A 72,089-nucleotide genomic window follows, 5' to 3' on the forward strand; every position below is an offset into this window, starting at 1 on the left:
GTAACATACAACCCAAATATGGTTATTTAGAATTGTCCAAATATTTAAGTTAAACCTCTTAAAAATAAAGGATTTTAAATTTAGTTAGTAAATAACTGAATTAATTAATTAATTAATTAATTAATTAATTAATTCTACTGAAGTAAGCTTAGAGAAAATATTGAATTTCACATCTCTCCTCTAGGTGGCGAACTGATACCTCCTACAGTGTATTGCATTTCCTGTCTCCTCTAAGATTGATATATGAAAATTGTACTAAAACAAAAAAATCTATAATTTTATGCCTGTCATAGTGTAGAACTAAACAACCATTAAGGTATTGTCTCCCAAAGTCATCTCTTTATTTTTACATCTTTAAGCTTTTTACCAAAAAAAAAAATTTATAGAAAATCATTAAGAAACACAATTGTGTAACTACTATAAAGAAAGAAAATTGTGCAAGAGATTTTACAAAGCACTTGGGCAAGACTGCTTTGAGTACTTTCAATTTTCATGGCCTACTCTTAGGAAAACACTGTTTTGCCCCAAGTTGATTATTATTTTCCTAGGGTATTCATTCTTTCCCATATGGGTAAAAAAATAAAAATAATTCTCCTACCCATGATTTTTTTAAACTAAACCACAAATCTATATTTTCTTACAGATTCACTGTGAGAAAAACAGATAACATTGAGTAAAAGCTGAACGCATTATCATGTAAACTGAATACAGAAGAACAATCACATACAATAAATCAATCCAAATACCTCGCTTTAACTTTCCTTCAAACCAGGATATGCATTCCCGGAATTATTTAAATAATGACCCCCAAGCTCTATTTTCCTTTGTGATGACATAGTCTATATTTTCTTATACAGGAAATATGACTGGAAAATATCTTGGAATGCCATGAAAGCTGAAGGGCAAAGCTAAATTTCAACCAAAGGCACACAGTACAGGAATAGCAAGAATTAATGATGCCTGTCCTGTTTCCAAAAGCAAAGGGAGGGGATGAGCAAAAAGAACAATGACATATTACAGCCCAAGAGCTAAAATTAAATGCGTGTAAACAATTCTTGTTGAAACTAGAAGCCAGTGTAGATTAGGCAAACCAGGTAAAGAGTTCTTTCCTGCCAGAACATGCCAGGATTAGAGTCACCTCACATTGAGACATGGCTAGTGATAGAAGTAAAGTTAACACTGGAAAACCACAGAGGATTCTGAACTTGCGTGGCAGCTCTTAAGTTCTACATTAAAGCACTATATGTACCAAAAATCCATAGTTCTTCTTTGTCTCCAGCAAAATGCTGAAAGCCAGTTGTTCAGATATAGGAATCTGAATGAGAATTTCTAGCTTATGCATGATTATTTTTGTAACACACATTACTTGAGTAATTACTTCGGGCCTGGCCCTGCGGTAGAAGCCTGAAATAATACAGAGATGAATAAGGCATGGTCCCTACCCTCAGGGTGTCAAGGAAGTCAGACATGTTTGCAAATAACACTATGTGAGAATAATCAAAGGAGAGAAAGAAAAAAGCTAAGGCCAAATTGGTTTGTTGACATCAGGGTGTGGAAGAGTCACCCCTAAATCCTATCCCACAGCTGGGTTTGTGGTAATGCATTTGACCAGAATCCAACCATGGTATTATTTTTTATTGGCTTTCAAATTAAACCTACAGTACTGGTTCTCTGATGCAGCTAAATCATAGAACTAGACCTAAGGTAGACCTAAACTTCTATGATACCTTTCCGAAAGCATTTGGGACTTGTTTTAAAAGATCATTCTCAAAGCCAGAGGAGTTATGGAAGAAAACACCATCCATTAAATTAACCTATGATTCCTAACTTTGTCATGAGCAACTATAAACCTTTCTAAGTAAACTAAGAAACAAGCTAAATATTCATTAGTGGAGCAGTATAAATAAATTATAGACTATCTCACAGTCATTTTAAAAGAATGAGGTAGCTCTAGCATAGAAGTATCTCCACATGTATAGAAGTGAAAGAAAACAGCCAAGGGGAAACAATTTTTGTAGGCTATAAACTAGCCTTGTTATTTGATGCAACTCAAACACTTTCTCTAAAGGTGAAGCAGAAAATAAATATGTAAATAAAGTATGCAATCTGATGTACTCTTCACTTAATACTATTATGTTATACCTCCAGAATTATAATTTAAAGTGAATTTTTTACAAAAATTCTTTTTGGTATTTGAATTAGTTTTTGTTACCTACCAAAAAATATTTTGTCTTGAAGTACGGTGTGTGAAGATTGTTAATATTGTTCCTAAATATTACTAGGTTGTTTTAGACCCTTTCTCTGTAGCCACTTTCGCAAGCTTTATCTTCAGGTTTAGAGCTTTCACTCTAATTAGCCCACATACACGATAATTTCAATTCAGAAAGAAAAAAGTGAACTTTGACCCAACTTCTATTATTAAGTGGATATCCTGCTTCCATACTAGCCCAAAGCAGATCTGTTATCATTTGCCTTTACTCTTCATTATAAGAAAAGAGAAAGAAAAGGAAAGCAGGGTAAGTAAGGGGTTCAAGAAAAGAGAGGAGAAAAGGACTGACCATGCCTTCCAATAGTAAAAATTGAAAGTTGACTGTTACATATAGCCCTTACATTTATGAATACGTCAAAAACGCCATTATAATGATTGGTACAATTTTCTCCTTTAGTGAAAAAATACTTTTTGAGTAAGATCATGCCCATAATGACTCAGGACCTTCAGAGGTGAACACAGCCTTCTCTCCTTCTAGGAAAATTCATCAAAATAAAAAACCAGTCTCTCTTCTCTGAGCCAAATTCACCTCTAGAAATGAGGCAGTATGCCACAGAAAGCAAGCCAGTAAAGCCAGCATAGGATGTGGGGCTCAGCCCAGCAGTTCAAATCAGCCTTCCACAACAGACAAGGGCAAATACACAGAGAAGCAGCCACTACCTTGTTGCCAACGTCACACTAGCACAACAGAGGCATCCAACCCCTCCTGGTGCCACAGCCCAAGCTAGGCACACCCAGACTTTTCCACTAACAGGGCCCCCATAGCTGGTCTGAATTCAAGTCAACAGGAGCTTATTGCCATGGGGTTGATGAGAGCTATGTCTCATGCTAATCAACATATGCATGATTACCCAACAAGGAAAATAAAGAAGTAAAGCAAACACATGTACCTGTACCTATCTGATTCTTTTGAAAGTACTTGAAGTAGAGAAACTAGAACTAAGAAAGAATGGTATTAGCTCAGTAAGTATGAAATAAGCACCAAGACCCTCTGGAGCAACTTTCTAATTCCAATAGAAGAATCTTCAATGATGAACCATCAAAACACGGTTCCAGCTGCCCTCAACAGCACTTATTGGTTTACTGTAAGAACATTAGTTAGACTGCAAACAACAATCACAAAACAAAAAAACTAAGAAAAAATTAAAATAATACTATACTGATGATAATTATAGTTACCATCTCCCCAGCACCTATCAGGTGCCAGATTGCTATATTTAGCTACACAGCTTAGTCTCCATAACAGTTTTGTGAAGTAGGTTTTATTATCCCCATTTTACAGATAAAGAAACTGCATCAACTATAAATTAAATATCTTTCAAAAAAAATACCCAGCTAGAATGAAAGAAACTCTTTCCACTATACCAGGGGTCAGCAAACTATTACCCTTGTGTCAAATCTATCTTGCTGTCTGTTTTTGTCAAGTCGTATTTGGACACAGACCTTTTCATTCATTCATGTATTATCTATGGCCGCCTTGGTGCTACAACAGCAGAGTTGGGTAGTTGTGGCAGAAATCATATGGCCCATAAAAATTAAATTTACTACCTGTCTTTTTAGAGAAAAAGTTTGCCAATCTCCGCACAGCGGTATGCCATTAAGAATTTTTAAAGGGTTGAGTAAAATAAATACTTTCAGAGAATTATGAAATTCTAAGAAATGGGAGTTCACTACAATCAATTTCTTTGTTAACAGCTACCCTAAGTCATCCTGCCTATGCATAGAGCTTTCTTCCACTCCTAAAAAAAAAAAAAAAAAAAAAAAAAAATCAGTTGGGGAAAGAATATTTGTGTATTAGAAAACAAGAATCTGAATTTTATTGACTAATTCTTTCATCTCCTCCCCAGTCCTACCTCCAGCTTCTCCTCGCCTCAAGTTCTTACAGGACATGTCACCAAACTAGACACCTCAGAGAGAAAGAGGGAAGAAGTGGTGCTATAGCTTCATGAAACTTCTGTTCCATTTTCAGACCCTGACTACCTGCCACAATGGGACTCTGAAGGAAGAATATGCCAAATTTCAGGGTTTACTTAGTTTAGTCTTGTGAGATTGATACAAGCCTCGGTGGAGGCCTTTAAAGGCTAGAATAATAGAATTTTAATATGGAAGGCACGTCAGGTAATAACCAATTGATATGATTCCATTAAAAAAAAAAAAAAAACAAGAACCCAGCAAAGCTGGGTGACTTGTCCAAGGTTAAAGGGGTAGCAGAGAAAAGGCTTATTTTGTCTATTCTACCACACATTCAGCAGGGTCTGGTATAAGGCCACAATTTATCCTATTCACCAGCTTCCATATATTCATTAATTTCATCTCCTTTATGAAGGCCACACCTTTGATAGAAAGAGCATGTTTGGGGAATCAAGCAGACTTGGGTTCAAATCCTGTTTTTTTTACTTGCTGTCTGTGTAAACTTAGGAAAGTCAGTAAACCACTTTAAGCCTTGTTTTATACACATATATAGTTCATATTCGTGAACTATATACATGTATATAGTTCAGTGTAAAGAAGTATAAAGAAGATGATATGAGATAGCACATCCAGGGCCTAACAAAGCATCTGGCACATAGTAGGAACTTTCTCAACATATGGCAAGAGAACCGTATCACCTTAGTCCCCTCTTGGACAAAGGTCAGGAGGTGTTAACGGTGGGACCAAGCAGAATCTCACAGTTCAAGTATAGATGATAACCTGCTGGCTGCATACTGTAGAGGAAAGGAATTTTCATGTGAGAAAGCTCACTTTTAAATTTCTTTTTTTTCTTGAGATTATTATGCCAAGCGAAATCAGTCAGACAGACAAAGTCAAAAACCATATAACTTCACTCAGATGTGAGCTATTAAACTGAAAGCAACAAAAGAACAAGACAAACAAAGAAACAAAAACTCACAGACACACACAACAGTTTAGTGGTTACCAGAGGGGTAAGGAGGGAGAAGGATGGTAGATGAGGGAATATGGTGATGGAAGGAGAACTGATTCTGGGTGGTGAGCACGCAATGTAATACATAAATGATATTATAGAAACCTATGTAATTTCACTTTTAAATTTCTAATCAACTCTTGTACCAGTTGCATATCATTGTTATTGTATGTTAGGATTTTTTGACAGCCTTGTTTTTAATTACAAGGTTTTTATTGGAGAGACAGGTTTCGGGGTGACTCTGCCATCTGCTTTGCCAGCACTTGTTAAAAGTATTTATAGTGTTACTCGTGTGTGTGTGTGTGTGTGTGTGTGTTTAGGAGTGCTATTATTAACTTTTGATTTAATAGATTGAGAAATTTGTGATTCAAATTTGTCCATATATAAACCTCCCCCCCAACCAGTGTATTCCTTCACATACCCTACCCCTACCCCATTTATCAAGGGCTAGTTTCAGATTATTTTCAAGGTTTCCTATAGATAGACTCACTTGCAATGGACCTTACCGAATTCCCCTTAGTTACTTGTGCATGTGAAAAAGAAGCAAACACAGCTCAAAAGGGGAAATCTTCCAGGTATAGTGTGGGTGGATGAAAAAACCTAGAGGAAATTAAGACAATGTCAAGCATGGATGTTATTTCCTCATGTGCAATGTTTTTAATTTTGTATAGAGAGAACCTGCAGAATAAATCATGTTCACACCAAAGTCAGCAAATGGTAGTGATAGCTCAGTGTTATAAATTGCCTACAGAGACAAAGAGACAGAACATGAGTACACAAAGCCCATAAAAGAATAAAGACACTCCGGTACGTAGAGAAATGAAAACAAAATGGAACGGACAGCAATGAAACAACTCCAGGATGACTCAATAATTCCAACAGCCAAACCTTTGTTAAGTACCTCCTACATAGGCACGTAAAGCCTAGCTATGAGCCTCGGGCAGGGCATTGTGGAAAGGTATAAGTGGTAACCTTTTACAGATGCAGGAGTTTTCTCTTGTGTTGCTATTGACTTTATGTTTCCAACTCTTCTATTAATTAAAAGTACAGACAATAGTAGAAAAAAATGAAGGGAAGGAGGGGAAGGAGGGATGAAGAAACGTATTAAGAAAATAATATGATAGATGGTCTGAGAAAGGGGCAACTGTTGTGAAGGTGATATACAAATGACTGCATAAAACTTAAAGTGCCCCACAAATGCATCAAATCTTGTTAATTAACTTATGCTTCGAGACTGGTTTAAGAAGGCAACTCGGAATATTCTTTGTTACCAGCAGAGCAAACCTGACTGCATCTGGTGAAAGAGATAAAGGCTTGAAAATCCAATCCTAAATTTTTGCCCACGAAGAATCCTTCCCCTGTTATTTATAAAACATTTGTATCATTTATTCCTTGATGCATTTTCTTTTCCTAGCAATGTGTTAATAAATTCCATTTATAGAGGCTTACTATATGCTAAAATGTACATATACTGTTTACTCTTTTGATTAATACTTATCCTCTGAGGAAGACTATAATATCTTATGAATGAGGAAACTGAAACTAAAAGAGGTTGAATAACTTGGCAAAAATCACTCAGTTAGAAAGTAGCAGACCTAGAATTTAAACACAGGTCTACCTATCTCCAAAGACTGTTAATTCTTCTCTACCAGGAAATTTGAAAGGACCGAACTTCCACTCTCTATGCCTACACCTCGTCTTTTTCTACTTCTTACACATTTACATTTTGGCATTGAAATATTTTTCTTCTGTGGAATGCGGGAAAATATATCAATACCAGGACATTCAAAACAAGATCAGAGAATGAGTCATTTTTTGCCAAATACCCAGAGAGGACATACACACTAAATGGAATAAGAGAAGCAGTTGCTTCCTGGCCCAGATTCTCTCACCGACCCCACCCCCTCACTCTCCAAGGCAGAGGAACAAAAACATATAGAAAGATAAAGTTCAGACCCTTCTTAGGGCTCCCCCCAGGATGGGTGTTGGCACTCACCACTTCCCACAATGATCTCCCAACAAAGGACAATTCTACAAGCAAAAAAGCAGCTCATTATCCATGGGCTCCAAACACCTGGTGAGCTGTTTAACTGCAATGAAATCTCTTCTCAAGAAACGGGGTCATCTCACTTTTGTTTTTTTTCAGTATGACGAGTAAGTTTTGACTGCAACCAGATATTCCAGATGGTAAGGGTAACTGAAATGTGTTTAATTCTCTTTCAAGAAGAGCTTTGAACTTTAAGTCCTCAGATTTAGAAAAATAGACTTCAAAATCTATTTTGAGAAAACTGATTACTAAAGTTATAGGTCCCTAACTAATGGGAATCAGAATTCAGGAGATGGCAGAGAGTGGAATGGTCCCGTACAGGAAATGTTACTTTCTATACTTTCAGATTACCCACTATCCATTTCGTAACCAAAGCAAGTTTTTGCTCATTTGAATCGTGGAACATTAATATCACAATACTCATAGTTTACTGATTACAAGTAAAAGGTAAAATGAACTTGTAAAAATACAAGGTCAGAAGTCAATACGTGAAAATGGAAAGTTGTAAGTAAATATTTGAGAACAGGTCATTAAAATATTTTCGCATAATGTACAGAGTAAATTTAGAAGAGGTGTTTTCTCATTGTTCTTCTCCTCCCCCACAGCAATGGAAGGTTACCACGAGCAACAGAAGGTATGTGCCTCAGTGGTCCTTACCATCCCAACTACCACAAAGAGACTCGGGCAGGTTGGGTACAACACCGATGGGAGGAGTCATCCTAGTATGGCCACCAATATTCTCCCTTCTTTGAATCCTGGCGAGTATCCCTGCAGAACATCCAACAATCTGGATTTGTTATACTGGCTCCTCTGTAATTAGGTTCATATCAAATATTCCATGAAGAACCCAACTTAGATGAACCTCAAACTGAATTGAATAATCAATGCAGACTTGTACACAGAAGAGAACAACCGTGAAAAAAGCATTCCTCATTCATAAAGGATATTATTTTTAGGTGACTCTCAAATAATATTGTTTTGTTCAGCTTTTTTTTCAAACTGAAAGTGGTCAGGCTGTCTTATTTGGTTAAGGTGCTAACTGCCAGGAAGCTGAAAAGTTTCTCTCTTGAAAAGCAGCTTTTCCCTCATAATTAATAATAAATCTATGCAGTGATATGATGAGACTATTCTGCTCCCCAACGACAGTCTATTGAGATCACTTGAGAGACACAGTACGGTGATTTTCTAACTCTAGTATATACTTTATATTTATCTGTTGCCACCCTCTGGAAAGAGAACCTTGCCCCCTTCTATGGATAACTTTTTTTTTACTTTAGGGTGGTTTAAATTGTATCATTATTCTTTTTGATGCTCAAAGTGTCCCAAATTAAGCCAGTTAGAGAAAAATTAGTTTGAAAATATGGCAATGTTAAAATTTTATTATTCCATAATCAAACAATCCGTAAGAGGTTTATAGGTATGTGGTGATATTGTCATTTATTTTTATCATTGTTATTGTTATTACTTAGTGATTTATTTGTATCATGCCAAGGAAAGGAGTTGGATATTTTTAATCAACTCAAGTCTATTCATGGCACAATTTTCTGAAATGATATTACATGTGATTATAAAATATTTTACAAACTATACATCAAAATCAGTAACATTGTTTTATATAATACTTCACTGTTAAATTTCAAGTTCTTATTTGAAATTAGAGTTTCCAATTTAAAACCCTAAAATTGGCTTTATGTTGATTTTTTTTTTTAATATTTTATTGGGGAAGGGGAACAGGACTTTATTGGGGAACAGTGTGTACTTCCAGGACTTTTTTCCAAGTCAAGTTGTTGTCCCTTCAATCTTAGTTGTGGAGGGTGCCGTTCAGCTTCAAGTTGTTGTCCTTTCAGCCTTAGTTTTGGGGGGCGCAGCTCAGCTCCAGGTCCAGTTGCCGTTGCTAGTTGCGGGGGCGCAGCCCACCATCCCTTGCGGGAGTCGAACCCGGCCACCTTGTGGTTGAGAAGATGTGCTCCAACCAACTGAGCCATCTGGGAGCTCAGTGGCAGCTCAGCTCAAGGTGCCGTGTTCAATCTTGGTAGCAGGGGGCGCTGCCCACCATCCCTTGCAGGACTCGAGGAATTGAACTGGCAACCTTGTGGTTGAGAGCCCACTGGCCCATGTGGGAATTGAACCGGCAGCCTTTGGAGTCAAGAGCATGGAGCTCCAACCGCCTGAGCCACCGGGCCGGCCCCTATGTTGATTATGTTTTTGCTAACTCTTGATTTTAATTTATTTTGAAACTTTCATTTTAACACTGCCTAGGTTTATAACCACATCAAATACAATTTAAGACTGAGGTATCAAAATTAAAATCCAAAACTGTCATCATAATGATACTAATTTGGCTTATGATAATTTTTTTAAAACTTTTGTTTTAACTTTGCCTTGCTTTATAACCATATACAGTTTTTCAACACTCAATTATGAGTACTCATTTAATGTGGGCATAGCAAAATTAAAAACGTAAACCGAATGTGCCTTATTTTGGAACCAAGGTCTGTTTCTTGAAACTTTTATTTTAACTTCCCCAGTTTCTCTGAGATGAGCAATCACTTTACAGTTGATTTATGATTACTGAGAAAATTGTTTTATTATTGATTCATATAACAGAAATTACTTTAAAAGTTTTATGCGATGTGAGTATTGATTTCTTATAAGCCAAGCTTTGTATGTCTGGTGATGTACTATAAAACATGAAGCATATTCAATAAGGAATAACCTCTTTTCAGTGTTATTTCTGTAATGTGATTACCTTTTCAACAGAAATTGCTGCCCCTGCTAGAATGTAAAAGCCACGAGGACAGGGATCTTTTACTATTTTGTCACAGGTGTATTTTAAGGCCTAGAGGAGTGTGCCTGGCACATAAAAGACACTCAATAAATATTTGTTGAATGGCCATTAGATGAATTGAATAATCAATGCAGACTTGTACACAGAAAAGAACAACCATGAAAAAGCATTCCTCGTTCATAAAGGATATTATTTTTACGTGACTCTCAATTAATATTGTTTTGTTCAGTTTTTTTTTCACTTGGTAAGAATGAATATAGAGAGAAGATTTTTAGAAAAACTTCTGGCATTGTTTCTGAATATACCCTCTTTCCCCAGAAATAAGATCTAGCTGGACAATCAGCTCTAATGAGTCTTTTGGAGCAAAAATTAATATAAAACCCGGCATTATATTATATTACATTACATTACCTTATATTATATTATATAAGACCCGGTCTTATATTATAGTAAACTAAGACCGGGTCTTATATTAATTTTTTCACGAAAAAATGCATCAGAGCTGATTGTCTGGTTAGGTCTTATTTTCAGGGAAACACAGTAATTCACTAATTTGTTGTCAACTGATTTATTCTAAGTTTGAATGTGAATTGTATTTATAAGTATGTCTTGGGAACTGGTCCTTACATGTAAGTAATCAAAGATAATGTAAAGCCTAGAATTTTAAAATGAAAAAGCATTAACAATGTAAGGAATATGAAAAATGTCTTCAGAATGATTAAGCAAATTTAGAGATGGAAAAGGTAGCATCAACATATATTAGCAAGGTGTTTTTTTGCTGGAAAAGTTTTGGAATTAATTCCTAGGATTAAACACTATAGCTAATACTATTTTTTTCCTGAAAAATAAGCTAATCTTCTATGCTAAAATCGAAAATTATAGAAAATATGCCAGAAATTTTCATTTCTACATTTGTTAGTATAAATTAGTCTAAATTAAGTTCAAGCTCCCTGCACCTGAACTCATGCTCTTCACTTCAAATTGCATCCTCATCCAGTGTTCCCTATTTTGGTGACCGTGATCGCCAGCCTCTCCAGTTGTACAAACCTTCCTAATACCTTCCTCTCCCTCATTTGCCATCGCAAGTTTATTGCTAAGTTCTGTTGAAGTTCTTCTTTAAATATATCTTAAAACATTCTATTTCTCTTCATCTTGGGTACAAACACCTTAGTCCAAACTATCAAAATCTATCCTCTGAACTACTGGCCTACCAGTATCCACTCTTGCTTCTCCTCCAAACCATTCTCCAAAATGCAAGTAAAGTGATTTTTTTTTTAATTTAACTGAAAATTTGATTACATCACTTCTCTGTTTAAAAACATCAATGGCTTATCTTTTTCTTAAGATACAAATAAAAGTTGTTAACATGCAGCTCCACAACAATCCCAGCTAGCCATACTTTCCTCCTCCATTTCCTATGCTCTAACCATAATTGCTTCAGTATGACTATGGTTCCTCCCACCTCAGAGTCTGCCACATGCAGTTCCTTCAGCCTGGAATGTTCCTCCTTGAAACTACTGCCCCATTCCTTTGTTTAGTTAACACCAACATAATCCTGTAGATCGCAACTCAAATATCCTTTGATTTCCTTGACCACCAGATTACATCAGCTTCATCACTATGCATTCACACAGCATCCAGGACTTTTATTTCATGGCAGTTACCATGTTTTGTAATTAATACTCTACGATATGTTCATCACTTGTATGCAGCACACAGTATCTGATACTTAGTAACAAATTTTTTATTGGATGAGTAACTATTTTACAGTTAGATAACAATTCAATATTTTATTTTAGCATTGGTACTAAAAATATGGATGAACTAAATGTAGATTAAGAATATCTTTTTAGGAGGATATAAACATGTTGGTAATATTTACACCACATGCATGACATATATTATCAGTAATAGATGAGAGAATGGTTTCATAAGAGGCAAGTTGAGAGCAACAAGAAAAAAGAGGCCACCAGGATCAAAGCTACAGAGAAGAAACTACAGGGAGATGAAGAATGAGATTAGTGGATCTAGCAACAAGAAAGTCGTTGGTTACTTTGGCAATTGGTTACCCAGATCCTGAGTGAAAGTCAGATTACAGAAAATTAAAGAGTGAATAGAAATGGAGATAACATTCCTCTTCCAAGGCCCTTAAAATCTGAATATGTACTCTATTTTGCAAATCGAAAGTTAACTATCTGACTATGTCTCTGTGGTATGATTGGATCTACACAATAGCAACAATTTAAGATTAGAAAAAAATAAATCCAGGTTCCATTCACAATGGCTCATGAAGGTGGAAACTTGAATATAGGACTGGATCCACAGCATCTCAGATTAATCAAAACTTTAAGTCAATTGTTGGAGAATAAATTTTGGATATTCTCCCCTCCCCCCCAAAAAAAATATATCACCGAGGAGGCAGCTACCACTACTCGGGCTGGTCAAACAAGGCAAGTGTCTGGAATTATGGAAACCTACAACGTACAGGAGTGATGCCATGGGCGGAGGACCCAGACCTCTGGGAAGGGCCTTCTGGCCAGCTGGTGATGGTCGGGGAGAAAATGCAGCTGTCTTTGCAAGTGTGGGAACAACTGAACGCTGGATTCAGCTGCCGCTACAGGAAGGCATTGCCCCTCGTGGGTGCAGAGGTGTTGCTCAGAGGAACCACAAGCAGAAAGGAGGTCGCATGTCCTTCCTCAGGGCTTGCAGCCTTCCTGTAGCACCCCTAACTGGTAAAGCCCAGCATGGGGTCTCAGCCCAGCATCACGAAGCCAAGTAGAGAAGCCTGGGTTTGGAGCTGAGAGGCAGTGACAAAGCCTTCAAGTGTGTGAGTGACATTTAGGAACTTTATGCATATGTGAGTCTCTATGGTGGCTGAATTTCTTTCCTCTCTTGTCTGTAAATCATTGTTTTCCTAGGCCCTTGCCATACTGGAGGTTTCTCCTCATTCCAGGGCTCAGCCACTGGTTCTCTTGGTTGCTTAACTTCCTCCAGAATATGCTTGATGGACCTTCTGGGTCAAAAGGAACTAAGCAAGTGTTACAAGTGTCCCCTGAAGGATGAGTAGATAAATAAAACATGGCATATTTAAAAAAAACAAAACAAAAAAAAAAAAAACCTTTAAGTCAATTATTGATTCTGCTGAGATACGAGATCTGACAATTAAGTTCACGAACTTATACTATAAAATGTGCTACATATCTCATTGCTAAATATCACTACAGTCATCTTCAAAGTACTCCCCTTGGGAAGCTATGCACTGATGCCAGCACCTAGTCTACCCTTCAAAGCAATTTTGGAACTTTTTCTGGAATGGCCATCAGAGCTGTCATAGTATTACACTTGATGTCCTGAATGTTATCCAAATGTCTTCCTTTCAATATTTCCTTTATCTTCGGGTAAAGAAAGAAGTTGTTGGGGGCCAGATCAGGTAAGTGGGAAGGGTGTTCTAATACAGTTATTTATTTACTGGATAAGAACTCCCTCAGAGAGTGCCATGTGAACTAGCACACTGTCATGATGCGAGAGCCATGAACTGTTGGCCAAAAGTTCAGGTTGTTTTAGTCTAACTTTTCCACGCAGCCTTTTCAGTACTTCCAAACAGTAAACTTGGTTAATTGTTTGTCCAGTTAGTACAAATTCATAATGAATAATCCCTCTGGTATCAAAAAAGATTAGCAACATCGTTTTGATTCTTGATTTGGACTGACAGAACATTTTTGGTCATGGAGAATTTACTGACTTCCATTGTGCACTCTGACGCTTTGGTTCAAGGTCGTATCAGTACATCCATGTTTCATCACCAGTGATAACATGGACCAAAACATCGTCTTGCCTCTCCAAAACGTCTTGGCAAACTTTGACTCTCCTTTGCTTTTGTTCACCGGTGAGCTCCTTCAGGACCATTTTTGCACACACCTTTCTTATGCCAAGATTTTCAGTTAAGATTTTCCTAACTGTTTCTCTATCAGTGTTTACTTGGTCTGCTATGCTTCTCACAGTCAGCCGACGATTTTGACACACAATTCAATTAATTTTTGCAATGTTTTCATCGTTCTGCTCATTACCAGCTGTCCTGACTTCTCCTCATCAGTGACACATTCTCTCCTCTCAGAAAAATGTTTAATCCATTTGTACACTGCCGTTTTCTTCACAGCATTATCCCCATAAACTTGGACTAACATGTTCCTGATTTCATTTCCACTCTTGCCAAGTTTAACCAGAAATTTAAGGTTTGTTCATGGCTCTAATTCAAGCTCAGACATTCTTTCAATGGCACACAAAAACACACAACAACAATAAAAGTGCCACTCAGCAAGACACCACTACACATTGACACAAACACAGCTTGAGATACTGATATATGTACCACGGTTATGAAATCTTATCGAGCTGTTTGTACAGTGCTGCCAATGAAAGCACATGGTGGCACGCTTGCAAACTTAATTGTCAGACCTTGTATGTACATGTGTTTGTGTATGTGTGTGTGTGTGTGCATAAAAATTTTTAACAAAGAAGTGCCCCAAAATTTAAAAATATTTTAAAAATTCACAACATTTTGTAGGCCTGGATTCAAGATGACAGAGTAGGTAAATGCTGTACTTGCCTCATCCCATGAACACATCAAAATTACATCTAAATTATAGAATAATCAACCTGGAGAACCATCTGAAGTCTGGCTGAACAGAAGTTTTAGAACTAAGGATATAAAAAAGAAGCCATGTCAAGACTGATAGGAGGGGTGGAGATGACAAATGGGCAGGACCCAAACCTCCATGTGGCAGTTGAGAACCAGGAAGGATATCTCAGCCACAGAAGTTCCCCCCAGAGGAGCAGGAAACCTCAACTGCACACCGGCCTTCCCAGCCCTGAATACTGGTGCCAGGAAGAGGATCCCCCACAACATCTGGCTGTGAAAAACTATGAGGATTCCAACTGTCTGGGTGAGACAGAAGGCTCCAGGAAACCCAGGCATCCTCATAAAAGACCTGTGCACAGACTAGCTCGCAGGCATTCACCCTAGATTCCCGTGGAAGGACAGTGACATGGGAAGGGGGGATGTCAGAGACATAGAGGGGGCAGATTGAGGAGTGTAGCTTTGGAGCGAGGGCAGGAAGATAGTCATCATTTTCCCTGTGTATGATCCTCTTCCTGTTTAACTAGCAGGCGGGAGCCATCTTTCCTGTGTTGAGCCCTCCCCCACACCTATGGCCATATCTGAATCTGCTTGGCCTGGTGAGCTCCGCTTGCTCCACTCTAGTGACTCACTGAGACCCTGCCACGCCCTACTCTGTACCACATGAGGCTTTATCAGAGGCTGAACCTTACAGGAGCCAGCAGATGGCAGTGGGCCTCAGTGTGTCATGGCATTTTGTGGCGCTACCCCAGACCTCGTACTGGTGGCAGCCATCCTCAGTTCACAGCATGACCTCTCCCATACACCTCCAGGTCCAGTACAGGAAATGACCAACCATGGATCACTTTGTAACTCCTACCAGGTAGTCCCCAGCTGGTCACAGGCAGTGGCTGACCTGGTCTTGTACCAGACCCCTCCCAAGAGGCACCAAAACCAACATACTTGGAGGTTGACTTCAGACTACAGCAGAGCACCTCCAAATTAGCCCACAAGTGGCACACACAAAGAGCGATCTCAACAGGTACCAAAGCCTGCTGGGGCAAATCCTGTTCTGTGTGATAAGCCCTCTGCACAGCAGCTCATAAGCTATGGACGTGGCCAAACCCCACAGCCAGTCAGCCTGAGGGTCAATCCCACTCACTGACATGCCCATAGCAATCAAGGCTAAACTACAACAGGAAGGCACACACAACCCACACAAGGGACACTCCTAAAACACCCAGAGCAGATGACCAGGGAGACTCTGCCACTGGGCCCCACAGGACACCTACTACATTAGGCCACCCGGCAAGACTGGGAGACATAGCAGATCTATCTAATACACAGAAACAAACACAGAGAGACAGCCAAAATGAGGAAATAAAGGAATATATCCCAAATGAAAGAACAGTAGAAAACTCCAGAAACAGAACTAAATGAAATGAAGGCAAGCCACCTACCAGAGACAGAGTTCAAAACAATGGTTATAAGGATGTTCAAGAAACTTAGCAAGAACTTCAACAAAGAGATATCAAGCAGAAAGAAAGAAAGAAAGAAAGAAAGAAAGAAAGAAAGAAAGAAAGAAAGAAAGAAAGAAAGAAAGAAAGGAAGGAAGGAAGGAAGGAAGGAAGGAAGGAAGGAAGGAAGGAAGGAAGGAAGGAAGGAAGGAAGAAAGAGAAAGAAAGACATAGAAACCATAAAAAAGAACCAGTCAGAAGTGAAGAATACATTAACTGAAATGAAGAATGTACCTGCGGGACACACAAGCAGACTAGATGAAGCAGAGGATCAAATCAGCAATTTGGATGACACGGTAGCAGAAAATACCCAATTGTAACAGCAAAAAGAAAAAAGAATTTTTAAAAATGAGGATAGTTTAAGAGACCTCAGGGACAACATCAAGCATAACAACATTCATATTATAAGGGTACCAGAAGAAGAAGAGAGAAAGGAAGGGATTGAGAATCTATTTGAAGAAATAATGACTGAAAACTTTCCTAACCTGGTGAAGGAAATAGACATAGAAGCCCAGGAAGTGCAGAGATTTTCAAACAAGATGAACCTAAGCACCTGCATACCAAGACACATTATAATCAGAATAGCAAAGGTTAAAGACAAAGGGAGAGTCCTTTTGCAAGAGAAAGCAGCAAGAGAAAGGCAACTAGTAACTTATAAGAGGCCTCCATAAGATTGTCAGATGATTTCTCAACATAAACTTTGCAGACCAGAAGGGATTGGCAGGAAATGTTCCAAGTGATGAAAAGCAGGGATCTACAACCAATACTACTCTACCCAGCGAGGGCATCATTTAAAATTGAAGGACAGATAAAGAACTTCCCAGACAAGAAATAGCTAAAGGAGTTCATCATCACCAAACCAGTATTACAAGGAATGTTAGAGGGACTTCTTTAGACAGAAAAAAAAAAGATTAAAAAAATATGAATAATAAAGTGGCAATAACTACAATCTATCAACAATTATTTTCAATGTAAATGAATTAAATGCTCCAATCAAAACCACAGAGTGGCTGAATGGATAAGAAAACAAAACCATTACATATACTGCCTATAAGAGACTCACTTCAGGATGTAAGACACATATAGATGGAAAGTAAAGTTATTTCATGAAAATAGAAGTTTAGCAAAGCTGGAGCAGCAATACTTATACCAGACAAAATAGGCTTTAAAACAAAGACTATAGCAAGAGATTTAACAAGGACCCAGTAATCCCACTTCTGGGTATTTATCCGAAGAAAACCAAAACGCTACTTCAAGGGGACGTGTGCATCCATATGTTCCTTGCAGCACTGTTTACAATGGCCAAGATGTGGAGGCAGCCTGGGTGCCCATCAATGGATGAATGGATAAAGAGGAGGTGGTACATATATACAATGCAATATTGCTCGGCCATGGAAGGGAATGGGTTTTGCCATCTGCCGTGGCATGGATGGACCTGGAGGGTATTGTGTTGAGTGGAGAATGTCAGGTAGAAAGAGACAGATGCAATGTGATTTCACTTAGATGTGGAGTCAAAAGAAAGAAATAAACAAACTAAACAGAAACACACTCATAGATGGAGAATACTTTGATGGTTGGGAGTTGGGAGGAGGTTTGAGGGTAGGTGAAAATTGGGAAGGGATTATGAAGTACAAATTGGTTGTTACAAAGTAGTCATGGGGATGTAGGGTATAGCATAAGGAACATAGCCAATAATATTGTAATAACTATATATGGTGTCAGATGGATACTAGATTTATCAGGGTGATAGATGGGAGGGGTGTTGGAGAGCAGGGTGAATAAGATGAAGGCATTAAGAAGTGCAAATTGGTAGTTACAACATATTCATGGGGATATAAAGTAAAGCATAGGAAATGTAGTCAATAATATGGTAATAACTATGTATAGTGCCACATGAGTACTACACTAGTCAGGGGGAATCACTTTTTAAATTGCACAAATGTCTAACTACTATGCTTTACACATGAAATTAATATAATATAATATTGAATGTTTTCTACATTTTGTAGAGTGTGTTTTATGCAAGAGTCCTGGAAGGAAAATATGCTTTATCAGAAAAATATGAATTATCCCTAATGAAAGATTATTAAGCATAGTTCAGAAATAACACGTTTCTGAGGGGAAAAAAGCAAATTAAATATGTATTTATTTAAATATTTATGTTAACTACAATCTTCAAAAACATTAAGATAAAGCAAAACTCTCAAGTTGTTGATCTTTTCAGCATAATCTTCAGGCAATGAAGCTCCCATCAACTATCTCTACTTTGAGAAAATGGTTTCTGGTAACTCATCCTCTCACATATCAATGGCTTCTAGAATCATAGAAAGAGAGACAACCAGGTTACATGCCTCTTTGGTGAACATTTATAATGCTACCTATGAAGTATTTTTGCCAAAATATAAAACCTGAATCACATCGAGACTCTACATCTAAATAATAAATTACAAGAAATACTGGTGACCAAGAAAAATATTAAATGTCATCATGCAGAAGCATTCTGCAAAGTCCAGACTTCAGAAAACTACAGAACTAGCAATTCAATTCCTGCAATAAATAAATTGAAAGAAAAGGTGGGGGGAAGGAAAAATAGAGGGAAACCTATAGATGAAAAGAGATAGAAGAGACTGGTATCAATTTCAACCAATTTCAATGTGTTGATCTTATGTTTGGCTTTATTCAAATAAATAAATTATTAATAACAGTTTAAAATAAATGAAAAGTGATATGGGTGAAAATTAGAGGAGACTGTTATGGAATGAACTGTGTACTCCCCCCAAAAAATTCATATGTTAAATCTTTAAACCTCAGTATCTCAGAATGTGACTATATTTGAAGTATGGCATTTAAAGAGGTGATTAACTTAAAATAAGGCTGTTGGGGTGGGCCCTAACACTGACTAGTGTCTTTATAAAAGAAAATTTGGACACACCAAAGAGATACCAGGGGTTTGAGCGCACACAGGATGACCATGTAAAGAAGCAGCTGGAGAGTGACCATGTGAAAGCCAAGGAGAAAGGCCTCAGGAGAAACCAAAACTGTAAGAAAATAAATTTTAGTTGTTAAGCCACCCAATTTGTGGTATTTTGTCATTACAGTCTTAAGAATCCAATACAGATACTGAAATGATGACTATGTCCACCATTATATTAATCTTAAGAAACACAAATGGAAGGAGATACATTGTGGATCCTGGAGCAATAAACCTCAACTGATGAAATAGAGAGAGTCAAGCCTCCTGGTGGGAGATGGGTCACATACAGTTTGAAAAACCTTCAAAAGCGATTCTGAATTTTCTTCTCTCCCCACTTAGAAACACTGTCTTGAATCCAAACATATACAAGTTATGTCAGTACTTCTTTTGGTCATTTGACTGATTCTATTCACATTTTTATAGTGAGTTCATATATAGTTTCACCAACTAAAATATAAACATTATCACTAGGGATCTGCATTATTTGTAATATTGGAACTGACTCTACTCATTCCCTTTTATTTACATCCAAAATGCTATGCCAATTTACTGTTTACTTTCTCTCTCTTCTTGCTTATAAATTGTCTACCCTATTAAAAAGCATTGCTGTGACAATTCCAAGTTTCAGCTCCCCACTATGTTCTCATCCATTCCATCTCTTAAATGTGTTTAAAGCATTAACAACAGGTTGCGTTTCATCCTAGAGACAGCTGGGTTTCAGGGAGAGGTAAAATGTTTCATTATCTTACTCTATTGTCCAAGACAAATGTGCTATTGTATTACATGTGAAATGTCATCTTTGAAGTCTATTAAGGGTGTGCTGTGAGGTGAGCCATCTGGAAAACACAGTGTAGACTGGAAAATAATTATAAGCCAGTTTATTGCACTTTTTTTCCAGTTAAGCTTACCATGACAGCTGCTAAAAATACTATGTAGTGTAAAGGCTAGATGCTCCAAAGCTACACAGGTTAGACCCTACCTCCAACAATGATTAGTTACTATGCAAGTTAGTAACTAATGATCCTTTAGTCAGTAAAATTGAGGTACTAATGCATGTTGCATAGGGGTTTTATGAGGGTTAAATGAAATAACACTCATAAAGCACTTGCAACAGAGTAGACAATAAGTGTAATTTCTCTTCTTTTAAATATAGAGGATAGTTAATATTCTTTACGTTGAGAATATTAGATCATCCAATAATATTGGGAAGCCAGGTTGAGCAGGATGGTTTTGTAAAGAAGTCCGTTGAGCTTCTATGTGTTTTCCTTTGAATTTCAGGGGAGAAGAGGCTTTGGAAGATCAAGTCTGATGCTTCCTCAGGAATTCTCAATCTGGAATGGATTAGGACCACCCAGATGCGTTTAGCAGGGAAGCGCTGTCCGTGGTGCTAGTCATCGCGCGTACCCCTGACAACACTTCCCCCGCCCAAAATTCTTTTCCAGCCAACTGGTTTTGCGAATCTCATATATCTGTGTTGTGGAAGAGTCTCGGTCACTCTGCCCATTGGCTTTTTCCCTATCTTACCACTCTTTATCTACGTCTCCTTCAACAAAAAACAATTATCTTCCATCTCCTTATCAAATCCAAATAGTTTGTGTTTTTTGTTTTGTTTTTTTCAGACACTTTAGCCATGCCTACCACTAAAGAAGGTGGCTCAAACATTGGCTCAGGCTATCTTTTCCTAACTTTTTTGTTGAGTTTCAGAGAAATCCAAGGTGAGAACACAGGAAACAGTTAATTTACAATGCATTCTTTAGAAACTCTCTTCAGCTGGCAATTCCTCTAAGAAACTTTCCTTGCACCTCCATCGAGAGTTAAGTTCCCCCTTCCTTACTCCCCAAGTACCCTGTAGACACATCTCTCAGTAAAGTTGTCACATTAAATTGAAATTTTTTTATTTCCTAGTTTTGAGTGCCATTAGGGAGAGTTTCTTAAAAGCTAGGACCTATATCTTATTCAACTGTAGATTCCTGGAATATAGGACATGATGAACTAAATTAATTACTGGATCCATTAGAAGGAAGGTCCCAACGACCCTCCTTTAAAAGGCAATCTGCCTTGTTACATTTGGCTGTGCACTAAATTTCAGAGTAGTCAGGCTGTTCTCATAAAGATATTCTGGACTGAGCTCATTTGCCATCTCTTCCACCTGTATCAGTCTGATGACTCAGCCCCTGAGAGTGACTACCAAAGAAAAAATACCATCCATTTCAAAGACTCTGCCTTCCTGCTGTCCATCTTTCCTCTTCTTTCTCCCACCCTACCTACATACCTATAATCCCCGATACACTGCGTGGGGACGAGTCCCAAGAACTAGACAAAAACAGCCCATTGATGCTTTTCACTCAAAAGTAAACTTCTATTTCTCCAACCAGATCAAAGAAAGGAGCCACCATCAACAAACAAAAGGACAATTTGTTTTTCCAGGTAAAAGTAGAGGCTCAAATAAGTGTGAAAGGTAGAACAATTAAGAAACTGAAAACTAAGAAATTGGGGTGGGGTGAGAGAGAAAAAAATGTTATTAATGCTCCCACCTTCTCTTCCCCACCCAAGTAGATTTCCACTCTGCTGAGGATCATTCAATATATCTTGAGCTCTAACCACCGCTTCATGTCCCTCCCCCAGTCTTTGAAGAGCTCTTCCTCATTCTACAGTGGTTTGAGTCCTAGCTAAGCCATGCTAGAAAAAACAGATGGAGTCTCTCATTTGTGAATCAGCAAGCAATTGCCCTCCCTTTAAGATTGTCTTGCTCCTTGGCATTCTGAACCGAAAAATGATGTTGTAAATAAGAACTGTTCAGTGTTAGGAAAGACCCACTTTCATGTAGTTCCTCACCAATGTTTTTAGGCAACAGATACATAACTTGTGGTTTTCTTCCTATTTCAATCAAGCATCAGCTATAATTTTTTAAATCTTTAAAGCAATGCATATGTTAATTCAAACTCACCTTGGAAGATTAGGAAGAAAAGAAAAGCACTTGTCCTTTAAATCTTCAGAAGAAGATTTAATGACAGGTTCAGCCTGTTTAATGATAGGCCCAGCACCACACCCCTGTTTTATTACGTTTCATTATTACTGTATAAATTTCCTTTATTACGCATGACGAATAAAAATCAAATACTTGCTGAGGTGGGTTTAAATAGGTAAGAGTGCAAACAAAAATGAACTGTCCAAATATCATGAAACTGGAATCTCAGATTCTTAAAATATGTATTTTAAGTATCTTACATGTACCAGGTTGCCATTGTCAATCTCAGAGTAGTTCTTTTTTTTTTTTTTTTTATGATTGTATCCACAACTCAAAAACGAAAAGAATAAAAACCAAATGCAAGACAGGATTCTCAGAATTTTTCACTGAAACTGATTTTTGGCTGACTCAAATAGGAAGACACACTCAAAAGAAAATTGCTAAGGTTGATGCCAGATGTGAAGCTATGAAGTTCAAGTATTGCCTGGGGATGAATTTAACCTGCATGACAGGTGCAGAGCTGTCACTTTCAGACATCTTAAGAAAGAGTTATTTTAAACGTCTTTCTCTCAGCCATTTGATTCCACAGGGAGCGACTAACGTTTCCAGCGTGAAACCAGAGAGCCGGAGGCTGAAGGAATGAAAATCCTCTACTCCGCCTGCTGGAAGGAGGGGCTGAATACACTGATTCAACGTTTCCAAAAACTTAGCCAAGGCTTCGCTGGACACCGGGAGAGCGGCGCAGTGGCCTCTGCCCTCCCGGAGTCTGGCGCATGCGTCCCAGCGTGGTCTGAGCTGGCTCCCCCCGCCCCTACGTTCGTCATCTGGAGCGTCATCGGCGGGTCCGGCCTCCCAGCCCGCACAGTGGGACGCGAGCGAGCCGGCTGGCGGGACAGCGGGCGGAGCCTAAGGGGGTGGGGAGAGGCCAGCCCGGCCGCCCAGCTGGAAACCGTTTCATTCCTGGCCGGCTCTTCTCTTGGCCAGAGCGAAGCTCCGCAGGGAGGCAGGACGCTCCAACGCGCCCGCACTCTGAGGCCGGAGCGGCTTTGCGCTCAGCCGCGGCCGCACCAGCCGCCTTTCCTGGGAACGAGCCGCGAGCATCCGCTGATTCGCGGGCGCCGGGAAAAACCCGGCTTTACGACCGGTCGCTTGGCCATCTCACGCGCCCGCGAGGCACAGAAGGACCGCGAAAGGGGACTGACGCTGAGCTGAGCTCTCCTGCGGGGGAGAAAGGCGCCCCGGAGAAGAGGGGAGGGAGGGAGCAGTGTCGCGAAGCTCAAGGCCAGCGGTGGATCATCCCGGCCAGTTGGCGTCTGGGGGCTGCGAAATGCGGGAGGAGGACAAGGGCCTGGTCGGTGGTGGCGACGGTGATGCGGGCCTGGCCAGCGCCGCGGCGCGGGGGCAAGTGGAAATCGTGCGGCAGCTCCTGGAAGCCGGTGCGGATCCCAACAGAGTCAACTGCTTCGGGAGGCGCCCGATCCAGGTAGCTGGGGCCCCGGGGCCTGGCCGGCAGGGGGCGCACGAATGAGGGAGGGTGGCCTCCGTGGGACGCGTCAGGGACCTAGGTCTCCACTGTGTCTCTCAAGAAAGGGAATGAAAAACCCACTGCTTCAGTTTGGTATTCTTTTTAATCCTGGAAAAAATATCAATATTTTTTTCTCCCTTCTCATGATCAGAGATGAAAGGTATAGATTCAATTAGGGAGGGAAGGGCAAAGGGAACGTTTATTTGGGGGAGAACTGCTTTGTATGTCTTTCAGCGATAGAGATAAATTACAGGTTACACATGCTGGATTGGATTTAAGGAAGCATGCAAAAATCATAGCACAGGGGGAAAAAATGCACCGTGAACTTTTAAGCTGGGATGTGAAATTCTTTGTATTCTTTCTTTATGGAGGCCAACTAAATACAAAGGACCCAAAACAGGATTCTGCAACCACAGTACTTAATTCCTTTTACGTTAGCAGTGTCTCTTGAGTGTTACATAAGAAAAATGCTTCTATGGATTTGTACTGTTTAATTATCATACTGAATACTTGGATTACAACAGCATTCCCGCAGCAACTGTCAGGTCCCTTTTAAATAGAAGAGTCTTCATAAATAATTAGCTTCTTCACTGTTAAAATGTGTTTATTCAATATGTTTAACGATTAATACCGTTTTAATTAGCACTGATATATTTTTAAGTCTTTTAAAATCTAAAGTAATGTTTTTGTGCTATACTGTTGACTATTATGGTCATATTTATATAGTATATATTATAATAGTATTCACCTCACATCACCTTCCAGAACCAAGCTTTTATTAAGGAACCTTGTTAATAGTGTAGATTTTAAAGGAAAAAAATGTGTTATTCCTTTTGAATTCTTAGAAAAGTGTTAGAAATAAGGGATAGTTTAAAGCGATGACAATATGGTAAAGTAGTTCTTAAAGGCTTAAAATTATATTAATAATGTAAAGAGAGGTTTTATTTATAGTTTTAACTTAACATTTCCTGAGATATTAAGAACCACTTTTTTCCCTCTTCTCTACATGGGAAATAGCCTTTATATCACTAGTAGAAATGAGAACATATGGTTTTAAAGGGAGAAATGGATGTTTCTAATGTTCTTGAAGCTATATATATATATATATATATATATACACATATATATACACACACATATATATATATGTACATATATATGTTATCTTTCAATCGCATGGTACATTGTATTTTTATTTTTCAATTACAGTTGACATTCAGTATTATTTTGTATTAGTTTCAAGCATGGTACATTTTAAAACACAAAGTCACAAGAACAGATAACTCCATTTTGGACATTTAGTTATCAAAAATTGTTTTATTGTTAAAATAAGAAAGTAAATGCTTGTATAATGTACATGCATACAAATGGATGCTTATAGGATTACTACTCAAAACATCCTTTTTCTAAGTTATGCATTGTTCTGATTCAATTGCTAACACATAAGCTCTTTTTTTTCCAAGTCAAGTTGTCCTTTCGATCTTAATTGTGGAGAGTGCCGTTCAGCTTCAAGTTGTTGTCATTTCAGTCTTAGTTTTGGAGGGCGCAGCTCAGCTCCAGGTCCAGTTGCCGTTGCTAGTTGCAGGGGGCACAGCCCACCATCCCTTGCAGGAGTCGAGGAATCAAACTGGCAACCTTGTGGTTGAGAGGACACACTCCAACCAACTGGGCCATCTGGGAGGCAGCCCAGCTCAAGGTGCTGTGTTCAATCTTAGTTGCAGGGGGCAGCGCCCACCATCCTTTGTGGGACTTGAGGAGTTGAACCAGCAACCTTGTGGTTGAGAGCCCACTGGTCCATGTGGGAATCGAACCGGCAGCCTTCGGAGTTAGGAGTACGGAGCTCCAACCGTCTGAGCCACGGGGCCAGCCCAAGCTTTTTTTATATAGCAAAATATTTACTATTTAACATTATAAAATCCTAGCACATTATAAAATCCTATGCAATGTAAATATAGTGTTTATTTTACGTTACATTTTCACCCTCTAAACTTTAGCACTTCTCTATAACATTTACTTAAATACTTTAAATGGTGAACCAGTTATTAAAAACAAATAATTTGCTTTCATCATCTTATAAAACGACTATTTTTCCCTTTATCCCCAATTTTGGGTCAAATTGTCAGACTGTATTCTATTTATGAACACAGACATACTCATATATAACTGAAAAGCAAAAGCTTTCCACAGGGGATTTACTACGACAGCTAAATAAAGTAAAGCTTATTTTAAATTCAGTTGTTTCTTGTTTTCTCCTCTAAAGCATATATGACTGTCTAATATTTTTAGACCCAGATTATGGTGATGGGGGAGGGCAAAGGAAATAATTTAAGACTTTAAAAGCCTTTAAACTTCGCCTATCAATCATTTAACAAAATAGATTCCCATGTTAAAATGGAAATTAAATTTTTCCTTTTTCTCACGATGATGACAAACACTGTATCATCAGCTCTTTCTTGTCTCAGCACGTTTGGAGAATAAAATGGAACTCTATTAGTGAAGAGTATAGCCGGGGTAAATGGGAGACTAGGGAGGAAGATATTGCGTAAGCAAATGACGCTTAACCAGACTCCTGAGGCTTGTGAGCCAGGGCCTCTGCGTTAGTTGGATACTTCAGGAACAGGTATTTCTTTGAAATGGCTCTACCTCTCCCTGCCCAGGCTTGCATCTTGCTGTCCCCTCGCCCTGACCACTCTGCTCTCTCCCGCAGGTCATGATGATGGGCAGCGCCCACGTGGCGGAGCTGCTGCTGCTCCACGGCGCGGACCCCAACTGCGCAGACCCCACCACCCTCGCGCGACCGGTGCACGACGCCGCCTGGGAGGGCTTCCTGGACACGCTGGTTGTGCTACACCGAGCGGGGGCGCGGCTGGATGTGCGCGATGCCTGGGGCCGCCTGCCGGTGGACCTAGCTGAGCAGAGGGGCCACCGTGATATTGCCCGGTACCTGCGCGCTGCTGCGGGAGACTGATGGCGGGTGCACCCAGCCACCCACAACGACTTTTCTCCCTAGTTCCCCACCCCCAACTCGGTTCAATGAAGGCTGCAAACGTGGAGCGGCAGAAAGCCGAAAAGCCGTTTCGGGCGACTTGACTCCTCAAGCGGAAGAAGGGGCAGACCGGAAATAATTTTTTTTTCTGGATCCCACCCTTGACACTCACCGTGAAGCCAAACGCAGAGAGGTGGAGCAAGTGGGTTTCAGCGAGATTTTGGAGCGGAATGTTTAGTTCCCGGGTGTTGTTTACTTTGCAGGGTTTTCTGTCAAAAAAAAAAAAAAGTGGCATTTTAAACAGTCCGCAGAGGACCCCTGGTGCCTGTGGATCTGCACACAGATCACACAGAAGATGATAAGGGGCGGAGTGGGAGGCGGCGGTGACTGGCACCCGGTGGGAGGTGGGTGAGACGGTTTATCCACTGGGCTTGAAGGAGCCTCGCGTAAGCCCCCACCCGCTTCGGGTTTAGGCCCTGGGGACTACGAGGGAAAACCTGAAGACTGAGGACCAGATGACGAGGATGACTGTGGAAGAGGGTGTCAGGCACCCAGCGCATTACATGCTTTTTGGTACTTGTGGTACACAGCAAGTAATGTGCAAACCCCCGTACACCCCGGAAGCCCTGGAGACTCGGCCCAGCCCCACAGGATAGTAGTTACGGGGAAGAGAGGATGCGGAGCCACCTCGAATTTGCCCGCACATTCTAACATCTTCAGGTCAAGCTGATGTAGGACAGCTCTCAGAAAGGGACAGGACCTTGTTTTTGGTGATTCAGTCCAAGAGGGATTCCTGCGGTGTTCCGGATGTCCGTGAACGGAAAGAAGTGGAGGATTGTAGCAACAGCAACTGTAGCGGTTAGCTGTAATGATTTGCTTCATCTATATACGATGCGATACAGAAACACCCCTGTAAATTGCCACTTGAAAAGATTTTGTGATATTTTGTACCTCTGAGTGGTTCTTCAGCAACAATCTTACTTAATGGGGAAACTTTAAACTACAAAGTAACTGGGGTCCTTGATAACGAGGTGAGGAAGAATTACAGCTGTTAAATGAAGCTATAGCGCGGTGCCAACGCCTAGATTACTTTCATTCTTAAACTATTTATTTCTTTGTTAAATTTTCTATTTCCTTTACTAGAGTGTCTCAGGGGATCAAACTATGAAATATTTTTAGGAGACCAATGCACTTATCCAGTAAATTATCTCAAGATATTTCCCAACGCGTTGAAAGAATAGACTGCGTATAAAACTGTTTAACATATACGATGATGGCTCGAGGAATGTCTTAATATCTGCTAAAAGTGCACTGCTTTGGAATTTAATTTCCAGTGTTGCTTGATTCATTACAACATTGAAATAACTAATACTTCACTGCTTTAATAAAGAAAAGAAAACAATAGAGATTGGACTCCAAGACCTGAGTAATTTGGCTTTAAAATGTGTGTTCGTGGATTTACCACTAACTCCTCTGAAATGTTAAAGACTCAAAGGGGCTCACATCTCTTATTGTTTGTAATAACTGTTAAGTGTTACCAACAAAATTTATAAAAGCTGGTTACACATACATTGAAAGATTAATACATGTAGTGTGTGTGTGTGTGTGTGTGTGTGTGTGTGTGTGTGTGTCTGTGAATGAGAGAAGAGTAAACAGAAAAATTAGAAAGATTTTTAAGGGGTACCTTTGAGCTAAGTTTTAAAAATCTTTATTTCTCCAAATAAATCAATTCTTTATTCCCCAAATAAATATATTACTGGGAAAGCATAGTTGAGAATCAGAGTAGATCTTATCAGGGGCAAATATATAAGCAATTATTGACATATAACTTGTGCCAGGCATACTTTTAAATACATTTGCTCATTAATCACCTAAAATAAACCTGGGAGATAGGTATTATTCCCAGAAGAGGACAATAAGACAGAGAAATATCAAGGAACTTGTCAAAGGCCACGAGATATTCATTCCATAATTGTAAAGTAAGTTTATCCGGCTCCAAAGCTTATGGTTTGGTTTATTTTGTTTTCACACTGCACCACCCTGTTCTCCAAAATGATAAATGATAAATATAAAGTCAGCTGAAAATTTGTTTGAAGCAGAAACACTTTTTCTGCCTTGTATGGTATATCCCTGGGAAGTTCCTAGGATATGTCTTATTTCTATAGTATCTGAAAAGATTCTTTTAAATCTATTTTTAAATGGCAACAATATGAAGAATGGCCTCCCCCAAAAAGACCTAAAAACAACACTTTTGGAACAAAAATAATGGAATCCCCATTTTCCAATTAAGCCATAAGGACAGAAAATACAATTCTAGTTATCACTTAAGCACCCATTCATTACTGACTACAAAAACAGTATTTTTAAAGCTTATGTTGCTTTATAATTACTAAGAAGCACTGATCATTTAAAATCTTCCATTTGATTAAGAAATCCATCCTTCTGTCCTTTATTTTTTAAGTTTAAGATACACAAATCTGCTAGTAGCATGAGGCTGAGAAATGAAAAATAATCCTTGAAATAAACATGAAACATGTTATTTCATTCCTAATTTAAAGAAATTATGGAATCTGATTTCAAGGGAAACTAAAACAAGAAACTGTGGTTGTGGATTTCCCAGACCATATTACATTGTTTTTTGAATATATATACACTGTTAAATCTGTTCAAGATTTCACTTTGAAGGACACATACAAACAAATGTAGCTCTTATACAGAAACCCTGCTTCTGGCTCCATTGAGGAATTACAGAAAAATATACATGTTAATTTCTGTATCTAAGTCTAAAATATTACCAAGATTTCTACAAATCTTACTCCCTGTCCTTCATTTCAAGAAGATCTGGAAGTAAAATAAATTCAGAATTCAATAATTTATTCATTTGGCCTCATTTTCATATTTCCTTTTCAGCTGAAGGAATGGATGGAAAAACAAGGATGATTTACCATGAAAGCAAAATCTATTAAAAATTCCTGGGCTCTAATGTGTAAAATTAGTAATTTCAGATCTAAGGAATGAAACAGGTTCATAAGGAGAGCTCGGGATCTATAAAACTACAAAGAGCTTTAGGAAAGTGTGTACCTAGGAATGCTTTTATATTTTCTTTCTGTATTGTGGTAAAAACAATATGGTATCCAGGACCAAATAATTTATCTTATGAAGCTAGGTAACTGATCTTAAGCAAATAAACATAACTAGTTTAACTTACACTTATATTGAGATTCTACATTGCCCTTCCTTTGTGGGAAATGTTAAAAACAATCTACTCTGTGTTAATATATAATAGTCAATAGGGATTTTTTTTATCACATCAATAATTAGCTTCAATTATTTCAAAAAAACAAACATGTTTATTTTCCTTTTATGCTTTACTAGGGGCTTATTATTTTTATAATAAATAGGGTATAATTTTTCCAATGTTCAAGACATTGGCACTCTACCAAAAGAAAAGCAAGTAAAAGTAGTTATCTGCAAAAATGACAGAAACCATCTGAAGAGGCAGGCACCCTTGTGGACTGCCTTCTGGAGCAAATGCAAAAGCCAGTGTCACCTAAAGTACAAGAGGTCTGCTTTCATGTTTCTGTCAGCAGTGAATAATCAAATTCTGACATGCTTACTTGATTTTCATTATTAACAAACAATTTAACGATTTTGTGAAAACTCAAAAAATAATTTTTAGGTTAGTGTAATTTCACAGTGTTCAATTACTAAGCTATAAACAGATGATAGATCGATGGTAGATGATAGATAGATAGATAGATAGATAGATAGATAGATAGATAGATAGATACTTAAGAAAATTTTAATTTAAAAAATTACCTGAAGAAGCAACAACAGTTGAATCACAACACTTTCAATCTTCTCCTGTTCTATTTATAACCCCAGGGAAGAAAAAGCAAAATGGAGGAAAGAGAAATTAAGACTTGATTGGAAGATGGAAGAATTGGTTCTTCAACTAATTCAGTATGTGACTTACTAAGCAATGTAAGTTTGATTATACTCAGTTTCCTCATCTATAAAAAGTGGGAGTTGGACTCGATTACTTCTCAGTTCTCTACAATCACTAAAGTTTTACCCCTTATGAGTTTGTTGCACACATGACTGTAGTGGGCTCTAATATTTATTAGTAATAATTTTGTCATGGTATGAAGCAAGAAAAGACATAGAGGAATGGAGAGACACGTTTTAAAATTCTGGAGCCCAAGAAGGGGAGGAAATCTTTATAAGCACCACCTCCACTAGTTAGTTGGAAAATTACAGACAAGTTTGTAGGAACTAGGACAGAAAATATGCTTTGCAAAATAAATACTTAAGTTTAATTTTAAGGCTTGTCTCACTTCTTCTTACCTCTGACTTTTCCTGTTGCTTTTTGCATTTCTCTCACACCACTCAGAGTCACTAGAAGAATGTTTCTTAAAGTGGGATAAACAAGTAGACCCAATAGTTTTGTAAAATAAGTGCTCTGAAAGAAAAAGTGATTTTTAAGTGAGCATATAACAAGGGATTCTGACCTAAATGGGGTTGGTGTAGGAGTTAGAATAAAAAGAAAGGGTTGAGGGTATTAAAAGGAATAGAAAGTGCAAAGGCAAGAGAATACTAAAATATGTCAAAGAAGTCATTAAAAGATGAGTAGCTCACTGTAAACAACTGTCCCAGATTTCACAGACCGGTTTCTAAGAGTGTGTAGCTTCTAGTTTGCTTCCATTAGGTTCTTTGAAACTTGAGGTCCTTAAATTTTGCTTGGGTGATACTAAGAACCAACTGGTCAAGGAAGAGTTCTGTGTCCCCCAAATATGTACGTGTCAGCCATTTCAAGAGATTGGAGAATGGGATAAAAAAAAAAAAAAGCAACAGTAGGGTGTCTGATAGACATGTGTCCCATTTGGGTGACCATCTCAGGGTAGATCACTGCACTGTACACCTGAAGCTGAACAATAATGAATGCCAACTATAATATATATATATATATATATATATATATATGTATATATAGGTATGTATACATTTACAAGAGGCAGAGCACAGCATTGGGAGTGGAGATAGTGGAAATGGGATGGCTCGGTGCGATGTCAGAGAGATAGTGGATGGGGGGAGGGGGTCCACAGTGTGAGGGATATAAGTGATAAACGTCTAAGAAAAAAAAACTCATAGACACAGACAATAGTTTAGTGGTTACCAGAGGGTAAGGGGGGTGGGGGTGGGAGATGAGGGTAAGGGGGATCAAATATATGGTGATGGAAGGAGAACTGACTCTGGGTGGTGAACACACAATGTAATTTGTAGATGATGTGATACAGAGTTGTACACCTGAAATCTATGTAATTTTACTAACAATTGTCACCCCAATAAATTAAAATAATAAATTTTAAAAAAAAGAAAGAAAGAAAGCAACAAAAGGCATAGTAAAAGGAGCAGCATGGTGGTGTTTTGTGGAATATGGGTCACTAGTTTAACAAAACTAATCAGACCAAAACAAACTGTATATGGTCCCCATGCTGATGGGATTTGTGAAATACTTCCAGGCCTAAAATAAGAGGAATCTGCTCATCCCCTACTTTTCTTGATTTTCTATAAAACCTTTCTCAAGTTCAGCTATTACAAAGGGAATGACTTCTTTCTTGTCTATGGAATGCCCCACTCGGATTTTAATACTATTCCTCGCATAAGGAAAAAATACTTTCTAGAAAGTCACTTTTATACATCATCTGTTTGTTAATTATGTAATAAAGGAAATTTTGCTTTGAAGCCATTGCTGCTAATGAAGTAATACATAACTGGTATGGATTACATGTTAAGCACAGTAATATAAACCGACATGTATGTCAGAACGGAGCACCCAACTCTGATTTACTAATTTGAAGTTTGAAATAAACATAAACCAAAGATTTTGCTGGTTAAAAAAAACAATGGGAGATGTATGAAGATGATATGCTGACTATCTCACAGCATCTACATCATACTGGAAGTTTACAAAAAAAACCCCAAACACCTATTTATCCCCTTCCCACGCAGAAGCCCTTGGCATTAGACCTCCAGGAGATATATAGTCAGTGCTGGCACAGACACTATTATACAACAGAGTTAAAGTCAAAACTTGAAGACCAATTACAGTAATTAAACCATGCCTCATTTCCCTTTTATATTTGGCCTCCTCCCAAAATTCATAATCTTCTAATTCGCTGTCCTCTCATTCAAATACTCTATATTATTTATGATAGGACTGGTACTACTTCCTTTGAACCCTTTCTTATTTGACCTCTGGGTCTTCATTTCATTTTAAACAAACTCCCCTCTACCTTCTTACAATGTCACACATTTCTCCATCTCCTTGCCTTAGCTAAAAACTGGGTCTCCCTGAGAATTCCACTTTCTTCTGCACTAGGTACTAGTGACTGTGAATACAAGAGTGGGATTCAAGACCAGTAATAAGTGTCTGCTGTTTGGGCAGCTTTTCAATAGTCCCAAACCAAATATGTAAGGATTATCTACTGTTCTTCAGGTTTCACTCATGTCTTAGTATAAATAATTGTATTTTGGGGTTTTTTTAAATCAGATTAAGCTGTAAATAATTTCAGTATGTTATTACATATTTTATAATATGTCTATAAGACATACATAGCAACATAAAACAGTAAACAATTTATTCTGTTCACAAACCCACAGATAGCTCAACAGATTATTGATGACACAAGGAGTTTTCTTCTGAAGGGTAAGTGTTAGAATTGTTTATACCCCATGGTTCCTCATTCCATCTGTGGATTATGAGTTGCTGAGCTTTACCACCTTTCCTAGGGCACAGCAATATCCCTTATAGTCCCCTCTATCCCCTCCCAACATGCCACCTAGAGTTATAAACTATAATGTTGCTTAAAATATTTTGTCATCCTCTTGTACTCTCTAATCTCTAAACTGCCTTTGGTATTTAGTTATTGCATATGGATGTATTCCAGGATTGCAAGTGCTTTTTTATCTGTTTAAATAGTATCATAAACAAAATAATTTAATGTTATGCCCTTTTTGGGAAAAATAATATTTCATTATACATTCATCCCCGGGTATTTATTATATCTGTACGATGATGGTGCTGTCCCCACCAGTCTTTTGAGACCAACATACAGGAAAGTAGTTTTCAATCCTGGTTTCATATTAAAATCACCCCTAGAGATGTTCAAATATAGATTTGCTGACTAACTTCAGACCTTCAGAATTAGAATCTCAGGGTTTGGGGCCCCAGATTTCTGTAGTTGTTACTTTAAAATTCTTGTTCACGGTAACCTTTCAAACAGTGCAGGAAATAAACAGAATTAAGTAAAAAAATCCTGAAAGCTCCTTAAACCCCCCCCCACCCCATTCTCACTTCCCAGGGCTAACCACTGATTTGCAAAATTTTTAATTAGCCTTCCAGAAATATAGGTGCATATAATTGTAAACACCCCTCCCCTAAACATTTGGAAAATGTAAATAGGATCCTACTCTTCTGCAACTTGCTTTCTTTGACTAGTAATGGATTCTGACAACTTCTGTTATCAGGGTATATACATGCACTGCATTTTCTTACAGCTGTATAGTTTTGTATTTTATGAATGAACCTAAATTTTTTAAAACAAGTCTCCTTTCAACAAATATATAAATTGTTTCCTTTCTCTTTTCTTGCTTTTTTTTCCCTACTACATACGATGCTCCAAAGAACCTTTTTTGCATCCTTATATGAACTACCTATAGCAATTTATAGCAGTGAAATTACTAAAGCTAAGGGTAGTTCCCCCACCCCCACCCAACCCCTCTCTCAATCCCTCGCTCTCTCTTGCACATACAGTGGGCGTCTGCACATATAGGTGTCTGTGTATAAAATCTTTCCATACTATATGAGTGAATCATATATTGCTGAATCAAAGGGTATATATACATATATACACCCATATATATATATATATATATATATATATATATATATATATATATATATATATATTTATTTCCATACATATACATGCACATTACATATAAAATATATGTCCATACATATATTTGGGTATATGTATTTTGCATATTTATGATTTATAGGAGTAGAATTGCTGAGACAAAGGGTACATATATGCACACACAATTGTAATAAATACTGTATAGTTGCCTTCCAAAACAATAGTGTGTTACAATAATGTATAGGAGTGATTGACAACTTTGCCAATGTTATCAGTACTTTTTATTTTTACCACACCTATAGATATTGCTTTACTAATTGAATATCTTTTCATATATTTTTTTGACCACTTGACTATTTGTATATCCTTTACTATATACTGCCCATTACACTCTTTGCTCATTTTTTTTACTAGGTTATCTTTTTACTCATTTATGTATTTATTTACATATTTTAGAAGTTAATCTTTTGTCATATATGTTCAAATAATAGTTTTGAAATATTGCTTATGGTATCTATTGCCTTATACCTTTGGAACTTTCAGTTTGAGCATGTGCAATATTAGGGAAGTTTCTCGAGTTTTGAAAATCAGGAGATTCCTGAGAGAAAGCTAGTGTCCTTGTGGGGAGAGAAGAACATAAGGTATATTAAGTACAGTATCCTCTTCTATCTTTGCCTGTGGGATGAATTTGCTGATCCAAAATAGAAAATCATTTTCCTCAACTCAGAAACTCAGAGAAATCTACAGAGTCAGGGTTTTTTTTTTTTTGTTTTTTTGTTTGTTTGGTTTTTTTTAGCCAAAGGAAAAGAGCAAAGAAAAGCTCCAACATTCAGTGAAAATATGAAAATGACCCACTAATAGTTCACTCCCTCTGGCCGTTAGTACAACAGAAAGACCACAAAGCTTATAGTCCAAAGACCTTGATAATTCTAGTCCTGGCACTTGCTGGACATAAAGTGTCCAAAATTTGAGCCCCTCTGGGCCTCAGTTTTCTCACCTGTAAAATAGGGGTAGCAATCCCAAATTCAAAGGGCCACTGTGAGGATCAAAATAAGTAATACAAGTGACAGTGTATACACATAGTTCTTAATCATACATTTTTTGGAGAGCACACAGCCAAAAGTCATTTGGAATTCCAAAAGTCTTTGGAATGCCACAAATTCGTTGTTTTGCTAAGATCATCTTCATAATTGTATTCTGCTGAGTCTAATATTAAAATTAGATAGAATTCCCCTGCATGCCACAACTAACAAAACCCAGGTGTTGGGAAGCAGGGGAAAACCAAGATGAAATTTAAGTTTAAATTTTAAAAATTATATTCATTGAACACAAAGCTTACTGTATAATGATCTTAATCCTCTCACTCAAATGGCATTCCTGTGAAGTGGGCAACTCCCTTATTCCCCATAACAAGTTTGGGTGGAGAGGAAATGGCTCTAGATTAAGCTATACAGGCCCAGTCAATACAGACAGATCCCTCAATTTAACCTCAGCTTGGAAACTGAGGTTCAGCTGTACTCTCAGGCATAATGGCATAACATCAGGTTTGATTTTATGTATCAACTAGCTAGGCTATGGTACCGAATTGTTTGATCAAACACCAATCTAGATGTTGCTGTGAAGGTATATTTTTAGATATAGTTAACTTTTAAATCCATAGATTTTTTTTTTTAAAAGGCAGGTTATTCTCTACAATGTGCATAGACCTCATCCAGTCAGTTGAAGGCCTTCAATGAAAAGACTGAGATTTACCAAGGAAGAAGAAATTCTGTCTCCAGGCTGCCTTCTGATTCAAAACTGTAACATCACCTCTTCCCTGAGTCAACAACCTGCCAACCTGCCTTGCAGATTTCAGACTTGCCATCCCCCACAACTGGGTGAGCAAATTCCTTAAGATACACACACATACATACACACACGCATACACATACATCCTAGTGGTTCTGCTTCTCTGGAGAACCCTAATAATTTCAAGAGATGTAATACAGGTCTTCTCGCCCTCACCCACCAGGGGTTTATTGCTACAGCTAATCATCCTGCTGTAAGCCCAGGAAAACCCTTCACTCTTTCACTTCTCCAGGGTCCTTAACTGATACTGTGCCAGAATTGGGCATCATTTTTCCTTCAGGATATTTTCTCTGAACTACCTAGTCCCTAAAATGCCCCTCCTCTGTTCGCCATAAAGTGAAATGCCCTCATTACAATTGTATGTTTTCAATAGTCCATCTCTCCTATGTATGATTTTTTTTTGAGGTGGGGGCTCATGGGTGTGGTGTAAGACAAAACAGGATCTGGCTTCCATGCAGTTTGCATACTACTGTGAGAGGCAGACACAGATAATTTCTGTATGCTAAGTGCAATATGTAAAAAACACGGAAATCTGATGGCGTCTGAAAAAGGAACAGACGCTGAGCAAAGACACTTCAGAGAACACAGAACTGGCCTTTCGAAGAGTGAGAAAGAGCATTCATTCATTCTAGACACAGGAGTGGTAAGTAGCCTCAGCACAGAGCACGACGTTCCGGAAAATTCCGAGGGAATCCTACAGGAGAGGGAAGAGGTGCAGTTGTAACGATCCAGAGAGACGTTTTAAGTAGCTATTTAAAACTAGTCTCTAACTCTGACCTCATGCAAGCAGGCGGTTAGGCGGCTACGTCCTGTGATGAGGTGAGAGATCGAAGTGAAAGAAGCCTGCCGCTAAACCTGGCCTCTCAGATACAGTAGGTGGCTTGGACAATCCAAGCCTCACTCTCCTCCTCGTCTGAGAGCCCTGGATCTCCTTCTGCAGCTAGGCCACTAGGCCCGGGCACATGTGGAAGAAGCCACTGAGAGGCGGGCCACCTTTTAGGCTCCGAAGACTGGCCTAGTCTCACATCCTCACCTACACCCGGCCGGCCGGCCAGGCCTCTCCTCCAGCCCGCGAGCCTCTGGGCCGATAGACACTGACTGCAGGCCCAGAGGTTGGGGCACCGGGTCAGCACCTCCCGCCTGCAAGCGGCGTCCTGGGCTCGACTTCCCGCCTCCGGAAGCTGGCGAGCCCGCAACCGAGCTCCGTTCGACACGAGAGCCGGGACCCACCACATTGCGCTCTGGAACCCGGCTCCTCCAAGCCCTCAGGCCGCCTCCGCGACCTCGACTCACCCCTCCTTTATGCTGCTTCCTTTCCTTCCCCCGCTTTCCTTGCTCAGAGTGGACGACGCTGTGGAAGGGATGGGGGAGGATTCCAGAAAGAAAGTGATGTGTTAGAAGAGATGGGGAGGGGCAGGAGGGGAGCAGAGGGAACACACTGAAGACTCCGGCAGTGAGACGGAAGGGTGTCAGAGCACCCGGCGGCAGGAGGAGGAGGCTGAGCGGGCTGCGGGGGGGGGAGAACCAGAACGCCGGGAGAGGCGGGGGAGCATCCCATGGGGGAGGGGAGCGCGGGGCGACAGGAAAGAGGAAGATGCTCAGAGGTTAAAACCGAAAATAAAAAACTGCCGGGTGAAATGACCGATTCTCGGTCCACGCGGCATCCTTGGCAACGCCGAGCGCAGGGAGGGGAAGGGGCTCCCAGACCAAGCAGGGACCCCCGGGTTGGGGATCGGCTCCGCCTACCTTGTCAGGCGCGGGGCCCGTAGCTCCCGCGGCGCCAGCGCCGCACAGTGTCCAGATATCGCATCGGCCGTGTGCAGCGGCTTTCAGTCACCGGTTTCCTAAATCTAGAAGACGAGCATAGCGCCATTTCTTTCAAAACTGACATCCAGCCTTCTGAATGGCGGTACAGCAATGACATGACTTTTCTTTCTTTCTTTTCCTCGTTTTAATCCAGTTTAGAGAAATGGAAGATCCTCAGCAAGGGACGCGAGGAATGAAAGAAGGGAAACAGGAGAGCGGGGAGCAGAAGCCGCGGAAGCACCGCGGTTCGCTGCTGGTAACAAGTCAGGTGACAGACACTGAGCGGGCGGGCTGCTGGAGATGCGTCGGCCATCCAGCCCAGGAGCTGTCACAGCGTGGGGCGCCCGCGCCGAGCGGGTGGGGGGAGTGGGGGGGGGCGCGGATAGGCGGGAAGAGGAGGTGGGGGAGGGGACCTAGGGCGCTAGCCGCGGGCGCGCTTACCGCCCTCCGGGCGCCTCGGCCCGCCTTTCCTGCGTACGCCGGGCACCGAACGGTTCAGAGATCTCGGGAGGTCTGGGGCGAGCGGGCGCGCGCAGGGGACGCGGGTGCGCGCCTGTGGGGCGGGGATGAGAGCCTCCGAGGCGCGTGGGTCTCAATTGCAACTGGGGGGCGGGCAGGACGCTGCTTACCTCTGATGTAAAAGGAGGCGCAGTGCCCGCGCAGCTCCACAGAGCATGGACGTGGTGGGCGCCTTTATAGTAGTTGTGAGGATTCGGCGCGCGCGGCGCCCACCTCAAGTGAGGGCTTTCGAGGTACACATCGTGTTGCCCGCGGGGGAGTGGGCAGCGCCGAGTGTGCTCGACGTTGTGGCCTCCGTGCTGACGCTAGTGAGGAGCCAGCCCAGAGCGCAGCCGCGGCGTCCTGGAAGACCAGGTAGGAAAGGCCTCGAAAAGTCCCGGGAGCGATCGGCCCTTAGATGATTTTGTTTGGTGTGATTTATTACACAGCTGTATTATCTTATGGGTGTGAAGGCTCTATTCCAGTCTCTTTCCATATGGGTTACACTTACTTAGATGTGAGGTTCTCCCAGTATATTGAGCACGGAGCCCCTTCTTCACACACCTCCTTAAACCCGGTGAAACTCTGGGGTATCCGGGAGATTCCAAACCCGCCTTAGAAGTATTCCTGGATTGCCTCGGTGGGACAGTCAGTAAACACACACACACACACACACACACACACACACACACACCACACACATCGTGAAATACACAAGGTGTATTTGTAAGGCACTTTATTCCCCCTGGGGGCGAGTATTAATAATGGTCTAAGTTTTCTGGAGGCCGCCTTTTTTTCTCCCCAGTATTTTTGCCGAGTAAACCTCTTCTTCCAGTAGTTGCACATCGTCTGACTTCCCGAAATAATAATATTGATCAAAGGATCAGTAACTGCTAAAAGGAGATTTTGCAGAGATGGGTTTTCGTGGTGAGCTGGAGGTTTCTTACTTGGCGGACAGATTCAAATTTCCCGGGACAATGGCCATTATGTTTAGCAGAAAATAGTCTGAGGTATCTCTAACAATGTCTTAATCATCTCAGACCACAATGAACACTGTCTTAGAAAATGAGGCCTACTTCTTGAAAAACAGAATCCTGGGCAGTTTTGCCTTCACATCAGATAAATCTTGATACAGTCGGTGTGATTTGCTATGTCCAGAATAATAGGAAATATATGCGTATATATTTACAATATTCAAAATATAATTAGAACTTGGATAATTAGTCTAAAAACAATTTAATGAGGTTTAATTTATGTGACCTTTCTTAGTGCATCAGTTCCTCTGGAATATATGTTTTGAAAATGCAGAGGCCAGCAGAGGGGTGATTAGTTTTTTATTCTAACGTTAATAAGTTTATTGACATGTAAATGTAAAACTGTTAAAACTACCAGTGTTTAATTAGATGCCTCAATTTCTACTGGCAAAAGTCTAAACATAATGTACAGGGTAAGGTACATTTTTTTCATATTATTATGAAAGTTCAGTTGTTTAAAGAATCTATAGCAGGAGCTTGTAATGATTTCATAGTGTGATCTTGTTGGTTTTTTTAATGGTGCTTTATTCGTACCAGCAAACATTTAGCTACTATGATATGTTTTTTAACATCACAGTTGTTAATATTACTCTCTACATAAAGCTATTTTATTTAAATTACTAGGTTGTACCAGAAATATACAGTAACAAAATTAAAAATTTTAATCTGTGCAAATGTGTTTTCTATTTTAGGAGTATACAATACAATATTGTGACGACTTTAAGTTAGAGAAAATATTTATTTTATAGTGCACTTATTGTATGAAATGTTAAAAATATTAAAATGATAGGTCCATTGAAAGTAGCCATTTATTTCTTTTTATTTAGGAATAAGTCAATTTTCAGGAATGATGTGTAAAGTTATTTAAAACTGAAAAGCCTAATTTTCAGCAAATATCTAAAGACAGAACACATGACTTAGATATAATATGTCTTGAAAATATGTGCAATTCTCCAGTTTCATATGTGAAATTATGCATATATATAAACATCTGGAAGTATTAATTATAAATGATAAGTAATTATATATTTCACATTAGTGTATGTTATGTGTATGATTATATTGATTTAAGAATCTGTGTAGCATGTAATTATGTTGGGATTCATACAATTCTTTGAGAGCTACAATGCTTAAAAATAACTTGTATGAATTATTTAATATTAATGCAAGTATGGAAGGTGTTAACATATTTTCAGTTTCTGCAAATACATTCACTCTGACTTTTTATTTTTGTGTGACTGAAAAATGTATATAATAAAATTCCACATTACTAGTTTGTTATATACATACGCCTGATGAATTACATTAATTGATGTGTTACTTCTACCTTGGCTTGTTAACAAAATAGTTGTATCTTTATGAAATTAATTGTTTAATACTATTTGGAAACTCTTAGGATTTTTTCCCTCTGAAACAACATAGTATTTTCTCAAGGTAAGCACTGTACAGTTAGCATAAACCATTATTCCCAATGTGTACATGATCTCCAGATTATATTACGTTCTAAATGAACAATAATAACCCTTTCAGAAATCAAGGCATTTATTTACTTCTTTGGAGACTTGAATTTTAAAAATTCCATTGTCTTCCTAAAATAACAATGGTGTATGTAGCTTTTGCTATCGATGTCCTGCAATATTTTACATGTCTGCTAATTACATATTATTTCATCACTACTAACCATCATGGTAGAGTTACGCTAAACCATTTTCTCAACATGTGAATAACTCCTGTTGCTAAATTAATTTCATATCATCTCAAAAATACTTTCTTAACGGAAGACTGACTATTTGGCAGTGTTTTTACAATTTTAAACCCTTTAGTCCTTTTGGAGAAGCATAACAATCTCACTTGGCCCCGCTTTAAACCTCGCTGTACCTGTTCACAACGTAGTTCGCTTTTCAGTAAATGGTAAATGTGAGATAAATGCGTAGCTATACCTATTTCCAAGACACCTGGGGAATAGTAGGCCTCTGGTCTCAGCACGTGCCCCCTTCTCGGGACTCACAAGTTCTTTTCAGATAACTTCAGGCTGGGGCTCCGGTATCGGAGAGCTGGGCTAGAGTTGTGATGGGAGTCCCCAGGACCCCAGAGAGAGCCCGCAGTAGGGAGTGAGACTCAAGCTGCCCGGTGGACCCCACCTTCCTCACCTTCCCCACCTGCCAGCGCCGGTCACCCTCCTGGACCTAATTCCTAGAAACCATGCATATCCTGGAGGTTTAATTGGCAGCTGGGGTAGGACCCTCCAGCGAGAGTCTGGACGCTGGCCCACTTATCACCCCACTCCACAAACTCCCCCCTTTTATTTATATCCTCCTCTGGGCCTCTCCTCTCACTCACACTATTTCCACAGGTAAAATTTGATCAAAATAACAGTCATTACAGACCAGGGGTTAATATGTAGAGCAAGACTGGGGCTTCAGTAGGTGAAAAAGGGAGTGGCGGCAGGCAGAGTCTCAGTGCGTCTTACGTCTTAGGGATTCAGGAAGGGTGCTAGGTGCGACAGGAGACATCTTTTGGACACCTCCCCGGCTTGAAACTGGCTAGCCCTATTTTCTGGAGGGGAGGGGGCAGAGTGGGTTAGGTTTCCTCTGAGAAACCATGGGCAAAGGGCACTTCCAAGACTGGAAGGCTGTTCCATGCCCTTCCATGCCAGGTGGCCACCAGAGTGTTGAAAGGCCCCATCCTCTGTTTCTCTGTCTGGGTTGCAAGATAGTATGGAGAATAATGTTTTCCCAGTGATGTCTCCCAACTGTTTTCTTCTTAGAGTGCAACCTTCTTCCTGTTTGAAAACATCCCCCCTCAGTTAAATCATTCAAAATGAAATCACTTATTAGAATAAAAAAACTCTAAATACTATTAACAAGACCAACTTCTGTGACAATAAGCCAACAGATGGAGAAGATCTTGGGAGTAAATAAAGGCTTTGTTCGGTAGGGGAAGGAAGGTTGTTTAAAGGCTCTGTTCCATTTTAGAAAATGCCTACCAATTGGGGACCTCCACAGATTCCCCACTTCCTAATTCATGGTATTTCAGTGTGTATTCAGCACTCCCACCTGTACTGGAAATTGTTGAATTTACTACATGTTAATAGCATTTGTTTTTTAAAGAAGGGAGGGCTGAGGAAAATCTCTGCTTGTCAGTGAAGTTATTTATTTTATGAGCCTTAGAATGACTGTTGTAGTTGGACAAAATTACATAATCAGAAAGAAGTAATAAAAGGGAAAAAAATTAAAGCAAGCAATTACAAAATTTAAAATTCCAGTGCCTCAGAGGTCCTTAGAAAGAGAATAAGTTGATTTTTGTTTTTCATATTATAAATAACATAATGGCTTTGTTCATGAAAACATGAACATTTTGTCACAAATGATTTTTTAAATTCTTCAACTAGCTCTGTTTTCCCCCTTCACCTTCAAACAAACAAACAAACAAAAAAGTCAATTTATGTAAATGGTTGCAAAGCCAATAGGAATTATTTTTTTAAGAGAAGAAAGGGTTTGTAGATGTTCAGAACTGTATGAACAAAGATATGTAACCTCTTAAGCAAACTGAAACTAAATTCGTGCAGTGGTATAACTAAATATGCCTTTCCTTTCTTAGTTTAAGCACAAGAATTATGAGAAGTCAGAAGGCAAAGGTTTTCAGAAGCATTATTATCTACGTTGCTGTTTAAAATACACACCCTGAGACTCATTCCCAGAAAATTCAACACTTTTGCTGTGGGTTCCAATCATTGAGATTTTAAATAAGCACTTGAGAAAAATTCTGTTATAGGTGGCTTATTGGAGCACCATTTGACAAATATGTTCAACATTACTTTTAACCTTATTTTTGCTTGTTTGTTTATTTATTCATTTATAAATCCAGGTCCAGGCCTTTAGATAAGATCTGAAATTTCAGGATTAGTCAATCACACTTCGGGTTTCAGGGAAGACACTGAGAGTCTAAGTAATTAGAAAAAGCTATTTTACCAAATGAAGGACAGCTTTTATTAATATGTGAGCCTTCATCTGAACTGGGAAAGATTATCTCTTAGATGCCTGATTTTTACTATCAGAACATATTTTGGGAGGAAGAATATAACAGGATATATTTGTGTGTTAAGGCTTGTAGCACTGAACAGAAAATTTCCATGTAAGACATTTATATCTTATCTTTTTGGAACACTATATACACTTTTTCTGTTTACCATCATAGGATGAACGGTGATAGATAGATAGATAGATAGATAGATAGATAGATAGATAGATAGATAGATAGATATCCAAACCAAGAGTGAAGCTGGTAAACATGGCAACCTAAAGTTATGTAAGAAAGGGAAAACAAAACATGGAAGTGTTTCACAGCTTTAAATTATATTTTAGGTCAAGGTAAAATATAGCCATAACAGAATAAAGTACTTATGGACCAAACGATGGGTCTTTGTGTCTGTAAAAGTACACTTACAAGAGAGGGAATACACATAAGTAAAGTAAACTGAAAATAATTTGCAATTTTAAGAAAAACTAAAATACTATGCTTTCCAAATTATAATCATAATTTTTCTGCTTTTAAATGCAATTTGTGTAATGTTACATCAGTTACTTTGCTGATGTATTAGGGGGAAAAGATTGTTTTGCTTTCTTTTTTTGAGTGCCACCATTTTCTTGCTCTGCTTTGCTTAGGCTGCCAGGTCATCTGACTCAGCAACTGTACAATTCTTTCACCCAATTTAAAGAAACAGCAACTATCCAAACAACAATAACTCCCCCCAATTGCAAATCTTTCCACCCTGTCATATAGTATATTTTAATTTTAAAATAATTATTAAATGTCTATACAACATGAGACACTGAATTTTACTCCATTCAGTTTACATGCTGAGTAGTTGAAGTTTAGTATATTTTATGTAATGAATGATTGCTAAAAGAAGCTTAATGAAACTTTCTTTCAAAGGCATATGGTCAAGTTTGCTTTCTCTTTTCCTTCAAAATAATTATAGTAGAGCACATCAACTTACACTGTCTCATTTAATTGTCACATTGTCATTATGTTTTGTGGATTTTATTCGTTATCTCATAGACTGGAGACTGAGGCTCAGATAAGTTGTTGCATGGTCTGCTAAAAGTCATAGTGCTTCTAAACCAAGTGCCCTCCTTACCAATTTATAACTGCCTTTCAAAGGACTACATTTCTTCTAGTTAACTGTTGTTTTGTAACTTGCTGAACTCCTTTGGATTTCTGTTTTACTCAGCATTAGCCACATAAGTTCCAGTAAACATACATTGATTGAATGAATGAAAATAGAAGTCAATATAATAAAAACTGAAGTCCTTCTAGGCTCTAAAAGCCACTGAATTACATAACAAAACAAGAGATTAACTTCTTTCAGAAACCTATTTCTTGCCCAGAATAAAACAAGTTCAAAAATCCCTTGTTGATTAAATATAAAATACTTATCCCCACTTTGATTTAAGAACAGTCAGTGGGAAACCTATGCATGACCACAGGATCACTTGCAGGATGAAATGAAAAGGTTACTTTCTTAGAATATATGACCTTGATTTTTAGATTCTGTTCCCTTCACTTACTAGTTGTGTGGTATTCAGACTATGTACTTAAAATTCTCAGTGCTTTCATTTTCTCATCTGTAACCTGAGATGATACTCTGTAGTATTCATCTAATAAGAACAAGATAAAATAGGATATGCAAAGATACATTGTAAACTTTCAATTGAAATACATTTGTCAGTTATTGTTAAAGTGCCTAAACTATGCCCTTTAAAGAATATTAGTTTACTTTTACAGTAAATGCCTACTTAATTAGAATTTAATTATTCAGAGTAGCTAGAAATTCCTGAACTCCATTTTAAAGAATATACATATCATAATAAAAAAAATTTATTTATTTATTCAAATCCCAGGCACATTCTAATGTGTCAGGTAAAAATTAGTGTAAATTTGCCTATTTTTTACCCATACATTTACAGAAGCCCTAGAGGATGGTCTTTACAATGTTACTTTAAACTCTTCTAGTATTCATAACTATTAAATAGATATTAAAATATTCATGAACTCATTTTCTAAGAAATCAAATTAGTTTTAGAAACTGAAGAAAGGTATTAACCTGCCTTTCATTTATCAAAAAAAAAAATGCAATAGCCCAGAATAATAATTTCTGGAGGCAATGAACTTTTAATTCCTTCAGAACAGTTGCTGCAGTCTGAGTATCTAGATCAATACTTTTAGGCTGGAATTTTCTAGAAATTCTTTAGTATAAAAAGTGCACGCATGCGTGTGTGTGTTAGAAGGAAAGAGGGTCAGAAACATTAAAGTCATCCTCAAAAACCTTCAAAATGTCCGCCTTAAAAGGTAACCTTCCACTATTTTTATTTACATTTACTAGGATATCAAAAAGACAAAAATTATTAAATATTAATTATACTTCCTTACGGCAAAATTGACTTAGGTATATAAAATTGGTACAAAGTAAACATAAAGTATATTCTGTTGTCATTGTCTTTTAAAAAAGTGAAGTCTAGGTACACCAGAAACTACTATAATATTGTATGTTAACTATATTTTAATAAAAATCTTAAGATAAAATAAATGAAATCTAGAAGTTATAATCTTAACCATCAGAAATAAAATTATAAAACTATACTCTCAACCCAGAGACTCAAAGGAAGGCATGAGTGGAAATGTTAAATCTGCAAGTTAAAGGTGCTAAAACGTGACTAGGAAGCATTTTTTATTTATTCAGGGTTGATATGTATTATTAAGAAGTTGATTTCTTCCAGAAGAGTTTAATCACATATTAGGTGAAGAATGTAACTTGAGGAAGAGTGGTCCCACACAGAAAACATAACACTAAGACTATGGAGCCCCGAGAAAGCAGGCTACTTTCAATTTCAATACTGAAATTAGAGTATTCTTAATTATTGTTATACCAAATCAACCATGAATACTCCACTGTCATCCCCAGCAGTGAAAACTGAATACAATATTACTTCTCTGTGGGTATCAATACTATCTTTGCATTCTAATAGCACATACATGCATCAGCAGCATAAGCAAAATGGAATATGATATGTGTTCATGATTAGCAATTAAGAGGGTAATGTGTGTTTGAAAAGAGAAAATCTATCCCATTAAGGAGAGAAAAGAGGAGGTTGGGAATAGAGGTTTAGAGAAAGTAAACTTTAAAATTCCTCAGTTTTGCCTATAGTTTCCCCATTGTACCTCTTACTTGAACTGCACACTAAGGAGGGGTGGTGAGTGGCAGTAACTGCAGAGGAAACATTGAGCCGTGACACACTTCATTGTCACTTCCCATGATTTAATGAAGGTGTTACTGGAAGTTCTTTTGTTATAACAGTCAACTTTATTACAAAGAAGCTCTGTTTTGGGGGGGGGGGTAGAATTCAAAGAAGACAGTGTTAATCACATATTTTGGAGGGGAGTTTGCTTGTCCTAACCACAGATACCTGCCAGAATGTGCGATAATGAAAAAAAAAATACTCAAGAGGAAATTGATGTGTAAGAATTCTGAGGGCTCAGTGTCCCATCTGGGTATTTTTTTTTTTCTTGGCTGAACAACAATCTCTTGAAGCACAATTGTTATTATGGCCACTTCGTAGATGGGGATGGTGAAGCCAAAATAAAGTATCGTTTGCTCAAGGTAATAAAGTAGGTGGGGGATCTTGGCTGGGGTCCTCTTTTCCTTTTCCTTACTTTATTAACTCTTTCTAAATTAAAAGGGATGGTTGAAATTACTTTTCCATTGCCTTAGTCCTTGAATAATACTCTACTGCACCCAGCATTCTATCCCAGACCCATCTATTTAGGCTTAACCCAGTCATTACAGGGTGCATACCATGTTCTGAGAAGCTGTTTCCTAAGGAACTCTTCTTAATTGTGGGATCCTTTCTAGATCCTGAAAGACAATGTCTTTTTCCTGGTAACACAGGCCTGAGATGTCAGTTGTCAGAATGCATCTTCCTTCTCCTATACTGTTAATGTAGGCTCCTCTCAAGGGCGCATCCCAATTCAAGACCACTTTCCTTCTCCAGAGAAACAAACATGTTGATGGTTGTTACAGTACACCCTCTTGACTAAAGACCCTTCTTTTTTTTTATATCCACAACTTAAAGCCAAGTGCCTGACATATAGTAAGTACTCAGTTACTGTTTAGCACATAAAGTTGTGAATGATTGTTTTCATAAAAGCAATTTTTTTTGTTCCATCACCCATATGCTTGAACAACAGTCCAACGTATTGCACAAGAGTTTAAAGAGTTTTTGATGTAGGAATCCATAGTTGAGTTTTAGAGATATTTCTGAATTCCCTGAAAGTTATATTGAGAAATACAAGTACACATGAACACAATTTTTAAAAATTGTTGCATATTTCATTTTTGGAGGAGAAGGTCTACAGCTTTCAGCCGATTCTCAAAGCGGCCTATTCTGCCTGCCCCAAGACTAAAAGTCATTATTTTAGTGATGGAAACTAATTTTAATATTGGTCTAAAAGTTAGACATATTACAAGAGAAATCTATTCCTCCCTCCCATCACCACAACCACTATTACCCCTCCCCCATCAGACATTTAGCTAGTTAAAACAATTTTCTGTTGTCTGCCACCGTTTGAATTTTCCACACCATTGTTGCACAAATAATTGAGAGGTGCCTGGAGGAAAATATAGATAGATAATAATGCATTGTGGATTTTTATAACAAATTTGACATCCCATAAGTGTCATCACCGTTCATTGGCATCATTTTATTTACTATTTTTAATATGATATAAAAGATTTATTTTATAAATAAATGTCAATATTAGAAAACACCAGAAATTATGTTTTTGTAACTGCTTAAACTTACAATAAAAAACTTTAGATGTCAACCAAACACTTATGAAACAATATCTAGTTTTTCAAAATTCTTTTAGAACATACAAGCAAAAAACAAAATAAAAAGTCTAGTTCTCGGCTCTGATGTATTTAAAAATCCCCTGGGAAACTTGTAAAAGCTGCACATTTCGAGGCTCATCTCTCCAGAGATTCTTACACTGTAGATCTCGAGAATGTGCAGATTTAAAGAGTCTGGTGATTCTGTGTAGTTGTGGTCTGGGCTTTGAGAAATACCACTTCAAGTTTCCTCAGACCCCACTGCATCAGCAGGAAGCTGCTTACTTGAATCATTTTTTTTCTGAGCCATCTGTAGAGCTGCATTCTGTCATACCTTTACTTTCCAAATAGTTCCTCCATTTATAAAGAAAATTATCCAAAACATCATTCATCATCACCTGTCCCAGGCCACAAACACCAATTGGCATCATTTTTAAAACTTCATGCTTTGCCTGAGCTAACAGTTCAGGTATTCTGGGTCTTGAGGAGAAGTGAAATAGAGATTGAAACATAACTTTTAAACAGAGCTGGTTTAGCTAGTAGGAGGATTAAGCACGGGCTTAAGGCATCAGCAAAGCCTGAGCAATCTAATTTTAAAAAAAAAAACAATACTTATTTTTAAAAGCATAAAACTAATAACCACAGGAAAAATGGAAACTTTGTTAGATTTTCTTTTGCTTGTTACACACCTAGTTCTGTTTAACTTTTCATTAACTATGAGGGTGGTGGTGGAAGGTGTCCACCATCTCTTCAGTGATTAAGGTCTTCGTGGCCTTCCCTTTGAATAGCACATTGATAATTCTATCCAAAGCATTTTCTTCTCTGTGCCTCATAAGATTGCAAGGGAATCCTCAAAATGGATCATTTAAGAGCTGGCAGGTATTAGCTTAGGATGCGTGGCACTGTTCTGAATGCTTATGCCAGATGTGATCAAAAAATACGGTGAATGTTTAAATAACAATGATTACAGTAAAAGACACATTGCCATTAATCCCCTTCAAAAGACTCCCCCTCACTTCAAACACTTATCCCATCATTCGTGCCACTTTCTGAAGCAGTTCTGGAAGTCCTCTTTTCTGAGTGTCTTTACTTCATCCTCCATCATGACAGCACACCGTGTCACCCATCGCTTCTGGTATGGCAGTTTCTGTCAAATAAAAACATTATGGTGTGTTCTTATCCACCGTATTCACCGGATCTGGCACCCTGAGACTTCTGGCTCTTCCGCAAAGTCAAAATGACCATGAAAGGTAAACATTTTGAATTGATTCAGGACATGGAGACAGCCACGACAAGGCAACTAAAGACACTCACGGAAAGTGGCAAGTATGATGGCATACGTGCGTTTGAAGCGAGGGAGAGTGATTTGAGAGGGATTAATGGCAATGTATCCTTTACTGTAATATTTTTTTTATTTAAAACATACATTGTATTTTTTTAAATCACACCTCGTATGTACATCAATTCATTTAACATACACAACAGCCCTATGAAGTAGGGAGCACTCTTAGCTCTCCATTTTATAGGCAAGAAAATTGTAAGGTTTTTCCAATAGGGAGGAGAGGGGTGGGGGTCGGGAGAGGAGCCAGCCTACTCTGCAGCTACAGCACTGAACACTTTTTCTGGTCTGGGAGGAATTATTTAGAACGTTGTCCGTCAGTACAATGACTCCCTCGCCACTTTCCTGTCTGCTTATAGGCAGAAATGCCCACCATCCCTATTACATAGACCTTATCTTCTGGGACCAGCCCTTTTACTAGGCACTAGTGCCAGGCATTGAACAGTCTGGGAAACCTTCTTTTCTCCCGCTTTACACGTGTGTGGGTGGGGAGGAAGGGGGGATGGGCGGGCGGGCGCGGGCAATCTCCAAAATTAACGTTTGAGCTGGGATTTCTGGCGTGGCCGACCCAGCGCGCAAAGCCCAAGTATGGAGCGGTGGAGAGGGGTGTACTCTAAAAGAAGGGTGCGCTCGTAGTTGTACGAGTGGTACAGATCTTGACAGGGCTCTTGCCAAGAGAAAGCGCCCCTTTCTTCTGATAAAAGAGGAAGCAGTACTTGGCTTGGTTCGAACTTGGCAGTTAGGAATCCTGTGCAGCACGGTATTGCTAGTGGTGTCATCCATCGGAAGAAGGAAATGGGGGAGAAATTCCCCCTGAGTAGAGTGAACTAGCCCCGAGACCCGCGCGCGCGCCTCTTTTGCCGTGCCGGAAGTGCAGGGTGAGGGGATGCGGGAGGGGGGGAGGGGAGGAGTGAGGACAGGTGCCAGGCAGCCCAGGGCTCCCTCTGGCCAAGGCACCGTGGGGCTCTGAGCGGGCTGCTTCCGGTTGGTACGAGGGCGGGCGAGCTGCCCACACGTGACAGCAGAGGCCCCGAGTGGGGCGAATTCAGGGGTGTCACATTCGCAGCTCGTTCAGAGTGAAAGGCGCCTCCTCGGAGAACACAGTCGCTTTGCGGGGTGGGAGGGGGTGGGGTGGGGAGGGAAGAAAGACTTGGCAGGAGGAGTCCGCCAGCCCCGAGGGGAGGAAAAAGGAGGAGCGGGCTGGTGGTGAGAGGCTGGGCCGGGCCGCGGAGGGTGGAAGAAAGCGAGCAGGGGTGTTCGTGGTTACCCAGCAGCATGGAGCCCTCGTCCGACTGGCTGGCGACCGCCGCCGCCCGGGGCCGCGTGAATGAGGTGCTGGCGCTGCTCCAGGCAGGGGTACCACCCAATGCGCCCAACATTCACGGTCGGACCCCCATTCAGGTGGGCGAGCAGGTTTGCCGCGGGAGGAGGGGTGGCGGGCGGCTTTGGGGGACCAGGTTTACAAAGGGATCGGAAGGAATCAGGTAAGCGTTTCGATTTTCCGTAAAGGGGTGACATTCTGGGGAGTTTTTAGATGGAGTTTGGCGCCGGAGATTTCTCTTGGCAAAGCCCTGGGGGGCTCACGAGGCCAAGGAAGGAATGAGGAAGCACAAAGGGTGCCCATCCCTAGCACGGTGTGAAGATCTAGAAGAGAGAACCTATTTGTGTTCATATAGACCGAGGTATATTCTTTATCAGATACAAAATTTACAAACGTGTGGTGTAAAACGCAAGATTTTAAAGATTTGCTGGGCTCACTTAGGGCTGAATTCAAAGGCCTCGAATAGAACTGATGATCCACTTACACCCTAGGAGGAAACTTCAGTGGAAATCTACAGCTGTGTGTGTTGGAATAAATGTCAATTAAAATTATTCAGAAGCAACTACATAATGTGTTTGTTTTTTTATTTTAACTGAATAAGGAAAATATATGCTTGTTTTGTAATATATGCTTGTAAGAATTTAGGAAATGCAGACAAATATGAAGAAAAACATTAGTGTGAACAACATTAGTGAAAAACAGTGAACTAACGTCATTTTATTTATCATTTTAGGGATATCTCCTATTATTATTGTTATTGTTAACTTACTTGAGTTTTCAGTTCCTCATTAAGAAATGTTATTTCTCCTCTGCCCACTCCAGTATTTGTGTGGGGGACGGGGGAGGAGCGGTTCAGGTTTTTGCTCTTTGCCTTCACTAACTTTCTAAATCTCAGGCTAAAAACAATTTATTCCTGGCAGTCATCATCCTGGTTTTATTCCGTGTTGAAAATGATTTTGATTCTGAAAAATAAAATTTATATGAAGCAAATTCATATTTCAAAAACTCCAGCATAACAAGACAAAGGAAAGTAGCTCTACTTGGAACTTCACAAACTTCCAAAGTAAATTTTCCTTTCCTGAAACTGTTACATAGGAAAATTTTCATACACTTTAAAATACAGATATAAAAATAAAATAAAAGTGCCTTAAAACTTGAGATTATTTGGGATTTAAAGTGTAGAGAGAATTTGAGACTGGAGAGATTGAGTGGTTGTAGATGAAAAGCATGAGTTCTTTAAAAATATTGCATGCATGATGCAGTAATTTGATGTCTCTAAAAATATCACCACCATCTTGAAAACTGGGATTTTGGCGATGGAGTTCTGGAATATGTTAGAAGAGACCTTGTTTGTTTAAATACAAAAAGAAAAAAAGATGTTGGATAACTAGTTTTAACTTCTTTTAATAGGGGGGAAAAGAACATAGAGCAAAAAAAGGCAAGATTTTGGTGTAGAACCCTAATCAACTTTGTTTTTAATATAGCAATATTTATAGAACAATTCAAATTACTAAATTAAATTTAGTGTATTATCAAATGGATTTAAGCACCCTACAAATATTCGTTTAATTGGTTTATTTATTTATTTTTTGCTTCTGCTATTATGATTTAAATATTTAAATGTTAGGTTACTGTCCAGCCTTTAATACTAATATAATAAAAGTGTTTAAAACCAGTTAAATGATTAAGGAATTCATTGGATAAATGTAGTTAGTATGAAAGCTTTCCCAGTTTTTATTTTAAAACAGCGCATTGTTCTAAGGCACTGCAACAGTTTTTCTATTTGGTTCACTTATATTTTCTCTGTCTTTTTGAAAATTAGATCATTTTCACTTTCTCCAGGACAGTATAACTTATTATGGTTCCTTGGTTTGGACAAATTAATTCGTGTTTAATACAGAATTTCACTAAAATAAGTAATTCCTTTTTATACAGTCACATTTTCCAACTAATATAACCAAATAACCCCTTCCCCTAAAAAAGAATTGTCTACCACCCACACTTAAATTGTAAGGTCTCTCTGATTGTGGACACTTTGGTAATGGCTTTGTTTCGAAGATGATTAGGACCTAAATAAGGTCAGGGCCTCCTGTTTAGTGAACTCTCAGAATATAAATTGGAGAAATGCCTTAGCTTCCTGTTTCTGCCATAACAAATTACCGCAGATTTAGTGACTTAAACCAACATAAATGTATTTTGTGAAGACAGTTCTGGAGGTCCGAAGTCTAAAATGGATTCACAGGGCTGCACTTCTTTTAGAAGTTCTAAAGGATAATCCATTTACTTGCCTTTTCCAGCTTCTAGTGACCATCAACTTTCCTTGGTTCATGACCCTTAATCTTCTCTCTGACCTCTGCATTCATTCTTATACCGTCTCTTGACTATGCATTTCTTATAAGGTAACTTGTCATTGCAATGGGCCCACCTTGACAATTTAAGTTAATCTAACCTCAAAATCCTTAATTTAATCAAATCTGCAAAGTCCCTTTTGCCATGTAAGGTAATATATCCACAGTTTTCCTGTGTTAGGAAGTGGACATCTTTGGGGGACATTGTTTAGGTTGCCACAGGAAAAAAAGTTAGGGGTAGTTAAACAAACTTCATTTTATACTTAAAGAATTTGAAGTTTAATATTCTGGGGAGCTAAGAGTTGTTTAAAGTTTTTCAAGAATTAAGTGGTTTCTTTTTTCCTCCTGCTTTTTAACAATTACCACGTTCTGGGCTTGAATATACAGCACTGATCCATACAAAATCTCTGGGCCTTACATAATTTCATATCAAAACGAGGGGGAATATACAGTAGGTTAGGCTGTAGTAAAAGCAAGTTTGTCTCTCACTCTTTTGCTGTTGTCTGTGCCTCTGGCAGTGTTCTATGTGTGGCTGAAACTCCGCAAAAGGTTGGAGAATATAATGGGAATTCAATGTGTACAGAAAAGTAGCGTGGGTAGGAAAACGGGCTAAGAGAGTTAGTAACTGAAAGCAAATAAAGAGTAACTAGACATCTATGGTTTGTACGGGTGTCTGCACCGGGGAGCAACTTTATAGTTTCTTTAAATTACTTAATCCTGTCCCTGCTGCCTGCCCTCGCCCTGACCACTCTGCTCTTTCCCGCAGGTCATGATGATGGGCAGCGCCCGCGTGGCGGAGCTGCTACTGCTCCACGGCGCGGACCCCAACTGCGCAGACCCCGCCACCCTCACCCGGCCGGTGCACGACGCCGCCCGGGAGGGCTTCCTGGACACGCTGGCTGTGCTGCACCGAGCGGGGGCGCGGCTGGATGTGCGCGATGCCAGGGGTCGCCTGCCCGTGGACCTGGCTGAGGAGCGGGGCCACCGCGACGTTGCCCGGTACCTGCGCGAGGCCGCAGGGGGCACCGAAGGCGGTGGCCACGCCCATACAGGCAGACGAGGTGAGGTGGCCAATGTAAGAATTTGAACTCAGAGAGCTTCCTCAGCCCAGGGCACTCCTTTTGCAGAAGAGAAAGGTGACCCCAGGAAAGCAGAATCTTGTGTCTAGCCTCAGCTCATACACTGCCCGCCAATGGGACAACCCCGTATCCCGATCGGTTGCCTCTGCAGGGCTGCGGACAGGAAATAGCCTGAGATGGACTTCCACACGTCAAAGCCCACCCCATGAACGCTCCTCCGCAGCCCCTAAACACTCGCCCTCCCCACAGCTCCAGGCCTGGACTGGAGCTTTGGAGACTTAAGGCTAGATGTCTAGTGGCCCCTCTTCCTCCAAACTAGCTGGCCAGCCGTATCCATTCAACGGCCCTTCGTTTCCCTATTAGCTTACCTAGGTTGCTGGACCAACCCCTGCGATTTCCAAAACCAGTTGCGCAGGGCATCACCTCGCAGAGATCTGTCATTCCTAGCTCTATTGCAAAATTCTACTAAATCCGTCGCTACATGCGGTGGGGTTTTCCAGAGCTCTCCCAACGGGTACTGAGGGAATCTGGAATGGAGACTTCATTTACCCTCGCAATCTGCACCCTGGAATATACTGCACGCTCTGGGAAACAGAGACCCTTTCTTAAGCTTTTCGCTCTCTTAAGCTTTCGGTTTCTGCGGAGAGATCGCTTTAGGAGGGAGATGGATATGTGGTTCTTCTTGCCTGCGACCACAAAGCCATCTTTTCCCTCGGCTCCATTTCCCCACCTCCACTTCTTTCTGGCTAAAGAACCAACTGTACTCCGATTTTTTCTGGAGGAACCATTTTATAAAAAAATATATAAATAAAGCAATATACGAAATGAACGCGAATATTTAAGGTAAACCGTGACTTTGAAGATAATGAGATCTATCCTATTTGGGCTCAGAACTGGGGCACTAGGTTCCCTGGACCTTAGGGGAGCCTGGGAGGCCAGAGCGGAGAGGTTCGCTCTGAGCCCTCCGCTGGGAGTGCAATGCGCGCAGCGCCTCAATGTGGGAGGGATGACGATCTCCTGTAGCCTGTCCACCTTCTCGCTCCTCCAATTGAAGCTTGCGTCCGGACATGGCGTAGGACGAGGGACCAATCACGGGGCTGTGAACAGAATTAGATGATTGAATTGGGCCCCAGGCAAATGAATAAACTGAGTTACCCTTCATCACCAAACCTAAGATGTGTAACGCAAGCACGCAAGACCTTCCTTCTTTCTTTCCTTTCTCCCTCCCTCCCTGCCTCCCTCCCTCTCTGCCTCCCTCCCTCCCTACCTCCCTTCCTCCCTCCTCCCTTTAACTAAGATCCTACTACGGGATCAGCGCCTTTCTGGGCGGGACACAAAACAGAACGACGCAAAACAGGAGTCCTGCCCACACAGAGCTTACATTCTGGGAAATAGACTTTAAACATTATAACAATGTATTTTCAGGGAATGAATTTCTAAAAACCAGTGTGGTGTTAAGAGTGAAGTGTGAATAGGAGGGGAGGCTATCTTAGAGTGGTCCAAGAACCTGGCTGATAAGACGAGATTAGCCACTGGACACAGAGAAACTCTCAAGTGCAAAGACTGCTGCGGAATTGAACGTGGCAGGTCAGGAGGGTCAAAGGCGGGCTGGAGCGTGTACACAGCGAGATCAGAGAGGAGGGCAGAGGCCAGATAATTGCAGGGCCATATAGGTCAAAGAAAGGGTGTTTGAACCATTAGGAAGACATCAGCTGGTTTGCGAGAGGAAGCCTGGGGAGGAAGACAATGGTACCAGAGGACAGTGGTACTCAGCCCCTACTGCTGAGCCGCGCCTAATCAGGTGTCTTCTGATTGTGCGAGTTCGCTGAGTCGCTCGCCAGCCTCAGGGGCAAGAGATGCTTTGGGACTTGCGTATGTGGCAGGCACGCGGCACCGTTTACACACCGCTTTTCCTCTCGTAACCCCGGGTGGGCTACGCGGCTGCCGGGCCTCGCTCTCCCTGCGCCCAACCCCCCACCCCCACCCCTGCCTGGAGCGCCGGAGCCGCCAGCGAAGCAGTAGATGCGCTGTGAGATCAGGGAAGCTCGGGAGTGCGGAGGCTGCTGGCAGGATCCGGACGGATGGACAGACATACCTTGGGCTGAGGGTTGGTGGGTATTGAGAGGAGGTGTGCGTGTCCGCGAAGCCATGCGAGAACCTTGTACATAAGTGTCTGAAAACCGGGAGGACTGCAAAAAAGGAGACAGGACCGAGTGAGTCTCACATCTTTGATTTCTGATTTCTAATGTCTTTTTGCTTTCTTCCATTTGCAGATGATCCTGACTTAGAAGATCATGGAGAACCAGAGACCGTTTCTTCATCGTGATCTTCTTTCCCTTTACCCCGTTTTCATTTATAAACATTAAAGAAAAACAACCCCAACACTGTCCCTGCCTTTTCATTGGGTTGGAGTTTTCAGGAGTGAACACTCAGGCTCTGAGAGCACGTGTATGCGGGCACTTCCTCCTGTGAGCCTGGCACCTGCCCGCACTGTTGTTTTTCACAGATACTTTGTGAACTAGGAAAACGAAGCTTAAATGGGGCAGATGGCGTTTCTTGTCAAATCACCAGTAAATGTCACAGCCAGGGCTCCTTGGTTTTTGTTTGTTTGTTCGTTTGTTTTGTTTTGTTTTTTAAATAATGTTCTTTCCTTCGGTCATTCGGTCAACATTTATTGAGCACCTATTATGGCATGGTGCCAGGGGTAGAGTGAGGTAAGACAGACATCAACTATTAAACACACAAACACATGACTAGAAATTTCACGTACTTTCATAGACTCGAAGACCGCGTTATTCCCGAGACTCGCTGTTGTTTCGCGTACCTCTTACAAAGGAAACTGCAGCATGAGTACACACCGTGGGCTGTAAGACACATCCGGATCTCAGATGATAAAATGTCAAAAGGTAGGTTTTAGGATTGATGAAATGGGGTAAAAGGTGATGAATGGAAACCTTTCATCAATCAGAAGGGAAACCTCAGATTGACAGACTCTCGCCCGCCTGGCCTTCTGTTACTTACCCAGCTCCATGATCCGAGTCCTGGAAAGTTTAGGTATTTTGCCCAAGCCGTCACAGCTAGTAGGTGACCCACGACAGCGGAGCTTCGTTCTGCAGCCCCCTTGGAGCCTGCATGAACTGGTCCTTCTTGCCCTGTCCAAAGCTCTGCGACCCGCCAGCAGGGCTCTAGCGGGCTTCGAAGTAAATGCGGACCCCCACACAAACCAAAAGCAGCTGGGCGCTTCTCTACCAGAGCAGGGATGCTGCAGGGACCAGCTCCAACTTCAACTGGGCTGGAAAGGCCAGGCTGCCTCCTCCCAGGCCAGGGCACACACTTCCATTTACTTAGATATTTTTTATTCAGGTGCAATTCACGTAACACAAAATTAATTATTTTAAAGTGTAATTCAATGGCATTTAGTACACTCACAATGTTGTGCAAACATCACCATTTATCTAGTTCCAAAACACTTTCGTCACTTTCAAAAGACTCCATGCTCATTAAGCATACTCATTAAATCTTCCCTATCCCCAGGCTCTGCCAACCACTAATCTCCTTTTGTCTCTATGGATTTCCCTATTCCAGATGCATTGTATGATTCCACATATGAATGTTCATAATTTCACATAATTCTGCTTATAATTCCACTTATATGAAGTCTCCAGAATATATGTCTGTCTTTATATCAATTTCAAAGTTTTGCTTACTGTAGCTTTATATTTTGAAAACGGAAGTGTGAGTACTCCAACTTCTTTCTTTTACAAAATTATTTTGATTGGTTTCAACCTTGTATCTGGGATTGCAATTCCATATAAATTTTAGAACCAACTTGTCTCATTTCTACAAAAAAAAAAAGCCATTGAGCTTTTCATAGGTATTGCACTGATATGTAGATCACTTTGGGTACTAGTGCCATCTTGATAATATTATTAAGTCTTCCAAACCATGAACATAGGATGTCGTTCCATTCATTTAGGTCTTCTTTAATTCCAGCAATGTTTTGTAGTTTTCAGTGTACAAGTATCACAACTACTTGGTTAAATTTATTCCTAAGTATTTTATCCCATTTGATGCTATTGAAAATTGAATTGTTCATCCTTTTTGGATTGTGCATTGCTAGCGTATTGAAATACAATTGATTTTTGTGTGTTTATCTTTTATTCTGCAGGTTCACTGAATTTATTAGCCCTACTAGAGTTGTGTGTGTGTGTGTGTGTGTGTGTGTGTGTATTCTTTAGGCTTTTCTATATTTTAAATCATGTCATCTGCAAAGAGGGATAGTTTTACTCAGTCTTTTCCATTTTTCTTGCCTAACTTCTGGTTAGAACTTTCAGGACAATGTTGCTTATAGAATTTTGAATAGAAGCAAAAGCTGCCATTCTTGTCTTGTTTCTGATCTTAGTGGGAAATCTTTGAGTCATCATTAAATATGATGTTAGCTGTAATTTTTCTTTTTCATAACTGCTCTTAATCAAATTAAGGAAGTTCTCTTCTATTCCTAGTTTATTAAATATTTTTACCATGAAACAGAGTTAGATTTTGTCAAATTATTTTAGTGCATCAGTTGAGATGATCATGTTTTTTTCCTTCATTCTATTAATATGGTATATTACATTGACTGATTTTCATATAGCGAACCCCTGGCACTCATGGGATAAATCTCACTTGGTCATGGTGTGTATCCTTTTAACATTCTGCTGGATTAAGTTTGCAAATATTTTGTTAAGGATTTTTTGCATCTATATTCATAGGGGACATTGGTCTGTAGTTTTCTTGTGATATTTTCATCCGGTTTCAGCAGCAGGGTAATGTTGGCACCATTGAATGAGTTAGGAAGTGTTCACATCTCTATTTCTTGGAGGAGTTTGAGAAGAACTGGCGTTAACTGTTCTTTGAACTTTTGTTACAATTCACTAGGGAAGCCACCTGGTCCTGGGCTTTTCTTTGGGGGGAGGGTTGGCTAGTGATTCAATCTGTTTCCTTGTTATACGTCTTCAAATTTTCTCTCTTTTTTTTCTTTAGTCAGTTTTGGTAGTTTGTGTGTTTCTAGGAATTTGTCCATTTCATCTAGGTTGTCTAATTTGTTAGTATACAAATGTTTATAGTTTTCTCTTATAATCCATTTTATCTCCAGAAGTTTGCTGGTAATGCTCCCATTATGCCGGTTTCGCTTGGTTGCTAACGGTCCCACAAAATCAATTCTGACGCTTACCTTCTTGGTGTTTCTGTGTAGGGATGGGCCCTTGGATCTTCCTACTCTGTCATTTTCACTGACGGCACTTCTTTTTTGTTTTGTTTTGTTTTGTTTTAGAGCAGAATGACAAAATGCCTTTGACATGCCAAGTTTCTTTCTCCATACAACCTCTACGACTGGGACTCAGTGCCCCACGCCCTGCCTTCCCACTCTGGGTATCTGTCCCCACCATTTCGCTGAACCTCTCTATCTCTAACACTCAGCTACCGTCCTTCAAATTTTCTCCACTGTCTCTCCTCCTCCTCCTGCCTTCCCTCCCCACCGTAGGAACTGGCTCTCCTGGCCGCGGCACCTCCCCTAGCGCGCGTGCGCACACGCATACCTTCATTATCGGATTCCTCAGATGCAGGCACTCCCCCCACCCCCTGCTAGCAGGCTCCGCTGGGATGGGGGCGCCTCGCCTACCGGAAAGGCAGCTGCTATTTTAAGGCCCCAAGGGCCTCCGGTACGACACAGTGTCTTCAGGGCCTTCTCTGGGGTACGAGCTCACAGGTTCCCCGCTGCGCGGTTCCCCGGCCCGCGCACGCGCAGCGCGCGGGGCCCAGCCGTCCGCGGGCGGAGCCCGATCAGTGAACCGCGCAACTGGGCCCGCGTCTCACAAGGGCGGACAGATGCTCCGGCGGCTTTGTCTGGTTAAAAAAGAAGAAGAAACAGAGAAGAAAAGGGAGAAAAAGGGAAAGAGAAAGAGAACAAAGGGAGGCGCTTTGTCTGTTGAAGGCCATAAGTTTGGAGGGGAGCTGCCGGAGCTTCCCCACCATGTCGGCTGCAACTTTCCGAGCCAACAAGACTTGAAGGATAAAATAGGCGCTGCTGAATTGAAAAATTTTCCGTGAGGCAACTCGGAGCCCGCGGGCTGGGAGAGCAGTCCCGTATGGAAACTGGCTCCCCGCGTACCGCCCAGGGGTGGCCCGCTGGAAGGGCTTCCTGCACCTCTTCCCAGATCTCACATAACCTGATTTAAGCAATGACGTTCAAGTAATAAGCAAAAGGGAGAATCTGTTGCATGGCCTCTTTTCTAGCTTCTGGGTGTTGTAAGAATCCTTGGCATCCCTTGGCTTAGAGACGCATCACTCCAATCTCTGACTCCATCATCAGCATGACATTATCCTCTGGGTCTCTCTGGGCTGTCAAATCTCCCTCTCCTTTCTCTTGTAAGGACACTGGTCACTAGATTTAGGGCCCACTCTAAATCCAGAATAATCTCATAGTGAAATCCTTAATTTAATTACATCTGCAAAGACCCTATTTCCAAGTAAATTCACACCCATAAGAACTGGGGATTCGGACTTGGATATACCTTTTTGGGGAGACACTATTTAACTTACTACACTTCTTAATTCATTGCTTTCCCCCCTAGACCCTATAAAGAAGAAAAAAGGCACAGGGATAGATTTTTCAGAGACTAGCCCCAAAGCCAAAAGCTCTTGTAAGATCAGTCTAAGACATCCAGAATCTCTAGTGAATAAAATTGGAGCTCTGACTGGATATGAATTTTTAGAGTAAGCCAAAGAGAATAAGGATTCGATTTTTGTGGCCATCAGGAAAAATCTGGACAAGATTTCTCTCTCATCAACTGGGTTGAGGACACTAACAGGAATGATTCTTAATAGGACCAGGTGGGTTAAGGAAGATAAATTGGCACACGGGATTAAGTGTGATTGGTGAAAAGGAGAAAAGTAGGCTAGAGTGGGGCTGCTTTCCTCGTGCAGAGTGAGGGCTGTCCTCTTTATGCACCCTCCTGTGGTACATTTAGATACAGTCACAGAACACAATCCTGGCTCAGTGTAACTAGAAAAAATTAGCATTACTTTTCTATTTTTCCAATCATTTTCATAAACAATATGTCAATGAATTGTTGCAACCCCCTATTCCAACTTTAAAATCAGGAAATAGAGAATCTGACAGATGACAGTTTGCTGAGGGCGTGCAAATCCTCCAGGCCTTCAATAATGACACAAAGGTTGACTGCACAAGCTTCCACAACTGCCTACTATTACTCTACCTGTTTTATAAATGAGGAAGGTGAGGCTTAGAGAGGTGCTGTAAGTGGCCCAACCACTCGTACATCTGATGAATAGTGGAGCCAGTATTTGATCCTAGTTCTGTTCAGAAGAGCATAGACTATGCCCATTGAGCCTGACATTGCTCTAAACTGGGTAGTCTAGGTCCTTTGACCTTTCTCAAAGAGGCATCTGCGATTAAAGCCACCCTGCTTCTCATGCCTGGTTTCTTCAGAGACCTCAGTGTAAGTAAGTAGTCCTGATAATTTCCTCTACTCACCCCCTTCATTCCCATAATACTCTATTCTTCTTTGTTTTTAACCCAAACCTCTCCCACCTCTCAAACTTTTCACTGTGTTCCCTGGTACTTCCACTACATAATTGGTCAGTGGCCTGTAGCCTCAATTTCTTCTTAGATAAGTTTCTACCTCCTTCTTGGTATAATAGCAATCTAACTCTTCCTAGAGGACACTGAATTTCCTACAGGTCTCTGAAGTAGAAGCTTTCATTTCTCCTGAGCAACCTATCTGAAAGTCAGGAGGTGGATTTGAAACCCTCCTTAGTAACAATTATTTCTTCCCTAATTGTTATGGATTGAATTATGTGCCCCCAAAGTATATATGTTGAAGTCCTAGCCTCAGATATCTCAAAATGGGACCTTGTTTGGAAATAGAGTCATTGCAGACATAATTAGTTAAGATGATTAATTCAATATGACTGTTGTCCTTATAAAAAGGAAAATTAGATATAGTAGGTGCGTACCCAAGGAGAATGCCTTATAAAGATGAAAGCAGAGATCTATAAGCCAAGGAACACCAAAGATTGCCAGTAAACAACCAGAATCTGAAGAAGAGGCACGAAACAGATTGTCCCTCACCACTCTCAAATGGAACCCTTCTTACTGACACCTCGATCTTAGATTTCTAGCCTTCAGAACTGTGAGACAATACATTTCTATTGTTTAAGTCACCCAGTTTGTGATACTTTGTTATGGCAGTCCTAGCAAAATGATATACCAACCCTCAGGTATAAACCCTATTTAAGGCTCAGATCATTCAACCAAGTGTGGGGACAGAGCCCCAAAAAGCAGTTTCCAGGCTCTCGGCCTCACATAGAAAGGTGCTGGCTCAGGTAGTAAATGGCCATCGACTGTGATCAAATGGCCATCAGCTGTGGCTAGTTGGCCGTCAGCTGTAACCAGTGAGCCATTGGCCACTAATATAACTGCCGTGGCTAGGCTAGCAGCAAATGGGGGCTAGCAAGAAGATGGGGGCTGAGCCTGCAAGCGGCACAGTGAGGGTTGAGAATTGTGTGGCTCCTGTTTCCTGTTTCTCCAACCCAACCGCCAGCGAGAGTATAGAGATATGACTCCCTTACTTATGGCTCCGTGGGTGTTCCTTTTTGGCCTAGCCACATCCTGCGTTCTTGTGTGGGGAGTGGGACCAGAGACAACGCCGGACGCCCTGCATGACACATGGCGAAGTCGGCAGGATCCCCTGCACTACACATGGCACAGCGAGCAAGGTACGGTGCTGGCCAAAGCTCTCCAAAGGGCGGTGGAGGAGTTTGTGCATATGAACACTCAGTTGCAGGAAGATCAGGAGGAGCAGCTGCCTGAGAGCTGGAACCCCGTGGAGGGGTGGGAAGACATCGACGGTTCCCCAACCAGCAGAGGCCGGAGAAAGCGAAGGTCGTTGCAGCCCTGTGGGCTGGGAAGTGCTTGCTGAGGCAGCCCGGATGCAGGACTTGTAGTCCCAGGAGGAAACACTTGCTGAGTCTTCCATGGGAGATGAGGGTGAGGTCAAGGTCATCCCTCACCCCCAGGACAGCCCTGGCCAATGACTATGGACTATGGGGAATTGCCTTCCATCCCTAATTTAATGGACAGCTTGACTATTTGTTTGGGAACATACCACTATGTAGTGGAACTGGCAGATGTTTGCTATTGTGTCTTGACCGGCCGCCATTGAGAATATGTAAGCACCTTGACTGTGAGCCGCTGTTGTTCCAGCACGGTACCCTGAGAGGCCCAGAGAAGGTGGCAGTGCCCTGAGAGCCCTGGCTGTGTCCAGGAAGTCTGGCTGAGCCCAGAGAGAGTGGCAGTGCCCTGAGAGCCCTGGCTGTGTCCAGGAAGTCTGGCTGTGCCCAGAGAGAGTGGCAGTGCCCTGAGAGCCCTGGCTGTGTCCAGGAAGTCTGGCTGAGCCCAGAGAGAGTGGCAGTGCCCTTAGAGCCCTGGCTGAGTCCAGGAAGTCTGGCTGTGTCCAGAGAGAGTGGCAGTGCCCTGAGAGGTCCTTGTGTTTCCGGGGAGACTAGTGGTACCCTAAGAAGTCCAGGAAGTCTGGCTGTGCCCAGAAGTACTGGTGGTGCCCTGAAAAACCCTGGCTCTGACCAGAGAGCTTGGCTGTGTCCAGGAAATAGCATTCACCTCTAGGCTCCTCGCACAGGGCCTGTCGCGGAAGACACTTGTCGCGTAGATTGTGAGGCGACACCCTGTAGGGGTGGAGTGTGGGGACAGAGCCCCAAAAAGCAGTTTCCAGGCTCTCGGCCTCACATAGAAAGGTGCTGGCTCAGGTAGTAAATGGCCATCGACTGTGATCAAATGGCCAGCAGCTGTGGCTAGTTGGCCGTCAGCTGTAACCAGTGAGCCATTGGCCACTAATATAACTGCCGTGGCTAGGCTAGCAAAAAAAGGGGGAGCTAGCAAGAAGATGGTGGCTGAGTCTGCAAGCGGCACAGTGAGGGTTGAGAATTGTGTGACTCCTGTTTCCTGTGTCTCCAACCCAACCGCCAGCGAGAGTATAGTGGTGTGACTCCCCTACCTATTGCTCCGTGGGTGTTCCTTTTTGGCCTAGCCACATCCTGCGATCTTGTGTGGGGAGTGGGACCAGAGACCCCGCCGGATGCCCTGCATGACACGTGGCGAAGTCGGCAGGATCCCCTGCACTACACCCAGTTTAGTACTTATTTCCTTGAGGATATTGCCTTAATCAGGTTCTTTGATATAAACTCCCACAGAATGATTTCCCTTATGCTGGAGCACTTATTTACTTCAGTTTGCAATTGCACAAATCTTGATGTTGCTTGATTAATATTTGGCTTTACCTCTAATATCCATGACCTTAGCAAAAGTTTCTGTTTTGTTCACAATCGTATCCCCGGAGTAGGTGCTCATCAAATAGTTGTTGAATGAATTAAAGCATTTCATTGTTTTAGAAGTTAATTTCCTTTTTTTAAAGATTTTTATCAAAGTATAGCTAACATACAACATTATATTAGTTTCAGGTATATACCATAGTTATTCAACATTTATATACCTAAAGAAGTGATCACCATGATAAGTCCACCTGACACTGTACTGTGATATCCAATATTATTGACTATATTCTCCATACTGTACATTACATCCCCATGACTTATTTGTTTTATACCTGGAGATTTGAACCTCTATTAGCCTTTCACCATTCCCCCCCTTTTTAATTTTTCAATTATTGTTGACATTCAGTATTATTTTATATTAATTTCAGGTGTATAGCATAGTGGTTAGACATTTGTATAATTTATGATCCTCCTGACTAGTCTAGTACTCATCTGGCACTGCACATACTGTGTTTCCCCAAAAATAAGACCTAGCCGGAAAATCAGCTCTAATGTGTCTTTTGGAGCAAAAATTAATATAAGACCCAGTATTATATTATATTATATTATATTATATTATATTATATTATATTATTATATTATATTATATTATATTATAAAGACTCAGTCTTATAGTAAAATAAGACAGGGTCTCACATTATTTTTTGCTCCAAATGTCGCATTAGAGCTGATTGTCTGGCTAGGTCTTATTTTCAGGGAAACACAGTAGTTATTACCATATTATTGACTATATTCCCTGTGTTGTACTTTACATCACCATGACTATTTTGTAACAGTTTGTATCAGTTTGTACTTCTTACTCCCTTCATCTTTTACACCCTGTCCCCCAACCCCTTCTCATCTATCACCCCAAAAAACCTAGTACCCATCTGACACCATACATAGTTATTACAATATTATTGACTATATTCCTTATGAAATACCCTACATCCCCGACTACTCTGTCTCTGGTAGGTTGCTTGCCTCCATTTCGTTTAGCTTTTTCTGGAGTTTTCTCTTGCTGTTTCATTTGGGATGTATTTCTGTGTTTCCTCATTTTGGCTGCCTCTGTTTATTTCTATGTATTAGGTAGATCTGCTATGTCACCCAGTCGTGGCCAGGTGGCCTTAAGTTGTAGGTGCCCTGTGGGGCCTGGTGGCATAGTCTCCCTGGTTACCTGAGCTGTGTGTTCCAGGAGTGTCCCTTGTGTATGTTGTGTGTGCCCTCACGTTATAGTTGAGCCTTGGTTGCTATTGGCACATCAGTGGGTGGTATTGACCCTTAGGCTGATTGGCTGTGGGGTTTGGACACTTTCACAGTTTACAGGCTATTGTGTGGGGGACTTACCCCTGAGTGGGATTCACCCCAGCAGGCTCTGGTGCCTGTTGTGACTACCTTTGGGTGTGCTACTTGTGGGGCTAATTGGGTTGTGCTCTGCTGTGGTCTGAAGCCAACCTCCAAGTATGTTGGTTCTGGGGCCTCTTGGAAGGGGCTCTGGTGAAGGCCCAGGTCACCCACTGCCTGGTAAAAGCTACAAAGCAATCTGAGGTTGTTTGCTGCCTGTGCTAATCCTGGAGGTATGTGGGAGAGGCCACACCGCAAACCGAGGACATCTGCCACCACTATCAGGCCTGGGGTTGCTCCACAAAATGCCAGGATGCCCCGAGGCCTGCTGCCACCTGCCAGCTCCTGTAAGGTTCAGACACTGATAGAGCCCCATGTGCAAGTTGGGTGAGATAGGGTCTCAGGGAGTCACTAGAGTGGGAAGAGTTGTGGTCACCAGGTTAATGTAAATTCTGGTTTAGTGCCAGTGCTGAACCTGAAGCTACCCAGCAAAAGTTTCAGAGCACACTGAGGCCAGTCTCTGCCCACCTGGCATCTGTCAGACTCTGATAGTTTTCCAAGAAAGAATGCAATACTGGTGGGGTTGGCTGCTCTTGGAGAAAGCGCCTCCGGCATGGGGAGAGTTGAGGGATGGGATCTCGGTGAGTCAGCAGGGAGGAATTGTGGACCTCACCAGGCCATTCAGATTCAGCTTCAGCTGTAAGTGTAGAGGGCGGGCTCAATGCAGGAAAGATGGCGCCAGCTTGCTGGCTGTACCATAGAATGACCCTTCACAGAAAAAATGCCAACTGTTCTCCAGCCCTTCTCCTAAAGCTATGCAGCTCAGTCTGTCCCCCATAAGTCTCTGACACCTCCCGAGTTACTATCCCTCTGCTGGAGCCCAAGGTGAGTGCCTGGGATTGAGTCTGTGTTGGGCCCTTTAAGAGGATGCCTGGTTTCCCCGTCACCTTCCCTCCACCTGAATGGTCGGTGGGAAACTCCACTGTTTTGGAGGTTCCTCTTCCCAGCACCAGTACTCTGGGCTGGAGAGGCCAGTGTGAGGCTGGGGTCCCTCATTCCTCTACGGGGAATTTCCAAAGCTAAGATTTCCCTCCTGGTTCTCAACCACCACAGGGAGGGGTGTTAGCCAATTTTGCATCTCCACCCCTCCTATCAGTCTCGACATGGCTTCTTCTTTATATCCTTAGTTATAAAACTTCTGTTCAGCCAGACTTCAGATAGTTCTCCAGGTTGATTGTTCTATAATTTAACTGTAATTATAATTTGTTCACGGAAGAAAGCAGGCATAGTGTTTATCTACTCTGCCCTCTTGGATCTTCCCCCTCTTAATTTCTTTTTGAAACACAAATAAACTTTGGCAAATATAATTCACCAAGCCTTATCAGTCATCTGATAATTAATAATTTTATGTTATCAGGTAATTGCTTTCTAAATGATACTTGGCTTCTTTTAAAATTCTATTACTTGCTCTTCTCTTTGTCTACTTTGCCCACCATTTTGTTGACTTTGGGGCTGGGGGTGGGGGCTTATTTATTTATTTATTTATTTATTTATTTATTTATTTATTTTATTGACAGTCTTTTGTCTCCAGAATCTTCTTCATAGTCTTTAGTAGCGGTTGCCTCAGATATTTTGGGAGAATTTTGGGCAGCAATCGCCATAATTTAATTTGTTGAGCCATTACAGGGCACCTTCGTCATCCTCTTATGTTTGACCATGTTTGTCTTCTAGTCAAGATTTTAGAACATTAAGAGGTAGATGGCCCAGCATTACTTTTAGCCCCAGGTAAAGCAAACTTGCTCTTAACCAAATGGCAGTCACAGATAGCTAGCAGTTATCTTGAATTAGCCAAGGATGCACCATTATGCAACTTGGGGCAGACAATGTCTTGGTGATGAGTGGATGCAAGAGAACGATAATCTATGAGGTACTTCTTGGAATTTTTTTTTTAATATATATAGTTGTTATCTTCCCAACTGGAGCTGGTATGGCAGATGTTGTGCAGTGATTTCAGATCTGATGGTAGATTAAGATACTAGACAAAGCAGAGGGAAACATATCAGAATTCAGCTGCATAATTTTAAATTTCATTTAAATTTTAGTACCTACTATGTTTGCAGGGTTCAAAAATCAAATATTGCTATATGGTATTGTGGGATAATAAGAAATATATTTGGTCTTTGTCTCCCCCCAACTCCCCCACCCCCACCCTGCACACCTTTCCTTCCTGCCACAGAACTGCTAACACCCTTGAAATTCCTGAGTGATAAAAATGTCTTTTGTATGTTAATGAGATGAGTCATGGCTGGGGCTCAGGTTTCAGATTAGGGACCAGTAACTAGGAAGATCAAGCAAAAATAAGAGGGTTAGAACTCTGAGTCCCTCCTCCCCACCTCGGGGGAGGAGAGAGGGACTGGTGGAGTTCAATCACCAATGGCCAATGATTTAATCTATCATGCCTAGGCAATGAAACCTCCATGCGAATCCCTAAACACTGGGAGTCAGAGAGCTTCTGAGTTGGTGAACATACTGTTGCCCGAAGAGGATATGGAATCTTTATGTAACACCTCCACATACATTTGTATAGCCAAATGACAAATTGATACACAGAAATGTGGTATCATACAGCCTAAAAAGTAACAAAGTACTGACACATGCTAAGGTGTGTATGAACCTTGAAAATAGAAGGCCAAACAGAAGAAGCCTGACACAAAAGGCCCCATATTGTATAATTCTTTTTCTATGAAATGTCCACAATAGGCAACTCCATAGAGACAGAAAGTAAAACTGGTTTCCAGGGGCTAGCGGAAGGAGGAAGTAAGGAACTACTGCTAAGATATAGCGATTCTTTTTAGGGTGATAAAATATTCTGGAATTAGACTGTGATGCTGGTAGCACAACTCTGTGAATATACTGTAAGTCACTGAATTGTATACTTTATTAGTGTGAACTTTATGAAAAGTGAATTATATCACAATAAAGCTGTTATTAAAAACAAACAGACACCACTATGCCTCAAAAAAAAAAAAATCCCCAAACCTTTCAGTAACTTTCATGCCTATAATGTCTCTTTTACTTCATCTACTATGACTCTTCTTCACTGGATGATTTTGCTTCAGCCACAGTGGCATCTTTGCCATTCTTCCACCACGCAAGGCAGTCTCCAGACTTAAGGTCTTAGAACTGTTCTCTCTACCTGGAGTCCTTTTCCCCCAAAGACTAATTATCTCGTCACCGTGTGTCATTTTCTTATGCAGACCATCCTATTGAATGTTACTTACAACATTCACTCCTCTGCTGATCGTCCTTACCTACATTAGTTTTTCTTCCCCCCGCCCCCCGGCAGCTCCACTTTCCAACATGCTATATAATTCACTTGTGTTTTCTTTATTTTCTTTTAGCTTCTAGTTATTTTTTTCTTCCTTCATGTGAAAAAGCAAACTTTTTAAAGGCGGGAAACTCTTCTCTGTTTTGGTAATTGGTATATTGTAGCTCCTTATAGGAATACCTGGCACAAAGTAGGCATTTTACACGTATTTTTTGATAAATAAATGATGGGTTTCCTTGCAAATATATGAAGAGCATTTTCTTTCAATTAGTCTCTTTTTATGAAGAGAATACAAGGTGATTGTTACATAACAAACGAATGCATGAATGAAAAAAACAAATACTATTTTTGAATACTTAAAAATTGTCCTTTTTGTCCCTTTTCTGAGCCAGGCAAGAAGATGTAGAGCTCTCTGGTACAATGTAATGCTGCAGAAGACATCGCTGTCATGAAGAGGTTAATCAGCATAAATAGCTAGAGACAAACCATATGAATTTGATCCTGGTTATGCCACTGCTAACTGTGAATGACTTGGGTAAGTCACCTAACATTTCTGATCCTCAGTCTCCTCATCCATGAAATTGGGAATTTAATAGTATCTGCCTCACGAAGGTGTTGTAAGAATCAAACTATTTAATGTGTGTTAAATAAATAGCTATTGTCTGGCACGTGGAAAGTGTTGAGTGAATGCTAGCTATTTTTATGTTTATCACATAGTATTTTTTATGCTTATCTTAGATCCTTCTCTGTAAGGGTGAAAGTAGGACTGCTCAGTTATTTACAAATATAGAAGAAGCCATTTATGGAGGAATAATGGAAATGTCCAATGTTAAGAGAGAGTGCAAGAGAATGAATATAATCCACGATAGAATTAAATTCGTGTCTTAGAGGGGTACTCTTTATGGTTTTGCTCTTCAGTGTAGAATGTGGGAATTCTCGGATTTAATCTTCATAAAAGGACAATGTGAAGGATTTTTGTAGTGAAGGAAATGTTTTGTATTTTGACTGTGTTAATGTTAATATCCTGGATGCGATATTTTACTATAGTTTTGCAAGAGGTTACCATTGGAGGAAACAGGATCTGTCTGTATTGCTTCCTAGAATTGCATGTGAATCTATAAGTCTCTCAAAATAAAAAGTTGAATGAAAAAATAATGAAACAAAATATACTTTGAATATTCTAAAAAAAGTTAATGTTTTCTTTGGGTGATGAGATGAAAGGAAATTAAAATGTTTTTTCTTGTGACTTACATATATAAATTTTCGCACAGGTATTACTTTTGTAGGAAAAAAGGTATCATTTATGAGAAAGAATAACCCTGAAACCTAATTAAACCATTTGAAATACATTGATAGCTGTATTGTATTATATACAAAGTATTCAGCTTTAAAAATATTATGTGACAGCCTCTACAAGTCAGTATGTTTAGAATTTAATGTAAATTAAACACTACTGAGGACCACTGTGTGTCTCATTCACCTAAAGAGCCAAAATCTAGATCAGCTGACCCCAACATCTGGCACTGTACTTAGTTACCACATTCTGTTTCTTTCAATAAGAATTTCCGACTCCCCACTTGCCACTATACCCAACCACATACCTTCGTAGAACGCATAGTCTTAATTAGTGGAAAATACCTGTCATTTAACATTAGTTTCAATTGCTGGGTTCAAGCTTCACTTGCCAGGCCATTCTGTGAATTTACTGGATTACTGCCAAGCATTCATGGACAGGAAAAGAGATGAATCCACTCTCTTTTTCCTCTAACAGGAATTCAGTTTTGAAATCATAGGGCATAGTTCACTGTATATACTGGTAATTCTTTCCCCTGATTTATGACTTCTACCTCTGATGGTGGTATCTGATGTTGTTTTGATGAGTGTTCTTTTGTAGGTAATCTTTTATCATTAGTTGCTGTTAAGAATTTTACTTTCTCTGGAATTCTGCAGTTTCACTACCATTTGTTTAGTGATGAATTTAATTTCTCCAGCCTGGAACTTATTTTGTTTTCTGAATCTCTAAGTATTTAAGGGTCTCTATAATTTTGGTAAACGTGTTAGCCTTAATAATTTCCTCAAACATTACCTATCAACTCTCCATTCCCTCATTCTCTCTGTTCTTTTCATCTGGCACTTCTATTAGATTTTATGTTTGTTCTCCTATACTCCATTTCATTTAACATTTCTTGCATATTCACTCTCTGTCTTTCTCTGCCCACCCTCCTCTCTTATTCTGGGTATTTCTTCAGGTCTATTATCTGGTTGACCAACCTTCTCTTGTTGTGTTTACCTATTATTTAACTCTTCCAATGATTTTTATTTTTAATGGCTATA

General features: G+C 40.3%; 2 protein-coding genes and 1 long non-coding RNA gene across 6 annotated transcripts; 2 read left to right on the forward strand and 1 right to left on the reverse strand.

Annotated features, from left to right (window-relative positions):
* The first annotated feature begins 22,960 nt into the window (after nt 1-22,960).
* On the forward strand, nt 22,961-26,791 carry CDKN2B (cyclin dependent kinase inhibitor 2B). The gene is made up of 2 exons (XM_033123406.1): nt 22,961-23,584; nt 26,334-26,791. The coding sequence occupies exons 1-2, from the start codon at nt 23,429-23,431 to the stop codon at nt 26,592-26,594; spliced, it is 417 nt and encodes a 138-aa protein (XP_032979297.1). The 5' UTR covers nt 22,961-23,428; the 3' UTR covers nt 26,595-26,791.
* Nucleotides 26,792-36,286: 9,495 nt separating this feature from the next.
* Nucleotides 36,287-57,076, forward strand: LOC117032138 (cyclin-dependent kinase inhibitor 2A). Of its 4 annotated transcripts, none has more exons than XM_033123404.1 (4): nt 36,287-36,411; nt 38,343-38,456; nt 54,382-54,676; nt 56,968-57,076. In XM_033123404.1, the coding sequence occupies exons 2-4, from the start codon at nt 38,352-38,354 to the stop codon at nt 57,018-57,020; spliced, it is 453 nt and encodes a 150-aa protein (XP_032979295.1). In that variant the 5' UTR covers nt 36,287-36,411; nt 38,343-38,351; the 3' UTR covers nt 57,021-57,076. The 4 variants fall into 4 exon arrangements, with proteins under 4 accessions (XP_032979295.1, XP_032979292.1, XP_032979296.1 ...); XM_033123401.1 differs by lacking the exon at nt 36,287-36,411 and adding an exon at nt 36,861-37,025; XM_033123405.1 differs by lacking the exons at nt 36,287-36,411; nt 38,343-38,456 and adding an exon at nt 38,130-38,291.
* LOC117032142 (uncharacterized) lies at nt 36,951-38,853 on the reverse strand. The gene is made up of 4 exons (XR_004424688.1): nt 38,630-38,853; nt 38,129-38,232; nt 37,676-37,733; nt 36,951-37,076 (listed from the first exon to the last, which is right to left on the reverse strand). It is a non-coding gene; the product is annotated as an uncharacterized LOC117032142 (long non-coding RNA).
* Nucleotides 57,077-72,089: the final 15,013 nt, after the last annotated feature.

Source organism: Rhinolophus ferrumequinum, chromosome 12 (genome assembly GCF_004115265.2).
Source record: "Rhinolophus ferrumequinum isolate MPI-CBG mRhiFer1 chromosome 12, mRhiFer1_v1.p, whole genome shotgun sequence".
NCBI lineage: Eukaryota > Metazoa > Chordata > Mammalia > Chiroptera > Rhinolophidae > Rhinolophus > Rhinolophus ferrumequinum.

Coding starts and splice junctions, on each gene's coding strand:
- CDKN2B (XM_033123406.1), top strand. CDS start 23,429: ATGCGGGAGGAGGACAAGGGCCTGGTCGGTGGTGGCGACGGTGATGCG. Junction 23,585..26,333: donor TCGGGAGGCGCCCGATCCAG/GTAGCTGGGGCC, acceptor TCTCTCCCGCAG/GTCATGATGATGGGCAGCGC.
- LOC117032138 (XM_033123401.1), top strand. CDS start 36,882: ATGCTAAGTGCAATATGTAAAAAACACGGAAATCTGATGGCGTCTGAA. Junction 37,026..38,342: donor TCATTCTAGACACAGGAGTG/GTAAGTAGCCTC, acceptor GTTTTAATCCAG/TTTAGAGAAATGGAAGATCC. Junction 38,457..54,381: donor CGCTGCTGGTAACAAGTCAG/GTGACAGACACT, acceptor TCTTTCCCGCAG/GTCATGATGATGGGCAGCGC.